Source organism: Pinus tabuliformis, chromosome 5_2 (assembly GCF_031772625.1).
Source record: "Pinus tabuliformis cultivar Carrire ecotype Pingquan chromosome 5_2, CPIR1, whole genome shotgun sequence".
Taxonomy (NCBI): domain Eukaryota; kingdom Viridiplantae; phylum Streptophyta; class Pinopsida; order Pinales; family Pinaceae; genus Pinus; species Pinus tabuliformis.
The window spans coordinates 980,084,825-980,156,913 of NC_142306.1; the positions used below are offsets into that span (position 1 = coordinate 980,084,825).

General features: G+C 35.7%; 3 pseudogenes; all 3 read right to left on the minus strand.

The window, feature by feature from the left end:
* Nucleotides 1-18,336: 18,336 nt before the first annotated feature.
* Nucleotides 18,337-19,721, minus strand: LOC149162575 (cation/calcium exchanger 4 pseudogene; annotated as a pseudogene).
* Nucleotides 19,722-27,112: 7,391 nt separating this feature from the next.
* Nucleotides 27,113-37,570, minus strand: LOC149162576 (cation/calcium exchanger 4-like; annotated as a pseudogene).
* A 14,061-nt stretch (nt 37,571-51,631) lies between these two features.
* Nucleotides 51,632-52,718, minus strand: LOC149162577 (cation/calcium exchanger 4 pseudogene; annotated as a pseudogene).
* Nucleotides 52,719-72,089: the final 19,371 nt, after the last annotated feature.

Genomic DNA, 72,089 nt, shown 5'->3' on the forward strand with positions numbered 1-72,089 from the left:
AGATTATCCTCTAAAGAGAAACAAAAATGGGTCAAAAAGATGTTGGGTTATGACTTTGAAATCATCCACAAAAACGGGAAGCAAAATGTTGTGGCAGATGCACTTTCAAGAAAGGATGAGGATGTGGAAGCATTGTTGTGCGCCATTTCTATTATCCAACCAGATTGGATAAATGAAGTAAGGGAGGAATGGAAGAATGAAGAAGAAGTGTTGGCACTCATTCGAAAGTTACAACAAGATCCCAGTACATCTGATACATTTAGCTGGAAAAATGATTCGTTATGGTACAAAGATCGCTTATACCTATGTAAGAATTCCCAACTCAAACAAAAGATTCTTATGGAATTGCACACTTCTCCCTTAGGAGGGCACTCAGGATTTTTAAAAACTTACCACAAGGTTAAGAAGGAATTTTTTTGGGATGGCCTTAAATCGGATATTCAAAACTTTGTGGCGGAATCCTTGGTTTGCCAACAAAATAAAGTTGAAACAATTAAGACCCCAGGTCTATTACAACCTTTATCCATTCCAAGCCAACGTTGGGAGGCAGTTTCAATGGATTTTATCACAGGTTTACCGAAGTCTGACGGAAAGAGTGTCATCATGGTGGTAGTTGATAGACTTACCAAGTTTACACACTTTTGTGCATTATCACATCCATTTAAATCCAGTACAGTTTCTAATGCATTTATGGAAACAATTCAAAGCTACATGGAAAACCAAAAATTATTTTAAGCGACAGAGATCCCATTTTCACTGGAAATTTTTGGACAGAATTATTTTCTTGTCTCGGTACTCAGTTAGCTCATAGCTCATCTTATCATCCTCAATTTGATGGGAAAATTGAGATAGTAAACAAATGTTTGGAAGGATATCTTCATTGCTTTGTATCTGATAAACAGGCACAATGGGTCAAATGGTTGCCTTAGGCTGAATGGTGGTATAACACTTCCTTCCATACTGCAGCAAAAATGACCCCATTTATGGCACTCTATGGATATCATCCACCATCCATCACATCATATTTAAGATAAAATTCTAAGGTTCAAGAAGTGGAGCATCACATCGAGCATCAACAACAAATTCTCCAACTCTTAAAGGATAACCTCACATTGGCACAGAATAGAATGAAACAACAGGCAGATCAACATTACAGCGAAAGAAGTTTTGATGTAGGTGACTAGGTATTGCTATGGCTACAACCATATAAACAAATGTCCCTCAAGCAAGCTAAGAAGGATAATAAATTATCACCAAAGTATTATGGTCCGTACAAGGTGTTGCAAAAGATTGGTACTATGGCATACAAATTGGAGCTTCTTGCAGCTTCCTGCCCAATTTTCCATGTTTCATGTTTAAAGAAGGTTATAGGTGACAAGCTCCAAGTTCAAACAATATTGCCAGAACTTGACGAGGAAGGAAAAATCATATTGGAATGAGAAGCAGTCACAGAAACAAGAACTTGATAGCTACGAAATAGATCAATTTCAGAGTATCTCATTAAGTGGAAGAACTTATCCGCTGAAGATTCCACATGGGAGGATGAGAATTATATACAAAAGCATCCAGAACTACTCAAGGGTTGAGGAAAATGCTTTTCAGAAGGAGAGGGGCATGTTAGGCCACTATAATACTAGTGATTCCCCCATTACTATTGTCATTGCATCCCTTATTGTTATTATTGTGCCCCTATTGTCCCCATATTGTTATTAGTATGCCCCATAGAAACCCACTATTGTTATTTTTGTGCCCTTATGTTATTACTGTTATGTCGGCTTGATTATATTGTGACCTCTTAGACTCCTATATATAGAAGGGAGGTTTAGTCATTTGTATCATCCAAGAATTGTTCATTTGTGTAATGTAAAGGAGGTTTCCCCCTCGAAGAGGCTGAATTCTAAGGCGTTGATCTATATTTTCTATCTTTTTGTGAGCTGGTTCCTAACATAAAGTGAAGCAAAGGTCAATAGGAAAAAACATACATCCCATATAAAGCTTCAACGATCAATCTATGCACGTGAACCTGCAATGAATAGAGAAACCAATCTAGACACTACAAAGGTAATGAAAGAAGCACCTGCTAAAACACTATTGAGTCCCACCTCACTAGCATCAACCCCCATAAAAGAAACAATACTTGCAAATAGATCAGGTGTTTCATTTCCAAGAGGAAGAAGAGTCACTCTGGCTACTGTTGGTGGTAGCTTCAAAAACTTGGACAATTTATCTAAAGAAAAACAAAGGGAATCTACTGCAATGTTACCCAACATATAGAATAATGCGACGAGCCAAAGAGCTAAGTTGACATAGCCAAATATGTGTCATTTTTCACATGTGCAGTAGAAAAATGATATGTAATCAAAAACTCCCCTTGATGTGCACTGCTTGTGGGCTTCTGTATCCCATCCATTCTTTCACTTTTGAACATAGAGAATGAGAGTGAACATTCTGCACAATTTCCAAACCACTAGGCACCACAAGGGATGTTTCTGATGAGTTTTCTATTACAGGGTGTTGTTGTTTACCTACTAAGCTTTTAGCCAAAATTCTTGAAAAATTAAGGCTTGGTTATGATGGGTTTTGAATAATAATTCTCGACTTATTGCGGTCTATATCCAAAACTGAATTATCTCTATTGAAAATCCACTTGTGTGATGCTTTGGTCCACTGTTGGATTCAAATCTCTCTGAGCTCCATCTAAAAGAGGCTTTTGAAGAATCCCCACCGAGGAAAACAAGGGATTTCATAAGATTTTTTGCGGTTAGAAAGAAACAAACAATAGAACAACAAACCCTGGATTATATAGTATGCAAAAGTGTTTTCGCAGTTTTCCCAAACCTAATTTTGCCATAATTTCACTCAAAAAACTAAATTATATTTCCCCATCTTGACTAATACAATTTGTGTCATCGATTTTCCATATTTTCCATAGGCTTGATGAGGAATTCAACCTTCAAAGGCCAAATATTTGGGAATTTCTATGCTCCCAACCCGTAACAATAATTCTATAAAAGGAAAACAAATATTTTTTCTAGACAAAAAATGCAGAAGGGTGTGAAATTATGATCATGGGCATAGCTGAAACAGAAGAAACAATCAAAAGGGTACCTGAATTTGACTTGCAGTCACCAATTTAGTGGATTCTGGATCAAATATTGTCGCTGATTTAGTAGATTATGGATCAAATATTGTTGCCGGAAAGTTCATGAAGACCTCTTTCCCTGTTTATTGTCAGCTAAAAAATGACCCTAACATGTTTAATACTAAACAAGGAATCTAAAAAAGAATGCAAAAAAAGAACCACGTTGCGGTGATGCCGTGAAATTCGGTTGCTCCTTCCATTTCATCCATGAATGTAAAAGATGGAGACGGTTCTCGTAAGTCAAACACTTCGCGAATCAAACACCCTTGTACCAAATCCTAAAAATGATGCAGACGGAGATCTTTGTTAGATTATCACAATCTTCTGCAGTAGCCATCGCAACCGTTGAAGATGGAGCCTGGACTTCATAGAAGCAATCAGGGAAAATTTTAAGAACCCCCCCTAAATTTATAAATATAATAAATGGGCGAATCTCCATGGTATATAGGAAAAATGGAAGGCGATTTTATCAATAATATAATATGTATATATAATTTTTTGGCGAATCTCTCACCAGGCACGGCGAATATTTTACTCAATTATAAAATATTCTAAGATCTTGGCGAGTCTTTCACTAAATAATAAAACTTTGTAAAGTCCTAGTGAATCTTAGCATAGGCTACATGCTGGTTTAATTCCCCCATTTAAATAGGCTACATTCCAGGTGAATACCATGGGTCAATACCATGTGCCATTTTGGTGAATACCATGGGTCAATACCATGTGCCATTTTTATTTTTATTAGAATATTTTACTCAATTATAAAATCTTGTAAGATCTTGGCGAGTCTTTCACTAAATAATAAAACTTTGTAAAGTCCTAGTGAATCTTAGCATAGGCTACATGTTGGTTTAATTCCCCCATTTAAATAGGCTACATTCAAGGTGAATACCATGTGCCATTTTGGTGAATACCATGGGTCAATACCATGTGCCATTTTTATTTTTATTAATTCTAATATTAGGGTTAATAATGGTTTTTTGCATGGTATTAATAACAATCTAGTCCATGGTATTTGTCCCATAGTATTTTGGCCATAGGTTTCACCTAAATATAACCCATTTTTTGAGTGTTCTTAAATATAAGGTGACTTATGGAGTAAATATAAAAAAATGTTTTATTTGTTTACCATACCTCTCATCTATTTATATTTTTATTAATTTACCATACCTCTTTTACAAATATGGTATTTGGCCCATAGGATTCACTTAAATAAAACCTCGCTTCATAAATAGAACGAGGGTTATGGATTAAATATAAAAAGAGGTTTTATTTATTTACGATACATCTAGTTTATTTATATTTTTATTTATTTACCATACCATTTGAGTAAGTATAAAAAGACGTTTTATTTATTTACCATACCTCCACTTTACTTATATTTTTATTTGTTTACACCCTTACATGTATATAAGGTGACTTATGGAGTAAATATAAAAAATGTTTTATTTATTTACCATACCTCTCATTTATTTATATTTTTATTAATTTACCATACCTCTTTTATAAATATGGTATTTGGCCCATAGGATTCACTTAAATAAAACCTATTCTTGAAAATGGGCGAATGGAAGGTTGTAAGTCCTAATTTTAAGGGCTAAATTTACCTTTTTTACCCTCTCCCTTAAAATAAGGTGGGCTATTTGAGGTGATTTGTAAAAATGTACTATGATACAAAATATTCGCCCACTAAAAATTTAGAACCCCTTAATTTCGCCAAAGGGCGAACATTCGCCCCTAAAATTATCCTTGGAAGCAATGGCTACCTGTAATATCAACATCTGGCACGAATCTTGACTCTTAAACCTTTCTTACTAGTGAAGAGAGTGGGGACGTGATTTCGCTGGTCTACCACTTAGTCAATGGCCAATAGGGATGATAGTTTCCTTTGTTCTTATGTCACATGGCCAATTTTAATTAGACAAAGGATGACGAAAATAAACACTTACCATTGGTTGGGGTGAACAATGTCTTCTCACCCCAACCCTGCAACCCCGAAGAGCAAAATACCTTCGATGTAATTAGGGCCCATAAGAGGTCGTGGGACTAAATAACACAACACGCTAATTCAATAGTGTTTTCAAACTGACAAGGAGTCCATGACGAAACGTCAGGTTGTTGGCAGTTAGAATGATTGATCTAGTAGAGAACGTGGACAACTGGCAAGGCCCCATCACTCTCTTACTTGCTTTAGGGAGGGGCTTAGACGTTGATGGTCGACCTTTCATAGTACCAATCTTTAAGAGTTTAGTGCTGATCTTTAAGAGTACATATGGTGTTATATATTTGAGATAGTTGTACATGTTGTGAAATGAGTACACAATATAATCATAATAGAATAAAACCTTAACCAATTATATTGTAGATAAATAAATTTAAATATAATAATAAATAAAAAATTCAGCCTATAATGTTAAACTATGGAGAAATTGCAAATTTGTTTTAGTCAAAACTAGAGTGTTACCCTACCAAAATAAAAATCGAATGCGTAATACCATGTCTATGATTTTGGTTTAAGGGGGAATTTAAAACTAAAAAATAATTATTAATTCTAATTTTAATAAATTAAAAGATAATATTGGGAATTTTTATGTATTTTAATTAAAAAATATTTTTTATAATATAATAATATTTTCATTTCAATTTTAAAGACATCTTATCCTTTTATTATTTTATTGAACTAGTAATATAAAAGTATATAGTTAAGGGTGATAAAGATTGTTCTTTATTTTAGAGGAAACCAAAAATACACTTTTGAATGGTGACTTACTAGAGCTTTAAGTAACTGAGCAAAGGTATTAGTTTAATTTTTGAGATTGAGGATCATTAATGAAAATCATATCAAAAGACTTATTGTAACATTAATGATCAAATTAATGTTAATGACATTCTCTTCAAGTGATGGAGGCTTATAACAACTATCAAGAGAATAAAAATCAACGTCATCGGGTTTCAAAGTTTTGATTTCTTTCATATTCTAAGGATGATTCAATCAAAAGAAAACCATCCAGCCAACAAGATTGTTATTCTAAACTACATTAGTTTAAGAAAAACATGCAAGAATGCATTCTACCCCATATCTTAAGTATTTATCCATAGTCATGAAGTAGACTTGCATGAGAACAACTGACATGTTCATTTACATTGGAGGGTTTACTATGATTCACAGAAACCAAGAAGTAATAAGTCCATCATACCTTCACACTCGATGAATAATGTGGGAGTGAGCTCGTCAATTACTTTGAATGTTAAGGTTTATTGCAAATGGGATAATGGATTTTTTTACAGGCTTGAAGCTTTGGGTATTTCGTTGATTTATAGGTTTGTGGCTTTCAGTTCTATTCCATCTTGATCCAATTCAATGCTCTGAATTGGGTTCTAGCTCTCTTCGATTACCCTTGTGGAACCCCGACCTTAACCTTGGCTTACATGGCTCAAGTTTTATCAGCTATAATTCGCATGCCTCAAGTGGCTCAACTTTTTTTGTTAGCATAATTTGTGTGGCTCAAGTCTTGTTGGCTTTAGTTGCATGGCTTAGATTTAGTTGGCTTTAATTTTCACTACTCAAGTTCCCTTACCTCTAGTTTGAGTCACTTAGTTGGGTGATCTAGTAGGTTTGGTTTGTGAAACATTTTGTTTTCATTTAGTGTATGCTCCTCCTAAATCCCTCTAGTTCCGTCTAAATTGAATTACAAAAGGTTATTATTCTCTTCATATTTCTATTGTACCAGTTTTCCCAAGGATGTTGTAAAGCAAACACATTACTAAATATGCTAGACTATTAATTGTGGGTAGGGTTAAGGTGTTATTTCAAATTTTAGGTGATGTTAATAGGATGGACCATGGGAATTCTAGGAGACACCCACTATTTAGGATCACTAATATTCATGTAATATTGAGAAGGTAGGAGGATTATATCACTAATCATAAGAACTCAATTTTCTCGATTACTAGTAGGATGCATATCAAGAAAAGGTTAGAAATTATGAATTTGCATTCATATTGGGAACCCTACATAATGAAAAGATAAAAATTAAGGGACTTAAAGCTAAGTATACTGCACTCCAAAAACTACTTGTGAATATATTAAAAAGTATGATTCTAACTGTCAAGTGGATTTAGCTCAAGTAGTTGGGAAAAATGTTTGTGATCCTCTCCACCCAACTTCCATTCCTATGGAGTGACATGTTGGCCCATTGTGATAAATATATAAGGGTAGATGACCCTAGGTGGGATACCTTAGCTCTTGCTAAATCATATGTTTTCTAATAGGTGTTGGGTTGTGTGTTGTTGGCACCAACCTGGGGTTATAGTGACAACTAGCTAGATTTGACCTAAGCCTTGCCTACGTAACCCAAACCAGTTACCAATTCCTTTAGATTTTAAAAGGAAAAACACAACTTCACGAATTCAAATTCTAAGTTGTCACTTGGGTCTACAATGGAAGAACAAAAAGAAGATGAAATAATGTAAAGCAATATGAATATGTGGATTATAACTTTAACCAATACAAAAAAATTGGAATGCATTTTGAACATTTCATGTATATTTGTATTACGATGTTAACAATTATGACTATTAGGTGAATGTATAAATGTGAGTTACACTTTTGGGTCAAATGTGGCGATGAAATTTCAAAATTTTACTCTTTTATCAAATTGAAGCCCTCATAGCCCTTGAAGTTCATATAAGCATTGTGAATTTTGATTCACAGTAAAAGACAATTTGTGGAGAATTATGTTGTTGTCCTAATGAGTTTTTGTGCAAATGTTTTTAGTGTCGTATAATATGTCAATTTTCGATTAAATGGAATTCTTGTCCTTGCAAATTCGATTAAATGGAATTCTTGTCCTTCCAAATTTTCACACATCTTAAGAGGTATGTGTGTGTTCAAGTAGCATAACTTAGTCTACAATCTCTCTCTCTCTCTCTCTCTCGATATATATATATATATATATATTGATTCACATGGAGCGAGCTAAGTTTTTCATATTAATTTTTTTATGCAAAATTATATTTGTTTTTATTTTTCAAAGTTGGTGAACTAATATTTCAATTGCATTTTCCAGACACTGTTCGCGTAAGGCTTTTTCAACTATTTAAATAAATTGAAAAACGAAGAGAACCCTTTTGAAGAGGACTTGTAAACGAAGATAGTGGTATTTTCTGAATTTTTTCGTTGTGTATATTTTATCTTATTGATTTTTTATTCAACCTATTTAAATTTGTTAAAAAAATTCAAGCATTATGTTTAAAAGAAATTAGATGAAAAATATTATATAAATTCGAAAATGTTAATGCATATGCCATTGGATAGAGGATTCCTTCATGAATCCAACATGATCAACTCCACCATCTAAGGACAAATTTATCCCTAAGTCAACTAGGGTACAAAATGGTGTTGCAGGAAATTTTGTAGAAGGGGTGCTAATTGTGGATTTTATGACTTCATAAGCTCGATCAAGCGCTTAGCTCGATCAAGAATTTCGCAATCCTTGATCAAGCCATTTACATGGTTAACAAGGACTCGATCAAGTCTCTATAAAAAAACATGTGAAGCCCATAATTTATATTTTAGAATCAATAAAGATATAAAATTTAATCTATCCACAATTTAACTAAATTGATATGATATTATTTTATTAAAAATGAAAATTCAACTGGATCTAGGTTATGAACAACATTAGAAAATTTTTATGCTATTATGCATAGATGCACATTGTACAACCTAGTATGGAGGCAATGTGAATATACCTTATCATATACCTTGATTTTGAATAGGTCATAAATTTACCTTACACAAAAGCTTTTACCACATTTTAAAATTAAAAATTATATTATAATTTTTGTTGTCATATTAGGTAGAAACTTTATTAATTTAATATAATATTAAAAAATTATTATTATTACTAAATTAAATTATGAAATATGATATTAATATCAAAAATTTAATATTAATTAAGAAGCCCTTGAAGTTCATATAAACATTGCGAATTTTAATTCACAGTAAAAAGTCGTGAAGAAGTCGTTCCCATGAAAACTTGGCCGGAGAAACGGATTAAACTTTCAATCTCATCTATATATTTGAAATCCGAAACAATAAACATGTGCAGTGTATAATGTTTCCTATCCAAAGACGAGAAACCTAAAGACCATTAGATGCCATTTATTTTGGAGTGAGCGCTGTTATTAGCGCATACCACAGGAAAGTAATCAACGAGCCAATTCTACTGCTGGTTGATAAAGTTTCCTTGGTTTCTACAGCATGAAAAATTATCCAATCAATCAGTTGGAAAACTTCCAGCTATCCCAAAAAGCATCAATGGAAAAAACTTGAGCATTTTTGGCATTGTATGCACTCAAAACAATTTCACGCAACCATCACTAGTAGACGGTCCTATTCATGTTCTGTTCTAGGGTTTTGTTTTCGTTAAGACATCAAATTGTGAGCCTTCTTTATGACAGCTCGTGTGGCTACATATAATACATGCAAAATATCTCATACTTTAGCGTTTCTCAGATTGAGTAAACAAAAAGCTGAATTTGAAAATCTATAAGACTCGAGTAGTTCTGTTGCTGCTAGTCTTCGGTTTGAACAATCTAAACTTTTAGAAGATAACAAATCACTTTAAAAGAATATTGAATATCTTCACTCCCTCGGCCAATAGTTAGAATTTGATGTATAAAATTTAAAAGTGTCTGTTGTTTTCAAGATAGGTATAAAAGAATGTAAATATACTGCAACATCAACCGTTAGGATTTGATGTATAACCCCGGATGCGGGTGTCGAGTCGAGAAGTACAGGCACGCCACATGCAGCGCATGGGCTGCCTCGTGTAATGGAGGCCGTCGTATGGCAATTAAGCCACCCAAGTTGATAATGCATTCAATGAAGAAGAGGCGGGGTAGATGGAGGAGCAGGGCGGCATTAATGTGCACCTGCAACGAGAATTTGGGGGAAAATATCACAGGTTTGATGGCTCGTTCAAGGCATATTGGCCTGAGGAAAGTTGGCGGTCGTGGAAGCATAGCAAGCTCCGGCCAAGCACCGTTTCATTCCCCTGCAGCCTGGAGAATTGTCTTGGTGGCCATTCTGGTTGCTGGGTTGGGAGGAGATGGCAATTTGATGCTTTGCAGCATCAAGTCTGGAAAAGAAAATGTTGGCTCTCAAGCGAAGGTAGCCAAGGGGAAAGCTGGACATCTGAGAGTGAATTGGAAGGAAACTGTTGCTGCTACCAATTCCAGGTTCACCATCGAGTATACAGAGGTAGCTTTAGACTTACAATGGCTAAACTTCGCGAACGACAGCCATGCAGAAGAGGCCCATCTAGAGGGTCCTCCTCAAGATCACCTGCAGCAGATGAGCACCACCACTGCTGCTGCTGCTACTGTCACAGGAGAGCTAGAGCAACCCCGCTTCCCATTCGACAATATGTGGAGGTTGGGGGTTCCTGTGAAAGGAAAACGGAGCTCCCGGCTTTCGGTTCCGTGGTTTTCACCTTGCCAAGCACCGAGGATAATGCAGGCGTTAACGCCCACATCTCCATCATGTTTACAAAAATTCCAGATGAAGAACATCTCCAGGACCCGCAGGAAAAACAACTGGAAGACTCGGGCAGAGAGATCAGTCTTGGAAAAGAACACTCGTCTGTGGAAAAGAACGCTGCTGAGGTGCTTCCAGCGTCTGTTGTTGGAAGCAAGGGGGAATCAAGTCTGCAAGACCGCTTCCCTCCGATGGGGCCACCTCCTCCAAGTGTGGAAGAAGATACATGGCGGAAAATGTGGGAAGGGCGCGCGGAAGGTGACGGGTGGGCTTATGTCGTGGAAGATCCGAGCCTGGCTGAGGCGGCAGATGCATACTTCGCGTCCATCCAGCCATCTTCAGTTCGTCCCCAAGATTGAAGCTGTGGCGGGTAACGCCTTGATTTTGTCTTTTGGTCCTCTGGCTTTTGCTTCCTTTGTCTCAGTCTTTTGGCATTCGCTTCTTACTTCTTGGTCCTGGTTAATTCTGAGTCTTTGGTCATGTCTATGGTCTTGCCTCATCATTGGGAAGTCGAATTGGATAACTGACATCAGTAACACAGTCACGCTTACATTTGTCAGATATAAAGGTCAGACTATCTCTGCTGCTAGCCCCTGCGTGGGCAATCATGTGTCTAGTTTATTGTCTTCAGAGTTTGGTTCGTTGCTGCCCCTGTATGGGTTTTTTGTTTTCATGGATAATTCAGTTTGGTTTTGGAGAAGCTGCCCCTGCGAGGGAGCTATAAGGTTTACAGTCAGGAGTCCCAGGGCTACTCTTCAGGCTCTAGAAGGCATGTCATGCAGTTTGTAATCTTTTTGTACATATAATATATTACTTAGATAGTTTTTACAGAGAAAAAAAAAAACCGTTAGGATTTGATGTATAAGATTTAAAAGTGTCCGTTCTTTTCCAGATATGTATAAAAGAAATATAAATATATTGTAACATAAATATACAAAATATTGGAAAAATAGAAATTCTATTTGAAAGGAAAAAAATAAAAATATGTATAAAAAAAATGTAAATATACTGCAACATAAATATACAAAATATTGGAAAAACATAAATTCCATTTGAAGGAAAAAAACACAAAAACAAAAAGTACGAGGGCAAAGGAAGAATCGAGATTAAATATCACTATGGTCATAAAAAGATAAATAAAAACGGGTGGTAAAATGTTATTTCCTCCTTGAAAAATGCTATATTAGGCACTGCGCATCATATATTAACGTAGGGTTGGCACCCACAAATTTATAGAAAAACAATGTTTTTTTCAATTTTTTTTTATTAAATTGTTACTATGGCTCGTGGTATTCGAGCTCAATTAATGATTTTTATTTTTTTTTCAGTGGGGGAGAGCATCTTCGCTGAAGAATCATCATACAACATATATCGCCAAAGCTAGCAGATTTCATCATACAACATTTATCGCCGAAGCGAGCAGAATTACGTCATCATCGAAACACATACTTCATCATCGAAATAAATGCGCTGCAACATTGCGCATCTCCCGCAGTAATCGAATGTGGCTCCGGGTGCGAAAGCCAACCGCCCCAACCAACACATCATGCACTCACGATGCTGGTTAAAGTGTTCCTATGGCTCACCTTCTAGAAAAAATCTTGTAAGAGTTGACTAACATAAAATATATGTTACAATTTGAAATAATTTACAATATTATAGTGGAAATTATTAATAAAAGAATATTGGGTTTTGGTAGCTTAGGATAAAATAGACCTTTTAAACTCAAATTGGAAACAAAATTGGTTGAAAATTGTGGAAGCTACTACCAGACAAGTTAGATGGTTTTAACTACCTTGAAAGAAACAAATCTTAAATGGACTTCTTGTTTTAAATGAACTTCTTGTTTTACATAAGATTGAATGTCCAATATAAATATTATCTATTAGAATGGTGTATACTTGATACCTAGAAAATATGTGTACATTTATTAAAGCTTCTCCAGGTGGATAACCCTTTTCAGATGAAAATAAGAATCAAAATACTAAAAAGAGAAAAAATAAACCTCTCTAATTTCTTGGATGACAAACTTCACAGGTCTAGAATAAAGAGTATAATACAAGCGTATCCTTTGTAGTTGTCAACATTTTGGAGGTAGATGGACCTTGGCAAGCGTTGTACTCTCACCGTAAGAAACAAGTGTCTTACTCTATTACCCAACAACACAGCATCACTAGATTCCAATAGTTACCTAATGTGAGAATAATGCACAAATAGAATTAGTTATGAGCAGTTGAACAGAATTAGTTGTGAGCAGTTTAACAAGAATTAGTTGTGAGTGGTTAGGAATTGGTTGCATGAGTTTCCTATATAAGTGTCATGTAATTGAGCAAATAATTAATGAAGTTTGGTTTTCACTTTGTCTCACGTCTAGTTTTCTGTTTTAATGGTGCATCGGCACACATGACTTGTAATAAAGAATGGTATGATAAATATTATGAGAAATCTGATGGTACACACATTTACCTAGGAGATGATAGGTCACTTAAAGTTCAAGGCTATGGCATAATAAATGTGTACTTACCTAATGGACAAATGCGACAGATTCATAATGTGATGTATGTACCTGCTCTTAAAAAGAATTTGCTATCTGTTTCCACTATCACTGATAATCATTTAAAAGTAGAATTTGGTAAATTGGGGTGTATAGTGAAAGATGTTCAGGACCACTACAAGGTTGTTTCTACAGGTACCAGGGTTGGAGGATTATACAGATTGGATGTGACAGTCAAGCGCCATGTTGCATTGACATCTCAAGAGACATCGACAGCAGAATTATGGCATCACAGGTATGGGCACCTAAATTACAATGATTTATCGTTGTTACAAAGGAAATCAATGGTTGAAGATCTTCCTGTTATGAAGTGTGAACATTTACCATGTGAAGCTTGTGCAATTGGTAAACAGCATAGAGACGAGTTTCCTGTTCATACTGAGAAACGAAAGTATGATATACTTGAATTAATTCACACTGATGTATGTGGACCTATGCAAACTAGGTCTCTTGGTGGTGCTTCATACTTTGTTATTTTTATTGATGATAGATCTAGATATACCTGGGTCTATTTCATTAGAAGGAAAAGTGACATATTTGAGTATTTTAAAGAGTTTCGAAATATGGTTGAAAAACAAACAGGAAAGTGCATCAAAATACTCAGATCTGATCAAGGGGGTGAATATAAATCAAAAGCATTTAACACCTATTGTAAATCTAATGGAATTCAACAACAGTTCACAGTGCCACATACCCCTCAGCAAAATGGTGTTGCCGAGCGATGGAATAGAACCTTGGTGGAATCTGCTCGTAGTATGCTGCAAGGTAAGAACATCTCTAATGGTTTCTGGGCAGAAGCCATTAACACTGCTGTTTATCTGAAGAATCGATGTCCCACTAAGAAATTAGTTTTTCAAACTCCTTTTGAGGTTCTTTATGGTTATAAACCTGATGTGAGTCATTTCAAAGTCTTTGGATGTACTGCTTTTGCTCATATTCCTAAGGCTAACAGAAGCAAACTTGATGCCAAGTCCATCAAGTGTGTTTTCATTGGATATTGTACGGATCAGAAAGCCTATAAATTGTATGATTCAAGTTCCCATAAACTATTTGCAAGTCGTGATGTATTGTTTCATGAGCAGACTGATAAAAGTAACACAAAGAATGATACATGGCCTATTTCTAATGATGCACATCTCAAGCTTGATACTTTGATTAAGCAGGAACAGGAACAGGTCCAGGTACAGGTACAGGATCAGGATGATAGCAGCAGTATGAGCACATCTAGCAGCAGTGAGTCATCACAAGGAGGTGATACACCTCAAAGCCAACGAATCATGGATGGAACACCCACACCAAGAAGGTCGTCCCGACAGACTCGGCTTCCTGAAAGGTATAGAGACTATGCCTTAATGTCTAATATAATGAATGTCGAAGAACCAATTGATTATGAGCAGGCTAAACAACATGAACCATGGATTAATGCTATGAATGATGAGTATGCTTCTATTATGAAAAATCAAACATGGGAATTAGTGGAACTTCCTGAAAATAAAGTTCCAATTGGAAGCAAATGGTTGCACAAAACAAAATTTAAAGCAGATGGTACAATTGATAAATTTAAGGCAAGATTAGTAGCAAAAGGATATGCTCAACAGGAGGGAATTGATTATGAAGACACTTTTGCACCAGTAGCTAAGTTGAATACAATTAGATTACTGATTGCCTTAGACACAAAACATAATTGGAATATACATCAATTGGATGTCAAATCTGCTTTTCTAAATGGTGATTTAAAGGAAGAAGTTTATTTGGTTCAACCTGAAGGGTTTGTCAAACAGGGACAGGAACATCTGGTTTGCAGGTTAAGAAAGGCATTGTATGGTTTGAAACAGGCACCAAGATCATGGTATGTAAAGATTGATACCTTCTTTCTTCAGAATGGATTTGTGAAAAGCAAAAATGATCCTAACTTGTATTTTAAGAAAGATGAAAAAGGAAATGTTGCTTTAATATCTTTGTATGTGGATGATCTCATTATAACAGGCAGTGCTCACAAGTTAATTGAAGAAATTAAAGTTCAGTTGTCACAGGTTTTTGAAATGAAAGATTTGGGTGAAATGCATTACTGCTTAGGAATTGAGGTATGGAGAGAACCTGGTAAAACTTTGATCACTCAAAGCAAATATACAAAGGAGATTCTTAAAAAGTTCAATATGACAGATTGCAAAGCTATGTCAACTCCCTTAGAACAGAATGCAAAGTTGTACAAAGAAGATGGATCGAAAGACGCAGATGGAACATTATATCGTCAGTTAGTGGGAAGTTTGAACTATCTCACCACTACCAGACCAGACATTGCATACTCAGTCAGTATTCTTAGTCAATTCATGGCTAAGCCTTCAGGAAATCACTGGATTGCTGCAAAGAAAGTTCTCCGATACTTAAAGGGAACAGTGAATCTTGGTATTATGTATACTGATGTATCTGATGTTGCACTGACAGGTTTTTCTGATTCAGATTGGGCAGGAAATCCAGATGACAGACGATCTACCTCTGGCTATGCATTTCATATTGGATCAGGGGTCGTATCTTGGAGTAGTAAGAAACAGCCAACTGTTTCTTTATCATCAACAGAATCAGAGTACAAAGCTTTGACCAATGCCACCTGTGAAGCTATTTGGTTGCGGAGAATTCTTGCAGATCTTGAAGAAGCGCAAAGTGGTGCAACATGTATCAATTGTGATAATCAGAGTGCTATCAAATTAGCACATAATCCAGTTTACCATGCTAGAACAAAACACGTTGAGTTACAGTACCACTTTGTACGTGAGAAAATTGAGTCAAATGAAATTGGATTGATATTCTGTAACACCAAGGATAATGTGGCTGATATATTTACTAAGCCCCTTGGTAAAATCAAATTTGAAGTTTTTAGAAGTCAGTTAGGTATTGTAGAAAATCCATTTCTCCATTAAGGGAGGATGTGAGAATAATGCAGAAATAGAATTAGTTATGAGCAGTTGAACAGAATTAGTTGTGAGCAGTTTAACAAGAATTAGTTGTGAGTGGTTAGGAATTGGTTGCATGAGTTTCCTATATAAGTGTCATGTAATTGAGCAAATAATTAATGAAGTTTGGTTTTCACTTTGTCTCACGTCTGGTTTTCTGTTTTAATTCCTAATACAAAATCAAATAGTAATTTAAATCATAGAAGTTCATAGTAAAGTATGTTATGATACTCTCAGCAATGGTGCATGCAACATACCTCTTCATTGACATGGATTTTGTGGTCTCCATACAATTGTAATGCCTCCTCAACATGGGTACCAGTGTATACAAGATATGCACTCAACCATCAACCTTGTTCGGCCTTTACCTGCTTGTTAGAATATCATAAAATGGGATCACACGTCAGACATCAAAATTTTAATGCAGAATGGTGGACATAACTTACCAAGCACAAGACTCAATATTGAATATATTCATATATTTAGAGTACTAAACAAGATTTTCTTCGGGAATCCATAGACGGTCTTCTCCCAATAACTGAAGGTGATTAGACCAGAAGCAGCTTTAGCGAATCTGAAAATGGCATACTTTTTGTACTAGTTGAGCCATGTTACGATGCTTATTTTTTATTGTATTTAAGTATGTTTAGGTGATATGATTTAAAGTTTTGTTTTTCTAATAGACTTGGGACCATAAATAGCTCATATTTTTGGACAGAGAGGCAAATCAACAATAAAAAGTATGCCAAAATAATATCCGAAGTCGCTTCAGCGAATCTGAAAAAGGAAGCTATTTTATATCTGGGCCTACTTGAGCCATGGTATAAGGCGTTTTTTTTGCCTGTGTTTAAGCATGTTTTAGGTGAAATTATTCAAAACTCTATTACTTGAACAATCTCAGTGCTGTAAATGGCTCTTATTTTGGACAGATGTGGTTGTTTGTTTTGGACTAATCAACAATAAAAAGAATGCCACAAGTTATTTAACAACAAAAGAAAATAATCTGAAGTCGCTTCAGCGAATCTGAAAAAGGAAGCTATTTTATATCTGGGCCTAGTTGAGCCATGGTACAAGGCGTTTTTTTTTTCCTGTGTTTAAGCATGTTTTAGGTGAAATTATTCAAAACTCTATTACTTGAACATTCTCAGTGCTGTAAATGGCTCTTATTTTGGACAGATATGGTTGTTTGTTTTGGACTGTCTAAAAAATCTACCTTTTATAAGTATAACAATTTGAAGCTAAGATTTGAAATATGTAGATAATAGAAGGCGAGGACAAGACTTATTCACTTCCTTCGAATATAGAAGGCGGGGACAAGAGTTGCTTCCTTCAATATACCAGCTTCCATCTTACGATCAACGCAAGAGCACGAGGGGTATGTGTTACTCAAATTACCATATTGAGGAAGCCACAATATTGCCATGGAAGTTGCAGAAAACCTGTCAGAGTATCAAGTTTTTTATTCCCTTGAATAACAAGCTACAAATGTCTAGGAGTGATACGGTTGACCTTCAAAGCTTTGCTTGCATTTCCTGCCAATTCCAAAAACTCTACAGTCAAATACTCCAAAATAACGGCAGAATATATAACAGCAGTTGCTCCCACTCTGACATTTCAAGATATGTGAGATTTCAGCAGGCGATGGATACGTCCCACTAGGAACTGCATCCGAAAAAATATACTCAAGTTGAGTGACGTCGAGGGCTCTCTGAGGTTGTTTCTTGATACATGGTAGTAGTGTAATGGTCATCGCCTCGTCTTGAATCCTCAGTTAAAGGCTGTTGCTGAATCCTCTCCAAGAACATAAGAGCAAAATCTCCGGTAAAACCAAATCACCTTGCGTTCAAATCACACCCATGAGAAAATTGCCACGACGAAGCTGATAATGAAGAGTAAAACTCCATATTTGACAAAGAAACGTCATGTTGGGTGAGAGAAAGAAATCTGAGAACTGGAATTTCCAATATGGACATTCTGAGTGGTGAAGAGAAAAATATTGATATCGACCAATCTTCCGGCCATTAGCGTCGGGGTTGAGAGTACTCGTAGTTGTAAGCACACCAAACCACCTGAGAAACAGAGAAAATGATTAGGGCATGCTTTCTTGAAGTGAAATTATCAATATGATGTTTGGACATGTCTAAGGTTAATACAAACGGGAAATCGAGAGAAGCCCAAAAGCACTACTCAATCTCAAAAGAAGGAATGATGAATATAAATTTAAAAGACCAATTCCCAGCAACTTTCCTGGGCACATATCATTCATGGAAAAAACCACCAATGCCCACAGAAGCCCCGTGACAAGAAATTTGAGCGTGTAAAACAAACTAGTATCTTTTGTAACAATATAAATACCAAGTCGCATGGACCAGGATCCCAACAACAAAGGCACTGTCAGTCCAACAAGTGTATTAAACATAGGTCCTGCATAGGTCTTGAAATTGCAGTCTGAACTCCATCTCCTCCTTTTAATGCTAAAGCAACATTTGACATCTAATCACCCATTGAATTCCCCCCGGCCAGCACTGTCAAGCCCAAGATTGACGGATTTATCTCAAAAATTACACCAAAGGAAATCAACAAAGCCACCAACTCATTTGCAATAATGTAAAACCACACTAATTATGAAACCTCCAAAAACCCAAGGAAACAATAATTTCAATGGAGATACTCATTACGAAACCTCCAACAACCCAAGGAAACAAGAATGTTTGTGGAGGGTGTTATCTCGGCTGTAAAATATCAAATAGTTCCAAATATATCACCAAAAATTCCTCCAACAACATATGCTACCTTGCCAATGCCCAAGGGCTTGACTTCTTGAATATTCCAGAACAGAGCCAAAAGAATTGGTGACAATATTAGAGATGCAACTGCAACGCCTTTTGACCATCAGTCATCTTCCACTATGGGGATGGTCGGTTGTGACGTTATTGTCAATGGCCATTCGACAAAACACTGTAGAAATCCAAATAAAGAACACCTTGTTTGATAATTTTCACTATCCTCGCTCCATCCCCACAGGGGCCTAGTCTCTTCTACTATCTTTGACAGTCCCTGTTTTGAGAAAATAGCTACATTTGACGCCCACATTCACTGAGGCAATGAAGTCTTTAAGCGTCCATGACTAGCAGCCAAACCTGTAGTTGACTCTAAATCCACCAGAGAGTCATATTGGCAACTGAGAGGAATAGTACTTCCAGGGAAGGACTGCATGGGTGTCATTGAATCCCACTTTAAGTTATGGGTTTATTTCCTCGTAAACTCATTTTCTGCGAGAGTGAATGCCTATAGGATGTAGAAATAAAATCCAGTTCTCTCCACAAATTAATCTTTCTAATGAAAAAAAATCAGAGAAAGCCAAGCAAGGTTCAATAGGAACAAACATACATCCCATATAAAGCTTCGACGATCAATCTGTGCACGTGAACCTGCAATGAATAGAGAAACCAATCCAGACACTACAGAGGTAATAAAAGCAGCTCCTCCTAAAACACTATTGAGTCCCACCTCGCGAGCATCAACCCCCATAAAAGCAACAATACGTGCAAACAAATTCGGTGCTCCATTTCCAAGAGGAAGAAGAGTCACTCTGGCCACTATTGGTGGTAGCTTCAAAAGCTTGGACAATTTCTCTAAAGAACAACAAAAGTAATCTGTTGCAATGTTACCCAACGCATATTATAATGTGACGAGCCAAAGAGCTAAGATGACATAGCCAAAGATGTGTCATTTTTCACATGTCCAGTAGAAAAATGATATGTACTCAAAAAATCCCCCGAATGTGCACTGCTTGTGGGTCTCCGTATCATGTTTTTCTTTCACTACTGCACATAGAGAATGAGACTGAACATTCTGCACAATTTTCAAACAACTGGGCACATAGAGAATGAGACTGAACATTCTGCAGATATTTTATATATGGGCCTAGTTGAGCCATGTTATAAGGCCTATTTTTTGTTAGGTCCCTATAATACTAGTGATTACCCCATTACTATTGTAGTTATATCCCTTATTAATATTGTTGTGCCCCTATTGTCCCCATATTATTATTACTGTGCCCCATAGAATCCCTCTATTGTTATTTTTGTGCCTTTATATTATTATTGTTAGGTTGACTGGGTTATATTGTGACTCCTTAGACTCTTATATATAAAAAGGAGGTTTTGTCATTTGAATCATCAAAGAATCATTCATTTGTGTAATGTAAAGGAGATTTACCCCTTGAAGAGGCCGAATTCTAAGGCGATGATCTATCTTTTCTATCTTTTTGTGAGCTAGTTTCATAACATTTGGTATCAGAGCTTTGGATTCTAGGGTTTCACTGTTCCAAATAGGTCATCATGGCATTTTCTCTATAACTCTTTTTCTGCGATGTTTCAGAAGAGAAAAAAACACATTTGAGACAAAATCGCAGTGAACCTTGGCTTTGAATTTCAGAGCTTTTCGCGCTATATTTGCGGAGATATGATCTGAGGAATTTGGTCTTTTTGCAGACTCCTGAATTACATTCCAAACAGGTGACCTACAGAAAATCGTCATAGCTTTCTCTCTGAGCATCGGATTGAAGTTTCGTAAGAAGGTACAGAAAGAGGACAGACTGTAGTTTCTTGTATATATTTTTCAAAGCCAAAGGTCGAAACAGAGACATGTGGAATGTCGTACAAGTTCGCTCTACTAAACTAGTCTATAATCAGGTCACTGTGGGAGATTTGGCATAACGCTTCCTTGGAGAATCAAATTTAGATCAGACTGGTGGTATTGGAAAGAGGACATAGAGGGCTACTGCAGATCGCAATTTCAGAACTAGATGATCCGAAATTACAGAGATACATCAGAGGCAATATCGAGCTCCTACAAAGTGAAAAAAGGTGTGTAGATTTTTTTAAATTTTTTCTTAAGCTTGGTTTGAAAAATTATTTTAAAGGAATTCAAAGGGCATAATAGAGCATTATTATCAGTAACTCATGCCCCGAGGAAAGAAAATGAAAACACCTAGTAAGCAACCTGAAAGCTCTAGCATGACTCATGAAGAAGATGAAGAAATGCTACATGATATATCAAAATTACAAGACCAAGTGCAACAGATGTCACTCTCACAAAAGCTAACAGAAGCTAAGATAAATGGTGTGGAATCTAAGATAAAGGGCGTGGAAGCTAAGATGAATGACATGGAAGCTAAGGTGGATGATTTGAAGATAGATTTGAAGACAAATTTGAAGAGAGACATGGCAGATTTGAAGACAGACATGGAAGATTTGAAGACAGATTTGACAAATTTTCTACAAGAAATACTTACAAATGGTGAAAGGGTAGTAAAGGAAACTCATGATGCGAACAAAAGAAATGTTAATCGTGATTTCATAGACTCTAATGTTGGATCGAAGACCCACCATATTCCAAAAATCAATATGAGGAATTTTGATGGCAAGGATCCCGCAACATGGATATTACAGATGGAGCAATTTTTTGATCTCAATAATGTGAAAAACACATAAAAGGTACGTATTGCAACTTTGTATTTGGAACCAAATTAGTTTGTATGGTATCAATGGCTTTTCTCTCGTAAACAAATTATCACTTGGGCAATTCTTACAGAAGAATTGACAGCACATTCTGAGGATACAAAAAGCAACACGTTTTTTAGCCAATTGATAAGTCTAAAAAAAAAGGGTTAAATAATGGAGCACACTGAAGAGTTCCAAAAATTGAACATAAGGGTAAAAAATATTCCAGAAGAGCATAGGATTGGTGTGTTCATAGGGACTTTAAAGGATAATATCTAACGTGATGTTCGCCTTTGGGAACCTGATTCATTAGAGAAGGCATTCAGGTTAGCAAGAAAAATGGAAAGCAAAATTATGGCAACCAGGAAGCATACCACTCACAACTATAAAGATGGAAGTGTTGTTGCCCCTAGTCTTCCACAACCTATAAGGTTGACACCACAACAATTGGAAGAAAAAAGAGCAAAAGGGCTTTGTTACAGTTGTGATAGCAAATACACTAAAGGTCATAAGTGTGCTAAGAAGAAATTATTCTACATAGATTGTGAAGAGGAAGAAGAAAAGGAACAAGAAAGGTCAAAAGAAGAGGATATACTCCAGGAACAAAGCTTAGATAAAGAAGAAATGAATCCGACCATATCTTGTAATGCATTGGCGGGAATTACCACTCCTCAAACCATCAAGATAGAAGGACAAATCAAGAAGAAAAAGGTAATAGTGTTGATTGATTCAGGAAGTACCCACAATTTTATTCATTGTAAGGTAGCAAAAGAATTGAATTGCTTCCTATATCCAACACCAGAGTGTCAAGTGATGGTTGCAAATGGAGGAACAATAAATTGCTTTGGAAAGTGCCATAATATCAAGCTATCCATGGGAGAATATGTATTGACTAGCCCAATGCTTTCCATTCCAATGGGAGGTGTTGATGTTGTACTAGGAGTCCAATGGTTACAATCCTTGGGTATAATATCTTTTAATTTTCAAGAACTTTTCATGAAATTTTGTGCAGAAGGAAAGGAAGTTGAATTAAGGGGTATTACAGGGAAACCGGGAAAGATAATCAGCTCTAACGGTATGACAAAGCTTCTAAAAAAGGAACAAAGATGTGTAATTGCACAATTATGTTCGCTAGATGTTTCCACATTGAAATCATCTATTTCTCCAGATCTCCAAAAAGTCTTGGACAATCATTCCAAGGTATTTGAGACTCCCAAAGGTCTCCCACCTATTCGTGATCATGATCATGCTATTCATTTGATTCCAGGAAGTGTTCCTCCAAACATCAGGCCGTACAAATATCCCTATGCCCAAAAGAGTGAAATTGAACGTATGGTTGCAGAAATGCTAGAGGCTGGTATAATTCAACCTAGTCAAAGTTCTTTCTCTGCTCCAGTAGTATTGGTGCACAAGAAGGATGGATCATGGCGCATGTGTCCAGATTATAGGGAGCTCAACAAGCTCACTATTAAAGATAAGTTTCCCATTCCTGTCATTGATGAATTACTAGATGAATTGCATGGATCAATTTACTTCACCAAGTTGGATCTTCGTTCAGGATATCATCAAATCAGAATGAAGACTGAAGACATTCTGAAAACAACATTTAGAACTCATGAGGGTCATTATGAATTTTTGGTCATGCCTTTTGGCCTTACCAATGCACCTTCTACATTTCAAGGTTTGATGAATTCCATTTTCAAACCCTTCCTTAGAAAATTTGTGTTAGTATTTTTTGATGATATACTAATCTACAACAAGTCTTGGAAGGATCATGTTGAACATGTTGACAGGGTGCTACAACTATTGGAGGAGAAACAATTATATGCAAAAAGATCCAAATGTTTCTTTGGAGTACAAGAGGTGGAATATCTGGGTCATATTGTATCTCATGAAGGAGTTAAGGTAGACCCTAGCAAAATTAAAGCCATTAAGGAATGGAAAATCCCCACATCCATAAAGCATTTGCGAGGATTTCTTGGGTTGACAAGGTATTATCGCAAGTTTGTTAAAATTATGGGAGAATAGCAGCACCTCTAACAACATTATTGAAGAAAGATGCATTTTCATGGACTCTAGAAGCAACAAAGGCCTTTGAACATCTTAAAGAGGCAATGTGCCAAGCACCGGTCTTAGCTACACCAGACTTCACAAAAACCTTTATTGTGGAATGTGATGCTTCAGGAAATGGAATTGGTGTTGTTTTAATGCAAGATGAAAGATCCATTGCTTTTGAAAGTCGTCCAATCAAGGGAAAGTTTTTACACAAAGCCATTTATGAGAAGGAAATGTTGGCAATACTACATGCACTTAAGAAATGGTGACCCTACCTAATGGGAAGACACTTCAAGGTAAAAAAGGATCATGATAGCCTTAAATATTTTTTAAAACAAAGATTATCCTCTCAAGAGCAACAAAAGTGGGTCACAAAGATGTTGGGTTATGACTTTGAAATCATCTACAAAAAAGGGAAGAAAAATGTGGTGGCAGATGCACTCTCAAAAAAGGATGAGGATGTGGAAGCATTTTTGTGTGCCATTTCTATTATCCAACCAGATTGGATAAACGAAGCAAGGGAGGAATGGAAGAATGATGAAGAAGTGTGGGCACTTATTCAAAAGTTACAACAAGATTCCAGTACATCTGATACATTTAGCTGGCAAAATGATTCATTATGATACAAAGATCGCTTATACCTCTGTAAGAATTCCCAACTCAAACAAAATATTCTTATGGAATTGCACACTTCTCCCTTAGGAGGGCACTCAGGATTTTCAAAAACTTACCATAGGGTTAAGAAGGATTTTTTTTGGGATGGCCTTAAATCGGATATTCAAAAGTTTGTGGCAGAATGTTTGGTTTGCCAACAAAATAAAGTTGAAACAATTAAGACCCCAGGTCTATTACAACCTTTATCCATTCCAAGCCAACGTTGGGAGGAGGTTTCAATGGATTTTATCACAGGTTTACCCAAGTCCGAGGGAAAGAGTGTCATCATGGTGGTAGTTGATAGACTTACCAAGGATGCACACTTTTGTGCATTATCACATCCATTTAAAGCCAATACAGTTTCTACTGCATTTATGGAAACAATTCAAAAGCTACATGGAAACCCAAAGATTATTGTAAGTGACAGAGATCCCATTTTCACTGGAAATTTTTGGATAGAATTATTTTCTCGTCTCGATACTCAGTTAGCTCATAGTTCATCTTATCATCCTCAATCTAATGGGAAAACTGAGATAGTAAACAAATGTTTGGAAGGATATCTTCATTGCTTTGTATCTGATAAATAGACACAATGGGTCAAATGGTTGCCTCTGGCTGAATGGTGGTATAACACTTCCTTCCATACAACAACAAAAATGACCCCATTTATGGCACTTTATGGATATCAGCCACCATCCATCACATCATATTTAAGAGAAAATTCTAAGGTTCAAGCAAGAACATCACATCGAGCATCAACAACAAGTCCTCCAACTCTTAAAGGATAACCTCGTTTTGGCACAGAATAGAATGAAACAACAGGCAGATCAACATCACAGCGAAAGAAGTTTTGATGTAGGTGATTGGGTATTCCTACGGCTACAACCATGTAAACAAATGTCCATCAAGCAAGCTAAGAAGGATAATAAATTATCACCAAAGTATTATGGTCCGTACAAGGTGTTGCAAAAGATTGGTACTATGGCATACAAATTGGAGCTTCCTGCAGCTTCTCAAGTGCACCCAGTTTTTCATGTTTCATGTTTAAAGAAGGTTATAGGCGACAAGATCCCAGTTCAAACAATATTGCCAGAACTTGACGAGGAAGGAAAAATTATATTGGAACCGGAAGTAGTCACAGAAACGAGAACTCGATAGCTACGAAATCAATCAATTTCGGAGTATCTCATCAAGTGGAAGAACTTATCTGCCGAAGATTCCACATGGGAGGATGAGAATTTTATACAGAAGCATCCAGAACTACTCAAGCATTGAGGACAACACTTTTTTGAAGGAAAGGGGCATGTTAGGTCCCTATAATACTAGTGATTACCCCATTACTATTGTAGTTATATCCCTTATTAATATTGTTGTGCCCCTATTATCCCCATATTGTTATTACTGTGCCCCATAGAATCCCTCTATTGTTATTTTGTGCCTTTATATTATTATTGTTAGGTCGGCTGGGTTATATTGTGACTCCTTAGACTTCTATATATAGAAAGGAGGTTTTGTCATTTGAATCATCAAATAATCATTCATTTGTGTAATGTAAAGGAGGTTGCCCCCTCGAAGAGGCTGAATTCTAAGGCATTGATCTATCTTTTCTATCTTTTTGTGAGCTGGTTTCATAACATTTTTGCTTGTGTTTAAGTATGTTTTAGTTGAAATGATTTAAAACTCTATTACTTGAACATTCTCAGTGCTATAAATGGCTCTTATTTAGACAGATGATGGTTGTTTGTTTTGGACTGTCTAAAAAATCTACCTTTTATAAGAGTAACAATTTGAAGCTAAGATTTGAAATATGTAGATGATAGAAGGCGAGGACAAGACTTGTTCAATTCCTTCCAATGTAGAAGGCAGGGACAAGAGTTGCTTCAATTCCTTCAATATACCAGCGTCTATCTTACGATCAATGCAAGAGCAAAAGGGGTATGTGTTACTCAAATTACCATATTGAGGAAGCCACAATAATGCCATGGAAGTTGTAGAAAACCGGTCAAAGTATCAATTTTTTTATTCCCTTGAATAACAAGCTACAAATGTCTAGGAGTGATACGGTTTACCTTCAAAGCTTTGCTTGCATTTCATGCCAATTCCAAAAACTCTGCAGTCAATTACTCCAAAATAACTATAGAATATACAATAGTAGTTGCTCCCACTCTAACATTTCAAGATATGTGAGATTTCAGCAGGCGATGGATATGTCCCACTAGTAACTGCATCTGAAAAAATATACTCAAGTTGAGTGACGTCGAGGCCTCTCTGAGGTTGTTTCTTGATACATGGTAGTAGTGTAATGGTCATCGCCTCGTCTTGAATCCTCAGTTAAAGGCTATTGTTGAATCCTCTCCAAGAACATAAGAGAAAAATCTCTGGTAAAACCAAATCACCTTGCGTTCAAATCACACCCATGAGAAAATTGCCATGAAGAAGCTGATAATGAAGAATAAAACTCCATATTTGACAAAGAAACGTCATGTTGGGTGAGAGAAATAAATCTGAGAACTGGAATTTCCAATATGGACATTTTGAGTGGTGAAGAGAAAAATATTGATATCGACCAATCTTCCGGCCATTAGCGTCGAGGTTGAGAGTACTTGTAGTTGTAAGCACACCAAACCACCTGAGAAACAGAGAAAATGATTAGGGCATGCTTTCTTGAAGTGAAATTATCAATATGATGTTTGGACATGTCTAAGGTTAATACAAACGTGAAATCGAGAGAAGCCCAAAAGCACTACTCAATCTCAAAAGAAGGAATGATGAATATAAAGTTAAAAGACCAATTCCCAGCAACTTTCCTGGGCACATATCATTCATGGAAAAAACCAACAATTCCCACAGAAGCCCCGTGACAAGAAATTTGAGCGTGTAAAACAAACTAGTATATTTTGTAACAATATAAATACCAAGTCGCGTGGACCAGGATCCCAACAACAAAGGCACTATCAGTCCAGCAAGTGTATTAAACATAGGTCCTGCATAGGTCTTGAAATTGCAATCTGAACCCCATCTCCTCCTTTTAACGCTAAAGCAACATTTGACATCTAATCACCCATTGAATTCCCCCCAGCCAGCATTGTCAAGCCCAAGATTGACATATTTATCTCAAAAATTACACCAAAGGAAATAAAAAAAGCCACCAACTCATTTGCAATAATGTAAAACCACACTATACGTATTATGAAACCTCCAAAAACCCAAGGAAATAATAATTTCCATGGAGATACTTATTACGAAACCTCCAACAACCCAAGGAAACAAGAATTTTTGTGGAGGGTGTTATATTGGCTGTAAAATATCAATTTGGTATCGATCTTGAGGAGGCACATGTAGCATCGACCATTTAACTCTTATCGTTTTTGAGTTTAAAATAGTGGCAGGGTTTTGGCATGAGGTTTTTAATGCATTTTATGTTTTTCGGCTTGGCCTTCGTACTGGCCTCGGGTTTGCAAACACGGTCTATCACACCTGCCAAGGGTATTCGGAATTCATTCTTTCATTGTTGTGGTCTAGTTCAGCTCTATGGGTGCTCAGTGCTTTCGCCTAGTTCTTGTGATGGTTAGTAAGCGTTGTGCCTGGCTTGTCTCGTATGGTGGCTTGTTAGTGTTGTGCCTTGCTTGTTACCTGTGGTGGTTTGTTGGTGCCGTGCCTTTGCTTACTCCCTGTGGTGGTTTACTTCGCTGGTTCTTGGAGGGTTTCAGGTCGATTTATCTCTGTCACCCGGCTCATACTTTGTCTCTGCTCTGTTTTACGATGATTGTTTTCTTGATGTTGGGTCTGGTGATGATTTGGCTCTACAAACATAGGTTCTCGCCTTGCTACTACACTGGACGACTCAGTGAACTCGTTCTCAGGTAATTTTCTTGTTCTGGTTTCATTTCCTTCTTTCGTTTTTAAGTTTCTAACCTTCTGGCTCCTTGGTGAGTAGGCAAAACTCTCTCATGGCATTTCTGTTGGGATAAACCCTCTGTTGCGAGTCTCGGCTCTCATCTTCTGTCGCAGAATTAGACCTTCTCCAAGTAAATCCTCGCTCCTTTTTGGTTAATCTATTTCACTGTATTGTTGGTCTCGTGGCCCTACTTGACTGCTGCCCCGTTTTGTGGTGGTGTGCAGATCATTCCAGGGGAACACTGCTCCATGGCCTCATCCTTGGGAGTTTTCGCAGGCTTAGGGAAAACCTGGGTAGGGTCTTTCTGTGGTTGTATCTTTCTTTTGCTTGCTTTGTTGCTTGCTATGTCTGTAGTTGGGTATAACCCTTGGGGTTTCGCTTCCTCCACGTATGTATGTGGTTTCAGGGGTTTTCATGCCCTTGCTATTTGACTAGTATTAGTATAGTTTAAGGGGTTTTCATGCCCTCGCTGTTTGACTAGTATTTGCCTGTGAGTTGTAATTTTCGTTTTGCATGGGTTTCAGAACCCTCCACGGTTTTTGGGTTGTATAATTTGTACCATGAACTGTTAAATTTGGAAATGAAATGAATGCATAGTTGTTCTTAAACGCTGAATATAAAAGTACCTGGTTTTTTTTTTGAGGAAGGAAAAAAATGTATTGTCTATGCTGGTTTTGCCTTTGTCTGGTTCCTGGTCTGAGATGCCTTCTGTCACAAGTTTATTGTTGATTCCATTCAGCTTCTTAATGAGCTATTTCACCGTCTTGATTTCAATACAATGTCTGAAATATTTATGCACAAGGAAATAAAAAAAATTGTCCTACTTCCTTAATGACAGGTTCTAGATTCATTTGCTTTTATATAGATTCAAGACAATTGTAAATTACAAATTCTTAGCTCTCTCTTCTCTCTGGATGGCAGCCCCTCCATCAGGCTTTGGTTTTTCTTTTTCATGCATTACTAGCAGTTTCTTTACAGTTGAGGAACTGTTCCTCAGTTACCTTTTAGTTATCTAACAATTTCTTTAAACATGCTCCTAACTAATCTTATCTTGACTTTCTTGCCTTATTTTTAAAGAACAATGGTTGAGTCAGCATTAATTTAATTATAAAAAAATAAAATAGAAACTCAAAATATTTTTCTTTCTTTCCAGCAAAATAATAAAATAAAAACACTTCCCAGCTGTCGCCTTTTTCAGTCGAATGCTCCTGCATAAGGCTCCCGGGGTAAATTAAACTCATGGCTCCTATCCATGAGCTCTTCAATAGAATACCTGATGCTTTGAATCTGGCTAGCATCTAACCAAGAATTATCTTCAATAGGATGACCCTTCCACTTGACTAGGTATCGCAAATATTCTTTCCTTCGAGTCTGTCTGGCCACCTGGGTGTCTAGGATCTGTTCGATCTCTAAAGGCTTTGCTAGGGTCATTTGTTTAATCCATGAGTCGTTCTCATTCTGGGTGTCCCGTGTTTGTCTTTCCGAACTATCTTCTACAATTGCCGCAATGTAGGGGTATAGATCTGCCACATTAAAAATGGGTGAAATTCCTATACCTGGGGGTAACTGTAATTCATAAGCGTTGCAAAAAACTTCCGAATAATCCTGCAAGGCCTAATTTTCTTCCATTTTAACTTTTTGTATTTGCCTTTAGGAAACTGCTCCTTGCGTAGGTGTGCTAATATCAGGTCTCCTACGTTGAATTGTACCTCCTGCCTTTTCAAATTTTCTTTCTGTTTGTATCTTTGGCTACTGTCTTGTAATTTTAATTTCACTTGGTCATGAAGATCACTGATTGGCTTTGCGAAATCTTCACCATTAGCACTCCTATGCTCCAACTGACCCAAATCCCACAACTCATGTACTCCACGTGGGTGCATTCCGTATAGGATCTGGAAAGGACTATTGTTCGTGCTTCTATTGGCTGAATCGTTATAAACAAATTCCGCTTGTGCAAGCACACAATCCCACTGTCAAGAATTTTCTCCAACCAAACTCCTTAATAAATTTCCTAGACTTCGGTTCACCACTTCGGTTTGGCCGTCGGTCTGCGGATGATAAGCTGAGCTGAAGTTAAGTTTGGTGTCTAATTTTTTCCATAAGGTCTGCCAAAAATGTCCTGTAAACTTAATGTCTCGGTCCAAAATAATAGGCTTCGGCAAGCCATGTAATTTTACTATCTCTGTGAAGAACAAATGTGCTACATGTGTGGCATCATTGGTTTTCATGCACGGAATGAAATGTGCCATTTTGGTGAAAAGCTCCACTGCCACCATGATGGAATCAAATCCCCATTTTGTCTTCGGCAGACCTAAGACAAAGTCTAAAATGACTGAGTCACATGGTCTGTTCGGAATAGGTAAGGGCATATACAATCCTCTGTTCTGGCTGTGTCCCTTTGCAAGCTGACACACTCTGCATCTAGTCACAAACCTCTGTACATATCTACGCAAATTCGGCCAATAGTAAAAGTGGCTCAACTAGTCCAAGGTCTTGTCTATGCCAAAATGCCCAGCTAAACCTCCATTATGCTTTTCTTGTATTAAGTTCTCTCTCATAGAACATTCCGGAATACACAACTGCCCTTCTTTGAACAGCAACCCTTCCTGCATATTATAGTCCAGCCATGAACTGTTATCTCTCAACAATGGATTTTGGCAAGCTTCATAGGCTTCCTTAAAATATGCATCTGTTTCATACAAGTCTTTATGATGTTTGAATCCTAATACTTGTATCATACTTTCCTGTAGGATCAAATTCCTCCTGCTTAATGCATTTTCCACTTTGTTGGCTTTACCGCTGATGTGTCTCAACATAAATGTAAAACTCTACAGGTATGCCACCCACTTCGCATGTTTGTGGTCCAACTTATGCTGCTGCATAATATACTGTAACGCAGAATTGTCTGAAAATAAGACAAATTCATTGGCCAATAGATAATGTCTCCAATGCTTTAGCGCTTGAACCACTACATAAAATTCCTTGTCATAAGACGTGTACTTCTGCCTACTTTCATTTAGTTTCTCACTGAAGTAGGCTATTGGCTTGTCTTCTTGGCTGAGTACTGCACCAATGGCTGTTCCACTGGCATCACAACGAACTTGAAAAAGTTTGTTAAAGTCCGGTAATCTCAAAATTGGTTTTTTAGTAATCTTTCTTTTGAGCAGCTAAAAACTCTTCTCTGCCGTTTTTGTCCAATGAAAAGGTTGATTTGCCTTCTTAATGGTGTCCACCATGGGTGGACAAATCCCACTGAAATTTTTAATAAATTGCAGATAAAAAATCTCCAATCCATGAAAACTCCGTACCTCAAACAAACTTTTGGGAGACGGCCAGCTAACTACGGCTGCAACCTTTTCCGGATCCATTTTTAGTTCACTCTCAGAAATCACAAATCCCAAATAAATTAACTCTTTCTTGAAAAAAGAACATTTCTTCAGATTTATCAATAATCTATTTTGCTGCAATTTTTCCGATGCATACCTCACATGTCAAAAATGCTCTTCCTTCGTCTTGTTGAATATAAGTATATCATCCAGATATACAATCACAAATTTACTAATGAATTCCTTCAGCATCTCATTCATCAAACGCATGAACATGCTGGGGGCATTGCTCAATCCAAATGGCATAACCAACCATTCATATAAGCCTTCATTAGTCTTGAAAGTTTTCTTCCACTCGTCACCTTCTCGAATCCTGATTTGGTGGTAGCCGCTGTTAGGTAAACTTGACTCAGGATCGAGTCAAAGTTGACCAGGTTAAACAGTGATGGTTTTGGGGCACATGGTATTGTGCATCCATAGTATTCTTCCCATGGTATTATATGTAATGGAGCTTATAAAAGGCTGGAAGGACTTCATTGTAATGCAAGACCTGGAGATGAGAAATGAAGGCTCACTTGGTCGGATAGGCCAGGGTTTTGGCCAATGCTAATGAGATCTTATTAGGTTGGGGTTTTCCCCAGATTTGGGGTTTTCTCGGATAAACATTTGTGTTTATGTGTTTATGGTTGTTGCTGGTTATTTTTATATTTATTCCTCTCAGTAATTATTTATGTTATGCAGTAAATTTCTTAACAACTGGTATCAGAGCCAGATATTGGCTTCAAAGGGATTCTTTGATGCTAGGGGTTTATAGTGCTTGATGAGATCAATGCAGCCTTTTTTACAGATCTGGGTCTTAAAATAATGGTGGAACAATCGTATGTGGAAGAACCTCGAGGAGAATGTGTGGAAGATAGTTCCGTAACTGCCAGGGATCACAGTGCATTTGCGATATTTATCGGTTTGGAACATGCTGACGAATTGTTTGGGATTCATGTGGCTATTTAAAGAAGGTTGAGAGATACCTTTGGTCAGTAGAAGAAAATTTTTCATGCGGCTTCAAAAATTGTTCGTTTTCTGCTACATGAGGCCACTGGTGCTGGAATTTACGAGGTTCTCGTCTGGCTCGCAGTTGGAGCAGTTTGATAGAAGTTTTTGAGCAAATCAAATTGAGAGAGGATGGATCAGAATTGCAGTAGCAATAAACAATTTTTTTTTTAATGAAGTCAAAATTATTGCACGTAAATGGGCATACTACTGTAAGACCTGGTAAGGCATGTGTACCCCCCGATGATCACCGGTAAAGTCTGGGTTAGACCTAGGTGATAGGGGGATGTCGGGTTAACAATACCCCGGGTTAATACTCTGAGGGGGGTAAGAGCTAGAGTCAGCGGGATTGTCTCACTTAGTAGGTTTGGCTAGAGTTAGTCAAGGAACCCCAAGTCAAGTTTAACGGGGAAATTGTTAGGTAAACTTGACTCAGGATAGAGTCAAAGTTGACCAGGTTAAACAATGATGGTTTTGGGGCACATGGTATTGTGCACCCATAGTATTTTGCCCATGGTATTATATGTAATGGAGCTTATAAAAGGCTGGAAGGACTTCATTGTAATGCAAGACCTGGAGATGAGTGGTGAAGGCTCACTTGGTCAGATTGGCCAAGGTTTTAGCCAATGATAATGAGATCTTATTAGGTTGGGTATTTCCCCAGATTTGGGGTTTTCTCAGATAAACATTTTTGTTTATGTGTTTATGGTTGTTGCTGGTTATTTTTATATTTATTCCTCTCAGTAATTATTTATGTTATGCAGTAGATTTCTTAACAGCCGCTTTTCAAATCTATCTTTGAAAAGTGTGTTGCTCCAGTCAAACAATCCATCATATCATCCATTGAGGTAAAGGAAACATGTACCTGATGGTGATCTTGTTAATTGCCTGGGAATCAGTGCACATTCGCCACTCACCTCCTTTCTTGGGAGCTAAAATAGTTGGAACTGCACAAGGGCCTAAACTTTCTCGAATTAGTGCTTTATCCAACAACTCCTACACCTGCTTCCTGATTTCTTCATTGTCCTTTGGACTCATCCGGTAAGCAGCTTTGTTTGGCAAACTGGCTCCTGGAATAAAATCAATATGGTGACTAATGCTCCGCTTTGGTGGTAATTTGTCCGGTAGATCGTCTACCACAATATCACTAAATTCCTGCAGCATGTCCTGTATCTCTTTAGGTAAGTCAGTGACTTCAGTATGGATCAATACTGGTTTTGGCCTTCGCACAACTACATATTTTACCTCATCATCCTCCATCTATCGCAGAAACTCTTTTCCACCTAACAGTAATGCTTTTGTCCCACTGGTTTCTGCAACATCCTCTTCCTTCATGGGCACTAGCGTATGCTTTATCCCATCTTTAACAAACTTGTAACAATTTGTTTCCCCATCATGGATGACCTTCCTATCATACTGCCATGGTCTGTCTAGCAGAATATGGCACACGTCCATAGGCATGATATCGCAAGTCACCTTGTCCTTGTACTTGCCAATATGAAACTCTACTTTGCACTGCTCATCGACCAACAATCAGTGACCTTTCTGCAACCAAGATACCATATATGGAGTTGGGTGCTTCAACTTCTTCAAATCCAATTTCCCCACCATTTCAGTGGCTACCAGATTATTAGTACTTCCACTGTCTATGATTAATTTGCAGCATTTCCCATGCGACTTGCACACAGTCCGGAACAATGCTTTCCTCTGTGTCTGATCAACTACTTCCTTAGCTGGTTTCAATAATACCTTGTTCAACACCAAAGCTTCCTCGGTTTTAGGCATATTTTCCACCTCCTATGATGGTGCCTCTGCTTCATCGGGCTGAGCGACATATGTTCCCCTTTGCCCAGTTTGTTCATTTTTAGGACATTCAAAGGACCTGTGTCCCCACTTGTGACACTTGTAACACTGATAGGAATTTCCTCTACCTCTACCATTAACTCTTCCTCACTGCTATGACCTTCCTCCTCTGGTGTTACCTTCCCTTTCAGTCTGTCCTGAAGTCTTTGAACTACTGCCCTCTTCATTGCTGTTGGCAGTCCTACCTCTGCCAAAGGTCTGTCACCGACCTCTGCCAGAACCATGTCCTCTTCTGGCATTCTGTCTCCTAGAAATATTTTCCTCCGCCTTCCAAGCACTCTAATAGGCTTCCTCTATGCTCTTAGGGGAAAGAATACTAATTTCGTCTAAGATCTCCATCTGTAGACCATTTACAAACCTTGTTGTTTTTTCAGGGGTATCTTCAACATAACCAACTCTTAGGTTTACTTTATAAAATTCTTTAGTATATTCCTTTACGGTCATCATTCTTTGCCTCAGGTTCTGTACTTGTCTATAAAGGGAAATTTGATAATCTTTAGGCAGAAATTTTCTCTTCATTCTAGCAATCATCCTGTCCCATTTTTTAATCAATGGTTTGTTCAATCTCCTCCTTTCTACCTGTACACTATCCCACCATAGTGCTGCATGTCCCTTCAACTTGGTGACAACAAACCTGATCCTCTTGTCTTCGTTGATTTCTTCATATTCAAAATATTTATCTAGTTCACTTATCCAGTCTAACAATGCCTCTGTGGACAAACTACCATCATAATTAGAGAGCTCCAGTCTTGGCTTGCTGCTAGCCAACAAAACTGACCTCAATAGTTTAATCTCTAGTCCTTCTTCATCTGACCCATCCGTCATGGCTATGTTTTCCTCCTCACTGTCATCCCCACCTTCCGGATCTCTACGTTTTCGTGCTTCGACTGCTGCCAAACGTGCAGTTAAAGTCCTAATTTCTTCTCATAACCCTTCATCTGCTACTCTTCTGATGGCTCTTCCTCGACCCCTTCTTCCTACCTCCATCTTTACTGAGAGAAAGGAACAAACTACTCTGATACCAAAAATTGGTGGCGATCCCGAGGAGGGACACATCACAGCGACCGTTTAACTCTTATCGTTTTCGAATTTAAAACAGTGGCAGGGTTTTGGTGTGAGGTTTTTAATGCGTTTTATGTTTTTTGGCTTACCCTTTGTATTGGCCTTGGGTTTGCAAACACGGTCTATCACACCTGCCGAGGGTATTTGGAATTCATTCTTGCATTGCTATGGTCTAGTTCGGCTCTATGGGTGCTCGGTGCTTTCGCCTGGTTCTTGTGATGGTTGGTAAGCGTTGTGCCTTGCTTGTCCCGTATGGTGGTTTGTTAGTGTTGTGCCTTGCTTGTTCCCTGTGGTGGTTTGTTGGCGTCGTGCCTTTGCTTACTCCCTGTGGTGGTTTACTTCGCTGGTTCTTGGAGGGTTTTAGGTCGATTTCCCACCTGCAAGTCGATTTATCTCTGTCACTCGGCTCATACTTTGTCTCTGCTCTGTTTTGCGATGATTTTTTTCTTGATGTTGGGTCTGGTGATGATTTGGCTCTGCAAACACAGGTTCTCACCTTGCTACTGCACTGGACAGCTCAGCGAACTCGTTCTCAGGTAATTTTCTTGTTCCGGTTTCATTTCCTCCTTTCGTTTTTAAGTTTCTAACCTTCTGGCTCCTTGGTGAGTAGGAAAAACTCTCTCATGGAATTTCTGTTTGGAGAAACCCTCTATTGCGAGTCTTGGCTCTCGTCTTCCGTCGCAGAATCAGACCTTCTCCAGGTAAATCCTCGCTCCTTTTTGGTTAATCTATTTCATTGTATTGTTGGTCTCGTAGCCCTGCTTGACTGCTGCCTTGTTTTGTGGTGGTGTAGAGGTCATTCCAAGGGAACACTGCTCCACGACCTCATCCTTGAGAGTTTTCAAAGGCTTAGGGAAAACCTAGGTAGGGTCTTTCCGTGGCTGTATCTTTCTTTTGCTTACTTTGTTGCTTGCTCTGTCTGTAGTTGGGTATAACCCTTAGGGTTTTGCTTCCTCCGCGTATGTATGTGGTTTTAGGGGTTTTCATGCCCTCGCTAGTTGACTAGTATTAGTATAGTTTTAGGGGTTTTTATGCCCTCGTTGTTTGACTAGTATTTGCCTGTGAGTTGTAATTTTCGTTTGCATGGGTTTTGGAACCCTCCACAGTTTTTGGGTTGTATAATTTGTACCATGAATTGTTAAATTTGGAAATTAAATGAATGCATAGTTATGCTTAAATGCTGAATATAAAAGTACCTGGTTTTTTGTTGAGGAAGGAAAAAAATGTATTGTCTATGCTGGTTTTTCCTTTGTCTGGTTCCTAGTCTGAGATGCCTTCTGTCACAAGTTTCTTGTCGATGCCATTCAGTTTCTTAATGAGTTATTTCACTGTCTTGCTTTCAATACAATGTCTGAAATATTTATGCACAAGGAAATAAAAAAAATTGTCATGCTTCCTTAATGATAGGTTCTAGATTCATTTGCTTTTATATAGATTCAAGATAATTGTAAATTAAAAATTATGAGCTCTATCTTCTCACTGGATGGCAGCCCCTCCATCAGGCTCTAGTTTTCCTTTTTCAATGCATTACTAGCAGTTTCTTTACAGTTGAGGAACTGTTCCTCAGTTACCTTTCAGTTATCTAACAATTTATTTAAACATGCTCCTAACTAATCCTATCTTGACTTGCTTGCCTAATTTTTAAAGAACAATGGTTGAGTCAGCCTTAATTTAAATAAAACAAAATAAAACAGAAACTCGAAATGTTTTTCTTTCTTTCCAGCAAAATAATAAAATAAAAACATTTCCCAACGGTCGCCTTTTTCAGTTGGATGCTCCTACATCACAAATAGTCCCAAATATAGCACCAAAAATTCCTCCAAAAACATATGCTACCTTGCCAATGCCCAAGGGATTGCCTTCTTGAATATTATAGAACAGTGCCAAAAGAATTGGTGACAATGTTACAGATGCAACTGCAACGCATTTTGACCTTCAGTCATCTTCCACTATGGGGATGGTCGGTTGTCATGTTATTGTCAATGGCCATTCAACAAAACACTATAGAAAGCCAAATAAAGAACACCTTGTTTGATAATTTTCACTATCCTCACTCCATCCCCACAGGGGCCTAGTCCCTTCTACTATCTTCGATAGTCCCTATTTTGAGAAAATAGATACATTTGATGCCCACATCCACTGAGGTAATGAAGTCTCTAAGCGTCCATGACTAGCAACCAAACCTGTAGTTGACTCTAAATCCAACAGAGAGGAATAATACTTCTGGGGAAGGACTGTATGGGTGTCATTGAATCCCACTTTAAGTTCTAGGTTTTTTTCCTCATAAACTCATTTGCTATGATAGTGAATGCATACAGGATGTATCTTGAAATAAAATCCAGTGCTCTCTACAAAATAATCTTTCTAATGAAAAAATCAAAGAAAGTGTCAGGCCCCTATAATACTAGTGATTCCCCCATTACTATTGTCATTGTATCCCTTATTGTTATTATTGTGCCCCTATTGTCCCCATATTGTTATTAGTATGCCCCATAGAAACCCACTATTGTTATTTTTGTGCCCTTATGTTATTACTGTTATGTCGGCTTGATTATATTGTGACCCCTTAGACTCCTATATATAGAAGGGAGGTTTAGTCATTTGTATCATCCAAGAATTGTTCATTTGTGTAATTTAAAGGAGGTTGCCCTCTCGAAGAGGTTGAATTATAAGGCGTTGATCTATCTTTTCTATCTTTTTGTGAGTTGGTTCCTAACATTTGGTATCATAGCTTTGTATTCTAGGGTTTCACTGCTCCAAATAGGTCATTGTGGAATTTTTTCTATAACTTTCTTTTCTGCCCCATTTCAGAAGATAAAAAAAAACCCATTTGAGAAAATATTGTTCTAACATTCTAGTTCCAATTTTAGGGCTTTTATCGCTACATGTGTGGAGATATGATTTAAGGAAGTTAGGGTTTTTGCAGACTCCCAAATTACATTCAAAACAGGTGACCTGGGGAAATCATCATAACTTTGTCTTGGAGAATCAGATTGAAATTTCATAAGACATTTCAAAAAGAGGACAGACCGTAGCTTGCTGTGTATCAGTTTCAGGTACTAAGGTCGAAACAATCGAACGTGGCACATCGTACAAGTTCACTCTACTGAACTAGTCTATAATCAGGTCACCGTGGGAGATTTGGCATAACTATTTCTTGGAGAATCTAATCTTGATCAGAATTGTGGGGTTAGAAAGAGGACTCAAAGGGCTACCGCATGAAAATATTTCAAATACTCGAGATCCGTAGTTATAGAGATACAACAGATTCAATATCGAGCTCTTACAAAGTGAAAAAACGGTGTGTAGTTTTTTTTTTTTAAATTTTGCATTAGATTGGTTTGGAAAATTATTTTGAAGGAATTCAAAGGGAATAGTGAAGAATTTTTAGCATTAATTAATGCCCCAAAGAAAGAAAATGGAAACACCTAGTAAGCAACATGAAAGCTCTAGCATGACACGTGAAGAAGAGGAAGAAATGCAACATGATATATCAAAATTACAAGACCAAGTACAACAAATTTCACTCTCACTAAAGGTAAATGAAGCCAACATGAATGGCGTGGAGGCTAAGATGAATGGCATGGAAGCCAAGATGAATGGCGTGGAAGATAATATGAATGGCATGCAAGCTAAGATGGTTGGCATGGAAGCTAAGAGGAATGGCATGAACACTAAGATGAATGGAATGGACGATAAGATGGAAGAATTGAAGATAAATTTGAATAAGTTGCTACAAGAAATGATCACTAATGGTGAAAGGGTAGTAAAGGAAACTCATGATGAGAACAAAAGAAATGTTAATCATGATTTCATAGACTCTAATGTTGGATTGAAGACCCACCATGTTCCAAAAATTGATATGAGGAAGTTTGATGGCAAGGATCTCGGAACATGGATACTACAGATGGAGCAATTTTTCGATCTCCATAATGTGCAAAACACACAAAAGGTACGTATTGCAACTTTATATTTGGAACCAAATCAGTTTGTATGGTATTGATGGCTTTGCTCTCGTAAACAAATTGTCACTTGGGAAATTTTTACGGAAGAAATGATAGCACATTATGAGGATACAAAAAGCAACACCTTTTTTAGCCAATTGATAAATGTCAAACAAAAGGGTTCAATGATGGAGCACATTAAGGACTTGCAAAAATTGAACATAAGGGGAAAAGATATTCCAGAGGAGCATAGGATTGATGTGTTCATAGGGACTTTAAAGGATAATATCCGACATGAGGTTCGCCTTTGGGAACCTTATTCATTGGAGAAGACATTCAGGTTAGCAAGAAAAATGGAAAGCAAAATTATGGCAACCAGGAAGCCTACCACTCACAACTATAAAGATGGAAGTGTTGTTTCCCCTAGCCTTCCACAACCTACAAGGTTGAAACCACAACAATTGGAAGAAAAAAGAGCAAAAGGGCTTTGTTACAGTTGTGATAGCAAATACACTAAAGGTCATAAGTGTGCTGAGAAGAAATTATTCTACATAGATTGTGAAGAGGAGGAAGAAAAGGAAAAAGAAATGTCAAAAGAAGAGGATATACTCTAGGAACAAACCCTAGATAAAGAAGAAATGAATCCGACCATATCTTGTAATGCATTGGCTGGAATTACCACTCCTCAAACTATCAAGATAGAAGGACATATCAAGAAGAAAAAGGTAATAGTGTTGATTGATTTGGGAAGTACCCATAATTTTATTCATTGTAAGATAGCAAAGGAATTGAATTTCTTCCTATATCCAACACCAGAGTGTCAAGTGATGGTTGCAAGTGGAGGAACCATAAATTTCTCTGGAAAGTGCCCTAATATCAAGCTATACATGGGAGAATATGTATTGAATAGGCCAATGCTTTCCATTCCAATGGGTGCTGCTGATGTTGTACTAGGAGTCTAATGGCTTAAATACTTTTTAGAACAAAGATTATCCTCTAAAGAACAACAAAAATGGGTCACAAAGATGTTGGGTTATGACTTTGAAATCACCCACAAAAATGGGAAGCAAAATGTTGTGGCAGATGCACTCTCAAGAAAGGATGAGGATGTGGAACCATTGTTGTGCGCCATTTCTATTATCCAACCAGATTGGATAAATGAAGTAAGGGAGGAATGGAAGGATGAAGAAGAAGTGTGGGCACTCATTCGAAAGTTACAACAAGATCCAAGTACATTTGATACATTTAGCTGGAAAAATGATTCGTTATGGTACAAAGATCGCTTATACCTATGTAAGAATTCCCAACTCAAACAAAAGATTCTTAGAATTGCACACTTCTCCCTTAGGAGGGCACTCATGATTTTTAAAAACTTACCACAGGGTTAAGAAGGAATTGTTTTGGGATGGCCTTAAATCGGATATTCAAAACTTTGTGGCGGAATCCTTGGTTTGCCAACAAAATAAAGTTGAAACAATTAAGACCCCAGGTCTATTACAACCTTTATCCATTCCAAGCCAATGTTGGGAGGAGGTTTCAATGGATTTTATCACAGGTTTACCGAAGTTTTACGGAAAGAGTGTCATCATGGTGGTAGTTGACAGACTTACCAAGTTTTCACACTTTTGTGCATTACCACATCCATTTAAATCCAGTATAATTTCTAATGCATTTATGGAAAGAATTCAAAGCTACATGGAAAACCAAAAATTATTGTAAGTGACAGAGATCCCATTTTCACCGGAAATTTTTGGACAGAATTATTTTCTTGTCTCGGTACTCGGTTAGCTCATAGCTCATCTTATCATCCTCAATTTGATGGGCAAATTGAGATAGTAAACAAATTTTTGGAAGGATATCTTCATTGCTTTGTATCTGATAAATAGACACAATGGGTCAAATGGTTGCCTTAGGCTGAATGGTGGTATAACACTTCCTTCCATACTGCAGCAAAAATGACCCCATTTATGGCACTCTATGGATATCATCCACCATCCATCACATCATATTTAAGATAAAATTCTAAGGTTCAAGCAATGGAGCATCACATCGAGCATCAAAAACAAATTCTCCAACTCTTAAAGGATAACCTCACGTTAGCACAAAATAGAATGAAACAACAGGTAGATCAACATCGGAGTGAAAGAAGTTTTGATGTAGGTGACTGGGTATTCCTATGGCTACAACCATATAAACAAATGTCCCTCAAGCAAGCTAACAAGGATAATAAATTATCACCAAAGTATTATTGTCCGTACAAGGTGTTGCAAAAGATTGGTACTATGGCATACAAATTGGAGCTTCTTGCAGCTTCCCGAGTGTACCCAGTTTTCCATGTTTCATGTTTAAAGAAGGTTATAGGTGACAAGCTCCCAGTTCAAACAATATTGCCAAAACTTGACGAGGAAGGAAAAATCATATTGGAATGAGAAGCAGTCACAAAAACAAGAACTCGATAGCTACGAAATAGATCAATTTCGGAGTATCTCATCAAGTGGAAGAACTTATCCGCTGAAGATTCCACATGGGAGGACGAGAATTATATACAGAAGCATCCAGAACTACTCAAGGGTTGAGGACAATGCTTTTCGGAAGGAGAGGGGCATGTTAGGCCCCTATAATACTAGTGATTCCCCCATTACTATTGTCATTGTATCCCTTATTGTTATTATTGTGCCCCTATTGTCCCCATACTGTTATTAGTATGCCCCATAGAAACCCACTATTGTTATTTTTGTGCCTTTATGTTATTACTGTTATGTCGGCTTGATTATATTGTGACCTCTTAGACTCCTATATATAGAAGGGAGGTTTAGTCATTTGTATCATCCAAGAATTGTTCATTTGTGTAATGTAAAGGAGGTTTCCCCCTCGAAGAGGCTGAATTCTAAGGCGTTGATCTATATTTTCTATCTTTTTGTGAGCTGGTTCCTAACAGAAAGTGAAGCAAAGGTCAATAGGAAGAAACATACATCCCATATAAAGCTTCAACAATCAATATGTGCACGTGAACATGTAATGAATAGAGAAACCAATCCAGACACTACAAAGGTAATGAAAGAATCTCCTGCTAAAACACTATTGAGTCCCACCTCACTAGCATCAACCCCCATAAAAGCAACAATACTTGCAAACAGATCAGGTGTTTCATTTCCAAGAGGAAGAAGAGTCACTCTGGCTACTGTTGGTGGTAGCTTCAAAAACTTGGACAATTTCTCTAAAGAAAAACAAAAGGAATCTGCTGCAATGTTACCCAACATATAGAATAATGCGATGAGCCAAAGAGCTAAGATGACATAGCCAAATATGTGTCATTTTTCACATGTGTAGTAGAAAAATGATATGTAATAAAAAACTCCCCTGGATGTGCACTGCTTGTGGGTTTCTGTATCCCGTCCATTCTTTCACTTTTGCACATAGAGAATGAGAGTGAACATTCTGCAAAATTTCCAAACCACTAGGCACCACAAGGGATGTTTCTGATGAGTTTTCTATTACAGGGTGTTGTTGTTTATCTACTAATATTTTAGCCAAAATTCCTGAAAAATTAAGGCTTGGTTATGATGGGTTTTGAATAATAATTCTCGACTTATTGCGGTCTATATCCAAAACTGAATTATCTCTATTGAAAATCCACTTGTGTGATGCTTTTGGTCCACTGTTGGATTCAAATCTCTCCGAGCTCCATCTAAAAGAGGCTTTTGAAGAATCCCCACCGAGGAAAACAGGGGATTTCATAAGATTTTTTGCAGTTAGAAAGAAAAACAAACAGCAGAACAACAAACCCTGGATTATACAGTATGCAAAAGTGTTTTCGCAGTTTTCCCAAACCTAATTTTGCCATAATTTCACTCAAAAAACTAAATTATATTTCCCCATCTTGACTAATACAATTTGCATCATCGATTTTCCGTATTTTCCATAGGCGTGATGAGGAATTCAACCTTCAAAGGCCAAATATTTGGGAATTTCTATGCTCCCAACCCGTAACAATAATTCTATAAAAGGAAAACAAATATTTTTTCTAGACAGAAAATGCAGAAGGGTGTGAAATTCTGATCATGGGCATAGCTGAAACAGAAGAAACAATCAAAAGGGTACCTGAATTTGACTTGCAGTCACTAATTTAGTGGATTCTGGATCAAATATTGTCGCTGATTTAGTAGATTATGGATTAAATATTGTTGCTAGAAAGCTCATGAAGACCTCTTTCCCTGTTTATTGTCGGCTAAAAAATGGCTCTAACATGTTTAATACTAAACAGGGAATCTAAAAAAGAATGCAAAAAAAGAACCACGTTGCAGTGATGCCATGAAATTTGGTTGCCCCTTCCGTTTCATCCACGAATGTCAAAGATGGAGATGGTTCTCGTAAGTCAAACACTTCCCAAATCAAACACCCTTGTACCAAATCCTAAAAATGATGCATACGGAGATCTTTGTCAGATTATCACAATCTTCTGCTGTAGCCATCGCAACCGTTGAAGATGGAGCCTGGACTTCATAGAAGCAATGGCTACTTATAATATCAACATCTGGCACGAATCTTGACTCTTAAACCTTTCTTACTAGTGAAGAGAGTGGGGACGTGATTTCGCTGGTCTACCACTTAGTCAATGGCCAATAGGGATGATAGTTTCCATTGTTCTTATGTCACATGGCCAATTTTAATTAGACAAAGGATGACGAAAATAAAAACTTACCATTGGTTGGGGTGAACAATGTCTTCTCACCCCAACCCCGCAACCCCGAAGAGCAAAATACCTTCGATGTAATTAGGGCCCATAAGAGGTCGTGGGACTAAATAACACAACACGCTAATTCAATAGTGTTTTCAAATTGACAAGGAGTCCATGACGAAACGCCAGGTTGTTGGCAGTTAGAATGATCGATCTAGTAGAGAACGTGGACAACTGGCAAGGCCCCATCGCTCTCTTACTTGCTTTAGGGAGGGGCTTAGACGTTGATGGTCGACCTTTCCCATGAATAGTACCAATCTTTAAGAGTTTAGTGCCGATCTTTAAGAGTACATATGGTGTTATATATTTGAGATAGTTGTACATGTTGTGAAATGAGTACACAATATAATCATAATAGAATAAAACCTTAACCAATTATATTGTAGATAAATAAATTTAAATATAATAATAACTAAAAAATTCAGCCTATAATGTTAAACTATGGAGAGACTGCAAATTTGTTTTAGTCAAAACTAGAGTGTTACCCTACCAAAAGAAAAATCGAATGCGTAATACCATGTCTATGACATGTATAATGAGAAAAAAGTGCACATGTCTTCCATAAATTTTGGTTTAAGGGGGGATTTAAAACTAAAAAATAATTATTAATTCTAATTTTAATAAATTAAAAGATAAGATTGGGAATTTTTATGGATTTTAATTAAAAAATATTTTTTATAATATAATAATATTTTCATTTCAATTTTAAAAACATCTTATCCTTTTATTATTTTATTGAACTAGTAATATAAAAGTATATAGTTAAGGGTGATAAAGATTGTTCTTTATTTTAGAGGAAACCAAAAATACACTTTTGAATGGTGACTTACTAGAGCTTTAAGTAACTCAGAAAAGGTATTAGTTTAATTTTTGAGATTGAGGATCATTAATGAAAATCATATTAAAAGACTTATTGTAACATTAATGATCAAATTAATGTTAATGGCATTCTCTTCAAGTGATGGAGGCTTATAACAACTATCAAGAGAATAAAAACCAACGTCATCGGGTTTCAAAGTTTTGATTTCTTTCATATTCTAAGGATGATTCAATCAAAAGAAAACCATCTAGCCAACAGGATTATTATTCTAAACTACATTAGTTTAAGAACAACATGCAAGAATGCATTCTACCCCACATCTTAAGTATTTATCCATAGTCATGAAGTAGACTTGCATGAGAACAACTGACATGTTCATTTACATTGGAGGGTTTACTATGATTCACAGAAACCAAGAAGTAATAAGTCCATCATACCTTCACACTCGATGAATAATGTGGGAGTGATCTCATCAATTACTCTGAATGTTAAGTTTTATTGCAAATGGGATAATGGATTTTTTTATAGGCTTGAAGCTTGGGGCATTTCATTGACTTATAGGTTTGTGGCTTTCAGTTCTATTCCATCTTGATCCAATTCAATGCTCTGAATTGGGTTCTAGCTCTCTTCGATTACCCTTGTGGAACCCCGACCTTAACCTTGGCTTACATGGCTCACGTTTTATCGGCTCTAATTCGCATGCCTCAAGTGGCTCAACTTTTTTTGTTAGCATAATTTTTGTGGCTCAAGTCTTGTTGGCTTTAGTTGCATGGCTTAGATTTAGTTGGCTTTAATTTTCACTACTCAAGTTCCCTTACCTCTAGTTTGAGTCATTTAGTTGGGTGATCTAGTAGGTTTGGTTTGTGAAACATTTTGTTTTCATTTAGTGTATGCTCCTCCTAAATCCCTCTATTTCCCTCTACATTGAATTACAAAAAGTTATTATTCTCTTCATATTTCTATTTTACCAGTTTTCCCAAGGATGTTGTAAAGCAAACACATTACTAAATATGCTAGACTATTAATTGTGGGTAGGGTTAAGGTGTTATTTCAAATTTTAGGTAATGTTAATAGTATGGACCATGGGAATTCTAGGAGACACCCACTATTTAGGATCACTAATATTCATGTAATCTTGAGAAGGTAGGAGAATTATATCACTAATCATAAGAACTCAATTTTCTCGATTACTAGTAGGATGCATATGAAGAAAAGGTTAGAAACTATGAATTTTCATTCATATTGGGAACCCTACATAATGAAAAGATAAAAATTAAGGGAATTAAAGCTAAGTATATTGCACTCCAAAAACTACTTGTGAATATATTAAAAAGTATGATTCTAACTGTCAAGTGGATTTAGCTCAAGTAGTTGGGAAAAATGTTTGTGATCCTCTCCACCCAACTTCCATTCCTATGGAGTGACATGTTGGCCCATTGTGATAAATATATAAGGGTAGATGACCCTAGGTGGGATACCTTAGCTCTTTCTAAATCATATGTTTTCTAATAGGTGTTGGGTTGTGTGTTGTTGGCACCAACCTGGGGTTATAGTGACAACTAGCTAGATTTGACCTAAGCCTTGCCTACGTAACCCAAACCAGTTACCAATTCCTTTAGATTTTAAAAGGAAAAATACAACTTCAACGAATTCAAATTCTAAGTTGTCAATTGGGTCTACAATGGAAGAACAAAAAGAAGATGAAATAATGTAAAGCAATATGAATATGTGGATTAGAACTTTAACCAATACAAAAAAAATTGGAATGCATTTTGAACATTTCATGTATATTTGTATTACGATGTTAACAATTATGAATATTAGGTGAATGCATAAATGTGAGTTACACTTTTGGGTCAAATGTGGCGATGAAATTTCAAAATTTTACTCTTTTATCAAATTGAAGCCCTCAGAGCCGTTGAAGTTCATATAAGCATTGTGAATTTTGATTCACAGTAAAAAGAAAATTTGTGGAGAATTATGTTGTTGTCCTAATGAGTTTTTGTGCAAATATTTTTAGTGTCGTATAATATGTCAATTTTCCATTAAATGGAATTCTTGTCCTTGCAAATTTTCACACATCTTAAGAGGTATGTGTGTGTTCAAGTAGCATAACTTAGTCTACAATCTCTCTCTCTCTCTCTCTCTCTCTCTCTCTCTCTCTCTATATATATATATATATATATATATATATATATATATATATATATTGATTCACATGGAGAGAGCTAAGTTTTTCATATTAATTTTTTTTATGCAAAATTATATTTGTTTTTATTTTTCAAAGTTGGTGAACTAATATTTCAATTGCATTTTGGAGACACTGTTCACGTAAGGCTTTTTCAACTATTTAAATAAATTGAAAAGTGAAGAGAACCCTTTTGAAGAGGACTTGTAAATGAAGATAGTGGTATTTTCTGAATTTTTTCATTGTGTATATTTTATCTTATTGATTTTTTATTCAACCTATTTAAAATTGTTAAAAAAATTCAAGCATTATGTTTAAAAGAAATTAGATGAAAAATATTATATGAATTCGAAAATGTTAATTCATATGCCATTGGATAGAGGATTCCTTCATGAATCCAACACGATCAACTCCACCATCTAAGGACAAATTTATCCCTAAGTCAACTAGGGTACAAAATGGTGTTGCAGGAAATTTTGTAGAAGGGGTGCTAATTGTGGATTTTATGACTTCATAAGCTCGATCAAGTGCTTAGCTGGATCGAGAATTTCGCAATCCTCGATCAAGCCATTTACATGGTTAACAAGGGCTCAATCAAGTCTCTATAAAAAAAATGTGAAGCCCATAATTTATATTTTAGAATCAATAAAGATATAAAATTTAATCCATCCACAATTTAACTAAGTTGATATGATATTATTTTATTAAAAATGAAAATTCAATTGGATCTAGGTTATGAACAACATTAGAAAAATTTTATGCTATTGTGCATAGATGCACATTGTACAACCTAGTATGGGAGCAATGTGTAAGTATGTATGTGTGCGCTCAAAATATACCTTATCATATACCTTGAGTTTGAATAGATCATAAATTTACCTTACACAAAAGTTTTTACCACATTTTAAAATTAAAAATTATATTATAATTTTTGTTGTCATGTCATGTAAAAACCTTAATAATTTAATATAATATTAAAAAAATATTATTATTATTAATAAATTAAATTATGAAATATGATATTAATATCAAAAATTTAATATTAATTAAGAAGCCCTTGAAAAAATTCATATAAGCATTGCTAATTTTAATTCACAGTGAAAAGTCGTGAAGAAGTCGTTCCCATGAAAAAACTTGCCCCGAGAAACGGATTAAACTTTCAATCTCATCTATATATTTGAAATCCGAAACAACAAACATGTTTATTGTATAATGTTTCCTATCCAAAGACGAGAAACCTAAAGACCACTAGATGCCATTTATTTTGGAGTGAGCGCTGTTATTAGCGCATACCACAGGAAAGTAATCAACGAGCCAATTCTACTGCTGGTTGATAAAGTTTCCTTGGTTTCTACAGCATGAAAAATTATCCAGTCAATCAGTTGGAAAACTTACAGCTAGGCCAGACTCCCAAAAAGCATCAATGGAAAAAACTTGAGCATTTTTGGCATTGTATTCACTCAAAACAATTTCACGCAACCATCACTAGTAGACGGTCCTATTCATGTTCTGTTCTAGGGTTTTGTTTTCGTTAGGACATCAAATTGTGAGCCTTCTTTATGACAGCTCGTGTGGCTACATATAATACATGCAAAATATCTATGTTTCAAAATAGTAAGCCATATTAATGGATATTCACAACATCTCTGGCTCTTGTCTGTTAATTAGGTAGTAGGATATGTTACACATACTTTAGCGTTTCTCAAATTGAGTAAACAAAAAGCTGAATTTGAAAATCTATAAGACTCGAGTAGTTCTGTTGCTGCTAGTCTTCGGTTTGAACAATCTAAACTTTTAGAAGATAACAAATCACTTTAAAAGAATATTGAATATCTTCACTCCCTCGGCCAATAGTTAGAATTTGATGTATAAAATTTAAAAGTGTCTGTTGTTTTCAAGATATGTATAAAAGAATGTAAATATACTGCAACATCAACCGTTAGAATTTGATGTATAAGATTTAAAAGTGTCCGTTCTTTTCCAGATATGTATAAAAAAATATAAATATACTGTAACATAAATATACAAAATATTGGAAAAACAGAAATTCTATTTGAAAGAAAAAAAAATAAAAATAGATATAAAAAAATGTAAATATACTGCAACATAAATATACAAAATATTGGAAAAACATAAATTCCATTTGAAGGAAAAAAACACAAAAACAAAAAGTACGAGGGCAAAGGAAGAATCGAGATTAAATATCACTATACAAAATATTGGAAAAACATAAATTCCATTTGAAGGGAAAAAACACAAAAACAAAAAGTACGAGGGCAAAGGAAGAATCGAGGTTAAATATCACTATGGTCATAAAAAGATAAATAAAAACTGGTGGTAAAATGTTATTTCCTCCTTGAAAAATGCTATATTAGGGACTGAGCATCATGTATTAACGTAGGGTTGGTACCCACAAATTTATAGAAAAACAATGTGTCTTTCAATTTTTTTTTGGGTTAAATTGTTACTATGGCTCGTGGTATTCGAGCTCAACCAATGATTCTTCAAAAAAAATTGGTTAAAGTGTTCCTATGGCTCACGTGATATCTAGAGAAAATCTTGTAAGAGTTGACTAACATAAAATATACGTTACAATTTGAAATAGTCTACAATATTGCAGTGGAAATTATTAATAAAAGAATATTGGGCTTCGGTAGCTTATTGATAAAATAGACCTTTTAAACTGAAATTGGAAACAAAATTGTTTGAAAATTGTGGAATCTACTACCAGACAAGTTAGATGGTTTTAAGTACCTTGGAAAAAACAAATCTTAAATAAACTTCTTGTTTTACATAAGATTGAATGTGAGATATAAATATTATCTATTAGAATGGTGTATACTTGATATCTAGAAAATATCTGTACATTTATTAAAGAGAAAAAAGAAACCTCTCTAATTTCTTGGATGACAAACTTCACAGGTCTAGAATAAAGAGTATAATACACGCGTATCCTTTGTAGTTGTCAACATTTTGGAGGTAGATGGACCTTGGCAAGCGTTGTACTCTCACCGTAAGAAACAAGTGTCTTACTCTATTACCCAACACAGCGTCACTAGATTCCAATAGTTACCTAATACAAAATCAAATAGTAATTTAAATAATAGAAGTTCATAGTAAAGTATGTTATGATACTCTCAGCAATGGTGCATGCAACATACCTCTTCATTGACATGGATTTCGTGGTCTCCATACAATTGTAATGCCTCCTCAACATGGGTACCAGTGTATACAAGATATGCACATTACCATCAACCTTGTTCGGCCTTTACCTGCTTGTTAGAATATCATAAAATGGGATCACACGTCAGACATCAAAATTTTAATGCAGAATGGTGGACATAACTTACCAAGCACAAGACTCAATATTGAATATATTCATATATTTAGAGTACTAAACAAGATTTTCTTCGGGAATCCATAGACGGTCTTGTCCCAATAACTGAAGGTAATTAGACCAGAAGCAGCTTTAGCGAATCTGAAGATGGCATACTTTTTGTATGTGAACTAGTTGAGCCATGTTACTGTGCTTATTTTTTATTGTATTTAAGTATGTTTAGGTAATATGATTTAAAGCTTTGTTTTCTAATAGACTTGGGACCATAAATAGCTCATATTTTTGGACAGAGACGCAAATCAACAATAAAAAGAATCCCACAAGTTATTTAACAACAAAAGAAAATAATATCTGAAGTCGCTTCAGCGAATCTGAAAAAGGAAGCTATTTTATATCTGGGCCTAGTTGAGCCATGTTATAAGGCCTTTTTTTTCCGTGTTTAAGTATGTTTTAGGTGAAATTATTCAAAACTCTATTACTTGAACATTCTCAGTGCTGTATCAACGGAAGAGCACGAGGGGTATGTGTTACTCAAATTACCATATTTCAAATTACCATATTGAGGAAGCCACAATAATGCCATGGAAGTTGCAGAAAACGTGTCAGAGTATCAAGTTTTTTATTCCCTTGAATAACAAGCTACAAATGTCTAGGAGCGATACGGTTGACCTTCAAAGCTTTGCTTGCATTTCCTGCCAATTCCAAAAACTCTGCAGTCAAATACTCCAAAATAACGGCAGAATATACAACTCTGCTCCCACTCTGACATTTGATCAAGATATGTGAGATTTCAGCAGGCGATGGATACGTCCCACTAGGAACTGCATCCGAAAAAATATACTCAAGTTGAGTGACGTCGAGGCCTCTCTGAGGTTGTTTCTTGATACATGGTAGTAGTGTAATGGTCATCGCCTCGTCTTGAATCCTCAGTTAAAGGCTGTTGCTGAATCCTCTCCAAGAACATAAGAGCAAAATCTCTGGTAAAACCAAATCACCTTGCGTTCAAATCACACCCATGAGAAAATTGCCACGACGAAGCTGATAATGAAGAGTAAAACTCCATATTTGACAAAGAAACGTCATGTTGGGTGAGAGAAAGAAATCTGAGAACTGGAATTTCCAATATGGACATTCTGAGTGGTGAAGAGAAAAATATTGATATCGACCAATCTTCCGGCCATTAGCGTCGAGGTTGAGAGTACTCGTAGTTGTAAGCACACCAAACCACCTGAGAAACAGAGAAAATGATTAGGGCATGCTTTCTTGAAGTGAAATTATCAATATGATGTTTGGACATGTCTAAGGTTAATACAAACGTGAAATCGAGAGAAGCCCAAAAGCACTACTCAATCTCAAAAGAAGGAATGATGAATATAAAGTTAAAAGACCAATTCCCAGCAACTTTCCTGGGCACATATCATTCATGGAAAAAACCACCAATGCCCACAGAAGCCCCGTGACAAGAAATTTGAGCGTGTAAAACAAACTAGTATCTTTTGTAACAATATAAATACCAAGTGGCGTGGACCAGGATCCCAACAACAAAGGCACTGTCAGTCCAACAAGTGTATTAAACATAGGTCCTGCATAGGTCTTGAAATTGCAATCTGAACCCCACCTCCTCCTTTTAATGCTAAAGTAACATTTGACATCTAATCACCCATTGAATTCCCCCTGGCCAGCACTGTCAAGCCCAAGATTGACGGATTTATCTCAAAAATTACACCAAAGGAAATCAACAAAGCCACCAACTCATTTGCAATAATGTAACACCACACTATACTTATTATGAAACCTCCAAAAACCCAAGGAAACAATAATTTCCATGGAGATACTCATTACGAAACCTCCAACAACCCAAGGAAACAAGAATGTTTGTGGAGGGTGTTATCTTGGCTGTAAAATATCAAATAGTTCCAAATATATCACCAAAAATTCCTCCAACAACATATGCTATCTTGCCAATGCCCAAGGGCTTGACTTCTGGAATATTCTAGAACAGAGCCAAAAGAATTGGTGACAATGTTACAGATGCAACTGCAACGCCTTTTGACCATCAGTCATCTTCCACTATGGGGATGGTCGGTTGTCACGTTATTGTCAATGGCCATTCGACAAAACATTGTAGAAATCCAAATAAAGAACACCTTGTTTGATCATTTTCACTATCCTCGCTCCATCCCCACAGGTGTAGAATATGAAATGAATTATTTCAAGCCAATTGAGAAGCCACAGTACTATGAAGAAAAATACATATAAAAAAAGGATAAAAAAATTAAAAAACACAGTTTGTGTGAGCTAAGAAATGTTGCAAATCTCATATATTAATTCAGCTATTAACTACATTCTTATATAGTAAAACTATTACTAAAATCTACTCTGAAACAAATCTACTGACATCACAGCTAATTTTCAACACTTTCCAGCAGTGACCACCCTAACAATCTGCTGCTTTAATTTTGCAGAGAACACAAAATCTGCTGGTTACATTGTCAACCATTTACACAACTAATTAAGCATTATTCCCAACACTCCCCCTTAATGATTAATGAGGATTTACTATCTTATCTCATAGTGCTAAAAACTGATCTTTTGCAATTGCTTTGGTGAAGATATCTGCTAGTTGATGCTGAGTATTTATATGCTTCAATTCAATATCCTTCTTCTACACCAAATCTCTAATGAAGTGATATTTCAGGTCAAAATGCTTTGTCGTGCTGTGATGAACTGGATTCTTTGCTAACTTGATGACACTTACATTATCACAATAAATCACTGTAGGCTAAACTTGTTTTTCTCCAATTTCTTCCAAAAATTTTCTAAGCCAAAGAGCTTGCGTACCTGCTGAGGTAACTGCAACACACTCCGCTTCTGTGGATGAGAGGGCAACAATGCTTTGTTTTTTTGAGCTCCATGTGATCAAACCAGAACCAAAAGAGAAACAATTTCCAGATGTGGACTTACGGTCATCAAGACTACCTCCCCAATCTGAATCACTAAATCCAACAAGATTGAACTTTTCAGAAGAGTAGTAATGAATACCAAAATTTAGAGTGCCTTTCACATACCTTAAAATCCTCTTGGCTGCCTTCATATGTATTTCAGATGGATTTGTCATATATCTTGAAACAAGTGAAACTGAATATGTAATATCAGGCCTTGTGTGGGTTAGAAATATCAAGCTCCCCACAATACTTCTGTAAGTTTTCTCATCAATTAAATCAGCACCATCATCTCTACATAACACCTCTCCATGAGCACTTGGAGTAGGGGATGGATGACAATCAAGCATATCAAATTTATTTAGCATATCCTGTGCATACTTTGTCTGACAAATGAAAATCTCATCCTTACTTTGATAAACCTCCATTCCTAGAAAATATTTCATGATGCCTAGATCTTTCATCTCAAATTCATTCATCATAGCAACTTTGAATTTATCATTCATCTTAGAACTACTACCCATATACAATAGATCATCAACATACAAACTTATGATTAAAATATCAATACCTTCTTGTTTGTAGTAAAAGGTAGGATCATTCTTACTTCTCTGGAAGCCATTTTCCTGAAAGTATCCATCAATCCTTGCATACCACGCTCTTGGTGCGTGCTTAAGGCCATACAAAACCTTCATGAACTTGTAGACATTATTCTCCTTTCTTTCCACTTCAAAACCTTGTGGTTGCTCCACATATACTTCCTCTTCTAAGTACCCATTCAAGAAGGCACTTTTCACATCCATATGATGTATGCTCCACTTTTTATGAGCTGCTAATGAAATCAACATTCTAATGGTCTCCTGTCTTGCTACTGGTGCAAATGTCTCTTCATAATCAATTCCATACTTCTGTGTGAATCCTTTAGCAACTAATCTTGCTTTGTGTCTTTCAACACTCCCATCACTGTTAAATTTAGTCTTATAGACCCATTTGGTGCCAATCTTTTTCTTGTCATGTGGAAGCTCTGTCAACTTCCAAGTGTCATTCCTTTGAATGGAATCCATCTCTTCTTGCATGGCTTGCATCCAAACCTCATTAGTACATGCATCTTCAAAACATGATGGTTCAAATTCAGCCTTGGCTAATAAAGCAAAATTGACTATCTCACCTATTGGGCTTTCTTCATGTGCTTGATTTGCACTCCTCTCATAAATATCACTCAATCTTCTTACCTTCCTTGTAGAACTTGGAGAAGAAGTTGGACTTGAACTTGATGTTGAAGAAATTGATGAAGGTCTGCTTGGTGGAGTTAAGCCACTAGTTACAGAAACATTAGTTGGCTGCTCATGATCATTATCAACAATTATATCATCATTCAAAATAGATTTTGTCTTCTCAACATGGCCTTTTTGATGACCATAAACTCCCCCTTCATAAAAAAATTACATCTCTTGAAACAATAAGCTTGCTAGTTAGAGGATTATACAATTTATAAGCCTTGCTTGTCTCACTATACCCAATAAAAATACATAACTCACTCTTTGCATCTAATATTTTTCTATTCTGATCAGGTACATGCACATAAGCCAAACAACCAAAAACTTTGAAATGATTAACATTAGGCCTTTTTCCATACCAAGCTTCATAAGGAGTCATATTTTCCAGTGCACTGGTGGCGCTACGGTTGAGGATGTATACTGCTGTAGCAACTGCATCTCCCCAATAAGTGTTGCTCAATCCCTTAGTTTGTAGCATGCATCTTTCCATTTCAACCACAATACAATTTTTTCTTTCAGCTATGCCATTCTACTGGGGTGTGTATGCTATAGTATGCCGCCTCCTGATGCCATTCCTATCATAATAACTCTGGAAAGCTTTTGAGCAGAATTCTCCCCCATGGTCAGTCCGCAAACATTTGATCTTGCACCCTCTCTCATTTTCTACAAGGGCTTTGAACTTCTTGAATGTATCCAGGGCTTCACTTTTGGCCTTCAAAAAATATACCCAACAATTTCGTGAGTAATCATCAATAAAAGTGATGAAATATGATGACTTACCCAAACTCTTAGTGTGCATAGGACCACATATGTCTGAATGAACAAGCTGAAGTGGGTAATGAGCCCTCCATGAACTTCCCTTTGGAAACCTTTCCCTTGCATACTTTCCTTTAGCACATCCTTCACAAACCTCCTTATGCTCTTCTACCTTGGGCAAACCATAAACTAATGCATGTGAGGTTAGAAACTTCAAAATTTGAAAATTTAAATGCCCATACCTGAGATGCCATAACCAACTTGAATCCTCATAATCCATATTAGCAAGATTGTTGTTATGTTCATCAAACCTCAAGGGAAACATCCTATTTCTTGTCATAGGCACAACAATGATCACCCTATTTCCCTTATTCTTATCATAGATAGTACATGTCTTATTTTCAAAGACTACTTTATAATTTTTCTCACAGAGCTGCCCAACGCTTAGCAAATTCTGCTTCAATTGTGGAGTATAATAAATGTCATGAATACTCTTTATACCTTCTTTTGTTTGGACCTCCATAGCTCCTTTGGCAGCAACCTCTAGTGACTTATCATCACCAAGCTGGATCTTGGATTTGAAACTTCCATCCTTTGCTGAAAACAACTTCTCGTTCCCTGTCATATGGTTAGAGCATCCAGAATCTAAGTACCAAACATCTTTACTAGTATTTTCACCTTTGGCATAAGATAAAAATAAGTGATCTGGAGGATACTCACCACTTTCTTGAGCATAATTAGCATTTTTACCTTCTTTCAATCTGCATTCTCTTTCAAAGTGACCATACCTGTTACAATGGTAACATTGAACATTTCTCTTATCAAATCTACCTCTACCTCTTCCTCTGAAACTACCTCTTCCACTTGAGCCACCTCTTCCTCTACCTCTTGAATAATTTTGGCTTTGCCATTTACTTTGACCTTGATGGCTTTTGGTACTGCTGCTACTTGCATCTTCATTCTTTGTAATTTGTAATTTAGAGGAAAAAGCTTTGTCTACAGCTTCAAAAACTTTCCTTCAATCTTTCTTCATGAGACATCAAAGATCCAACCAATTCATCAAACTGTAGTTTTGTCAAATCCTTACTTTCTTCCATGATTATTGCAACATGATTCCATCTATGTGTTAAAGATCTCAATACTTTTTTAATTAAAACTTCATTACTTACAGCTTCTCCAAGTGTAGCCATTTTATTGACCACAAGTTTGACTCTCACATAATAGTCACTGATACTTTCAGCTTCTTGCATCTTCGAATTCTCGAACTCTCGCTTCAATGTCTGAAGCTTAACCACCTTAACTTGATCACTACCTTGGTAAGCTTCTTGTAGAGTCTCCCAGGCAGCTTTGGCAGTTTTTGCTCCTGATATTCTTGGAAATAAGCTCTTATCAAGAGCTATCTAAATGTGAAACAAAGCTTGAGCATTCTTCTTCCTTGCTTCCTCTCTTGCTGTTCTTTCATTAGCTGTAAGAGCATTCCAATCAGCTGGCTCCTCATATCATGATTCAAAAATCTCCCACGAATCTTTTCCAATAAAAAAGGCTAGCATCTTAATGCACCAATAATCATAATCGTTGCCATCAAATTCTGGAACTAGCATCTGGTTAGAATTCGACATGATTAACTTTGGCGAAATTCCAACAATACAACTTTAACCCAAAATAATTTTACCTGCTCTGATACCACTTGTAGAATATGAAATGAATTATTTCAAGCCAATTGAGAAGCCACAGTACTATGAAGAAAAATACATATAAAAAAAAGGATAAAACAATTAAAAAACACAGTTTGTGTGAGCTAAGAAATGTTGCAAATCTCATATATTAATTCAACTATTAACTACATTCTTATATAGTAAAACTATTACTAAAATCTACTCTGAAACAAATCTACTGACATCACAGCTAATTTTCAACACTTTCCAGCAGTGACCACCCTAACAATCTGCTGCTTTAATTTTGCAGAGAACACAAAATCAGCTGGTTACATTGTCAACAATTTACATAACTAATTAAGCATTATTCCCAACAACAGGGGCCTAGTATCTTCTACTATCTTTGACAGTCCCTGTTTTGAGAAAATAGCTACATTTGAAACCCACATTCACTGAGGCAATGAAGTCTTTAAGCGTCCATGACTACTAGCCAAACCTGTAGTTGACTCTAAATCCACCAGAGAGTCATATTCACAACTGAGAGGAATAGTACTTCCAGGGAAGGACTGCATGGGAGTCATTGAATCCCACTTTAAGTTCTGGGTTTATTTCCTCATAAACTCATTTTCTGCGAGAGTGAATGCCTATAGGATGTAGAAATAAAATCCAGTTCTCTCTACAAATTAATCTTTCTAATGAAAAAAATCAGAGAAAGCGAAGCAAGGGTCAATAGGAACAAACATACATCCCATATAAAGCTTCGACGATCAATCTGTGCACGTGAACCTGCAATGAATAGAGAAACCAATCCAGACACTACAGAGGTAATAAAAGCAGCTCCTCCTAAAACACTATTGAGTCCCACCTCACTAGCATCAACCCCCATAAAAGCAACAATACTTGCAAACATATCAGGTGCTCCATTTCCAAGAGGAAGAAGAGTCACTCTGGCCACTGTTGGTGGTAGCTTCAAAAGCTTGGACAATTTCTCTAAAGAACAACAAAAGTAATCTGTTGCAATGTTACCCAACACATAGAATAATGTGACGAGCCAAAGAGCTAAGATGACATAGCCAAAGATGTGTCATTTTTCACATGTCCAGTAGAAGAATGATATGTACTCAAAAAATCCCCCCGAATGTGCACTGCTTGTGGGTTTCTGTATCATGTTTGTTCTTTCACTACTGCACATAGAGAATGAGACTGAACATTCTGCACAATGTCCAAACAACTGGGCACCACAAGGGATGTTTCTGATGATTTTTCTATTACAGGGTGTTGTTGTTTATCTCCTAAGATTTTAGCCAAAATTCCTGAAAATTAAGGCTTGGTTATGATGTGTTTTGAATAAGAATTCTCGACTTGTTGCGCTCTATATCCGAAACTGAATTATCTCTATTGAATATCCACTTGTGTGATGCTTTTAGTCCACTGTTGGATTCAAATCTCTCTGAGCTCCATCTAAAAGAGGCTTTTGGAGAATCCCCACATAGGAAAACAGGGGATTTCACAAGGTTTTTTGCGGCCAGAAAGAAAAATAAACAGCAGAACAACAAACCCTAGATTATACAGTATGCAAGTGTTTTCGCAGTTTTCCCAAACCTGATTTTGCCATAATTTCACTCAAAAAACTAAATTATATTTCCGCAGCTCGACTAATACAATTTAGGTCATCGATTTTCCATATTTTCCACAGGTGTGATGAGGAATTCAACCTTCAAAGGCCAAATATTTGGGAATTTCTATGCTAGCAACCTGTAACAACAATTCTGTAAAAGGATAACAAATATTTTGTCTAGATGGAAAATGTAGAAGGGTGCGAACTTCTGATCATGGGCATCGCTGAAACGGAAGAAACAATCAAAAGGGTACCTGAATTTGACTTGCAGTCACTGATTTAGTGGATTCTAGATCAAATATTATCTTCGGTTTAGTAGATTATGGATCAAATATTGTTGCCGGAAAGTTCATGAAGACCTCTTTCCCTGTTTATTGTCGGCTAAAAAATGGCTCTAACATGTTTAATACTAAACAGGGAATCTGAAAAAGAATGCAAAAAAAACCACATTGCGGTGATGCCGTGAAATTCAGTTGCCCCTTCGGCTTCATCCACGAATGTCAAAGATGGAGACGGTTCCCGTAAGTCAAACACTTCGCGAATCAAACACCCTTGTACCAAATCCAAAAAATGATGCAGACGAAGATCTTTGTCAGATTATCACAATCTTCTGATTCTTCAATTCTTCAATTTTTCCTCTAATTTGCGGATTTTTTAACTGGTCTTCTACTCTGAGTGTACTCTTCAGATCTTTAATATCTGTCAATCTGGCTTTTGTTTTGTCTAGATTTTGGACAGTCTGCACCATTGTAGAAACTCGAGGATTCTAGATGTATGGCATCTCGACTCTTTTTGTTGTTCCTGCAGAGGTAGGAACATATATGAAATAACCAGCTTTATTACTTCTCAATCTAGTTGACCCATGAGGTTCAACAGCTACTGGGAATATATTTCCTAGGACGCAGTCTACTGGAATATCTGCAACGGCAAATTTAAGATTAATGAAATGATGCTCAAAACAAATAGAAGCTTTGGGAACTTCATAATTGAGCGTCTTCTTGCCCAATCCTACTACCTTTCTTTCTGAAAAACCCAATATTTTGCTGGTATGACTTTTTTGTTCAAGATATTCACATCAGCACCTGAATCAAGGAGTGATGTGAGCTCAAACATCTCTCCCTTAATACAAATGTTTATTTTGACATGATGGTTTATTTTGACATGATGTTGTTGATAGGAGATAGCTAATCGCCTCATTTCCTGGAATCCATATACTAGATCTCTTTTCCCTTCAATGATCTCCACATTTGAATTTCTGGAATGTTCTGCAGTATCCCAATGGGATTCTTCTTCTTCTGTAACTCTTTTTCCCTTTTTAATTTCAGAAAGTTGAGTTTTTAGAGCAGAGATTTCTAATTTAATATTGTGAATTTCTCTACTCACTTCTCCTAAGGTGAGGGAACGCACTTTATCAGGGTTCTCTTGATGTCTCTGAAATGATCTAGTATTTCGTTCAAAATAAGCATCAATAAACAATGGCTTTTTACCTGAGTTTCTGGAAGAGCTGGATCTAAACTAATCCATAAATGCTTTAGTGAATCGGCTCTTCATGTCACCATCTTCGATCGCTCTGATTTGAGATAAAATCTTTATCTCATCTTTTTTTGTTGCAGCCATTATTTTTCTTTTCTTTCCGTGGTTTGAAGAATGTTTCCTCAGAACTTGAATCACTATATGATTCTGTATCAGAATCATAATGCATTTGACAGGCGCATTCTTCAGATTCATCGCAAGAACAGGAAGTTTCTTCTGAGTCTGAATTTCCTTGTATATGTGCCTGCAACTCATCCTGAGATTGTAAGTCAAAAGAATCAAAAGATGATTCTTCAAATTGGTGTTGTTGAAGTTATTCTCTGATGACCACATGGCATCGCTCTGTTGTATGAGAGCGTGATCCACATGATAGTTGTACTTGTGAAATGAGTACACAATATAATCATAATAGAATAAAATCTTAACCAATTATGTAGATAAATAAATTTAAATATAATAATAAATTCAACCCATAATGTTAAATTGTGGAGAAGCTGCAAATTTGTTTTAGTCAAAACTAGAGTGTTATTCTACCAAAATAAAAATCAAATGTGTAATACCATGCCTATGACATGTATAATGAGAAAAAAGCACACATGTCTTCCATAAATTTTGGTTTAAGGGGGAATTTAAAACTAAAAAATAATTATTAATTCTAATTTTAATAAATTAAAAGATAAGATTAGGAATTTTTATGGATTTTAATTAAAAAAAATAATTATAATATAATAATATTTTTCATTTCAATTTTAAAAACGTCTTATTCTTTTATTGAACTACTAATATAAAAGTATATAGTTAGGGGTGATAAAGATTGTTCTTAATTTTAGAGGAAACCAAAATTACACTTTTGAATGGTGACTTGCTAGAGCTTTAAGTAATTGAGCAAAAGTATTAGTTTAATTTTTTAGATTGAGGATCATTAATGAAAATCATATCAAAAGACTTATTGTAATGGGGGATTTAACATTAATTATCAAATTAATGTTAATGGCATTCTCTTCAAGTGATGGAGGCTTATAAGAACTATCAAGAGAATAAAAAACAACGTCATTAGGTTTCAAAGTTTTGATTTCTTTCATATTCTAACGATGATTTAATCAAAAGAAAACCATCTAGCCAACAAGATTGTTATTCTAAACTACATTAGTTTAAGAACAACATGCAAGAATGCATTCTACCCCATATCGTAAGTATTTATCCATAGTCATGAAGTAGACTTGCATGAGAACCACTGACATGTTCATTTACATTCGAGGGTTTACTATGAGTCACAGAAACCAAGAAGTAATAAGTCCATCATACCTTCATACTCGATGAATAATGTGGGAGTGAGCTCATCAATTACTCTGAATGTTAAGTTTTATTGCAAATGGGATAATGGGTTTTTTTACACGCTTGAAGCTTGGGGTATTTCATTGATTTATAGGTCTGTGGCTTTTAGTTCTATTCCATCTTGATCCAATTCAGGGCTCTGAATTGGGTTCTAGCTCTCTTCGATTACCCTTGTGGAACCCTGGCCTTAACCTTGGTTTACATGGCTAAGTTTTATCGGCTCAAATTCGGGTGCCTCAAGTGGCTCAACTTTTTCTGTTAGCATAATTTGTGTGGCTCAAGTCTTGTTGGCTTTAGTTGCATGACTTAGATTCAGTTGGCTTTAATTTTCACTACTCAAGTTCCCTTACCTCTAGTTTGAGTCACTTAGCTGGGTGATCTAGTATGTTTGGTTTGTGTAACATTGTGTTTTCATTTAGTGGTTTCAAATTCGTATGCTCCTCCTAAATCCCTCTAGTTCCCTCTGCATTGAATTACAAAAGGTTATTCCTCTCTTCATCTTTCTATTGTACCACTAGTTTTCCCAAGGATGTTGTAAAGCAAACAAATTACTAAATATGCTAGGCTATTAATTGTGGGTAGGGTTAAGGTGTTATTTCAAATTTTAGGTAATGTTAATAGTATGGACAATGGGAATTCTAGGAGACACTCACTATTTGGGACCACTAATATTCATGTAATCTTGAGAAGGTAGGAGGATTATATCACTAATCATAAGAACTCAATTTTCTTGATTACTAGTAGGATGCATATCAAGAAAAGGTTAGAAATTATGAATTTGCATTCATATTGGGAACCCTACATAATGAAAAGATAAAAACTAAAGGACTTAAAGCTAAGTATAGTGCACTCCAAAAAATACTTGTGAATATATTAAAAAGTATGATTCCAATTGTTAAGTTGATTTAGCTCGAGTAGTTGGGAAAAATTTTTGTGATCCTCTCCACCCAAATTCCATTCCTATGGAGTGACATGTTGGCCCATTGTGATAAATATATAAGGGTAGATGACCCTAGGTGGGATACCTTAGCTCTTGTTAAATCATATGTTTTCTAATAGGTGTTGGGTTGTGGGTTGTTGGCACTAGCCTGGGGTTATAGTGACAACTAGCTAAGTTGACCTAAGCCTTGCCTACGTAACCCAAACCAGTTACCAATTCCTTTAGATTTTAAAAGGAAAAACACAACTTCAACGAATTCAAATTCTAAGTTGTCAATTGGGTCTACAATGGAAGAACAAAAAGAAGATGAAATAATGTAAAGCAATATGAATATGTGGATTAGAACTTTAACCAATACAAAAAAATTGGAATGCATTTTGAACATTTCATGTATATTTGTATTACGATGTTAACAATTATGACTATTAGGTGAATGCATAAATATGAGTTACACTTTTGGGTCAAATGTGGCAATGAAATTTCAAAATTTTACTCTTTTATCAAATTGAAGCCCTCAGAGCCCTTGAAGTTCATATAAGCATTGCGAATTTTGATTCACAGTAAAAAGACAATTTGTGGAGAATTATGTTGTTTTCCTAATGAGTTTTTGTGCAAATATTTTTAGTGTCGTATAATATGTCAATTTTCGATTAAATGGAATTCTTGTCCTTGCAAATTTTCACACATCTTAAGAGGTATGTGTGTGTTCAAGTAGCATAACTTAGTCTACAATCTCTCTCTCTCTCTCTCTCTCTCTCTCTCTCTCTCTCTCTCTATATATATATATATATATATATATATATATATATATATATATATATATATATATATATATATATATTGATTCACATGGAGAGAGCTAAGTTTTTCATATTAATTTTTTTTTTCTTATGAAAAATTATATTGGTTTTTATTTTTCAAAGTTGGTGAACTAATATTTCAATTGCATTTTGCAGACACATGTTCGTGTAAGGTTTTTTAAACTATTTAAATAAGTTTAAAAATGAAGAGCACCCTTTTGAAGAGGACTTGTAAACAAAGACAGTAGTATTTTTTGAATTTTTTTCGTTGTGTATATTTTACGTTATTGATTTTTTATTCAACCTATTTAAAATTGTTCAAAAAAAATTCAAGCATTATGTTTAAAAGAAATTAGATGAAAAATATTATATGAATTCGAAAATGTTAATTCATATGCCATTGGGTAGAGGATTCCATCATGAATCCAACATGATCAACTCCGCCATCTAACGACAAATTTTTCCCTATGTCAACTAGGGTACAAAATGGTGTTGCAGGAAATTTTGTAGAAGAGGTGTTGATTGTGGATTTTATGACTTTAGAAGCTCGAACAAGCACTTAAATTTCAAATTCAAATAGCTCGATCGAGAATTTCTTAAACCCTCGATCAAGCCATTTACATGGTTAACAAGGGCTTAATCAAGTCTCTATAAAAAAATTGTGAATCTCATAATTTAGATTTTAGAGTCAATAAAGATCTAAAATTTAATCCATCCACAATTTAACTAAGTTGATATGATATTATTTTATTAAAAATGAAAATTCAGCTGGATCAAGGTTATGAACAACAATAGATAATTTTTATGCTATTGTGCATAGATGCACATTGTACAACCTAGTATGGGGCCAATGTGTAAGTACGTATGTGTGTGCTCAAAATATACCTTATCATATACCTTGAGTTTGAATAGATCATAAATTTACCTTACACAAAAGCTTTTACCACATTTTAAAATTAAAAATTATATTATAATTTTCTTATCATGTCATGTAGAAACCTTATTAATTTAATATTAATATTAAAAAATTATTATTATTATTACTAAATTAAATTATGAAATATGATATTAATATCAAAAATTTAATATTAATATATTTTAATGTTAATATTATTAAATATATTAATTTTGGATTAACATAATATTTACTTTAATATAATATAAATTTTGCTATATTATAATATATACTAGCACAACCACATTAATAAATGTGGTTGATATATGTCATATACATCAACACAAGAGTCATTAACACAGAAAGAGTGTTACAAGCTGACTCAATATGTTGATTTTATTTAACCTTTTTTTTTAAATCTAAAATAATAAAATATAATATTTTTAAAATTATGAAGTAATAATAACCTAAAACTACTTAAAGAAATATACCAGTACTCCTTAAATTAGCTATACAACATTGCTTATCTTATAGAGATTAGTATCATTACCATATAAGCTGAATATCAATGGAACTAACCTAATAGGGTAAGTAACTACAACTAGCTTGATGTTAAACTCGTAAAGACCAAAATAATTAGAGTAATCAACATAATGACTTGGATTCACTAGCATAACTATTACTGGTCTACTTAGTATTAGCTAACAATGACTGTAATCATACATATGGTACGTATTAATACAAGGCTTTACTTATCACTATCACTTACCTCGTATATGAAAAATATTAGCTTTGTTATCATTACAGTATCTCTGTAATCAAGTATCTGCATCATACTAGTAACTCCGACTGTCCGGAATCAATCAGTACTTGCTCTTAATGGACTCTTTGATGAAAGTAACTAGAACATTAATATTTTGGAAAATTTTACATAAGATTTCCATGGAAAATTATCATTTTCTGTCTAGGTGAATGTACAACACACATTTGAAATCTTGCATTTTAAATATGTATTGTATAAAAAATTAAATTATTGCACGATATCAATATATATATATATATATATATATATATATATATATATATATACATATACATATACATATACATATATTAATTGTTAAAGTATGTTAAAAAATTTTAAATATAGAGGAGAGAGAGAGGGAGAGAATGGTAAGAGAGAGAGAGGGGGTGACAAAAAGATGAAGAGATGCAGGGGAGGAGAGAGTGGAGGAGAAAGAGAGGGATCTCGAGAGATGGAGTTGGAGGAAAAGATAGGGAGGGAAGAAGTTCAATACATATAGAGAGAGAAAGGTGGAGAGAGAGAGAGAGGGAGTGAAAAGGGAGAGATGGAGAGAGAGTGTGTATGTTTGGGGGTGAGATAGAAATACAAGGAATGATAGATCGAGAGAAGGGCAAGAGAGAATGAGAGAAGGATGTAGATATTTAGTAGAGTTGGAGAGAGAGAGAGAGAGAGAGAGAGAGAGAGAGAGAGAGAGAGATGAGGGGGAGAGACAGCGGGAGGTGGGACATAGAAGACTTGAGAGGGAGGGAGAGAGAGAAATAGAGTTGGAGGGGGGTGAGAGAGGGAGGTAAGAAGAAAGACATATAGAGAGAGAGGTGGAGAGAGAGAGAGAAGAGTGACAAGGGATAGGGGGAGAGAGTAGAGGGAGAGGAGAGAGAGAGAGAGAGAGAGAGAGAGAGAGAGAGAGAGAGAGAGAGAGAGAGAGAGAGAGAGGGAGAGAGGGAGAGAGAGAGGGAGAGGAGGGAGATATGTAAAAACAATGTGTATGTTTGTGGGGTGATATAGAGAGATTAATAAGGAGGGACAGAGGGAGATAGAGATATAGATGGAGGGGGGAGAGAGGGAAGAAGAGAGAGATAGAGGAAGGGAAGGAGAGATATATAGATATGAAGAGAGAGAGTGTGTGTGTTTAGGGGGGTAAGATAGAGAGACAAAGAAGGAAAGATGGAGGGATATATAGATATATATGGAGGGGGGAGAGAAAGGGAAGAAAATTGCTTACACTAGATGCATTGATTTCAGTGTACAAATGCTAATTTCTAATCCAATTTGATTTCTTGCATTAAATGCATTGATTTCTTTGTAGAGTTTATTTATAATTCTATTTCATTGCTTGAATTATATGCATTGATTTTATTAAAGATGTTAATTTCTAATCTTGCTTGATTGAGCTTGCATCAGGTGCATTGATTTCAATGATTTGATTTCATAGTAGATGTTGATTACTAATCCTATTCGTCTTGTACTAGATGCATTAATTTCAGTGTAGATGTTGATTTCTAATCCTATTTGATTGCTTGCAACATTAGATGCATTGATTTCAGTGTAGATGTTTATTTTAATCCTATTTGATTCTTTGCATTAGATGTATTGATTTCAATGTATATGTTGATTTCTCATCCTATTTGATTGCTTGCATTAGATGCACTGATTTCAGCGAAGATGTTGATTTTTGATTTGATGTAACTAGATGTATGGTGTACATTAATTTAAAGGTAATTAGTTTAACATTGTGCATTAATTTAAGTGTAAGCACAAATTTTTTTTTGATGATGTGCATTATGACTAAGATTTTGTAAATAACCTCAAACAAAATAAAATCGAATAAAAATTATGTTTGTAACTTTTACATCTCCACATATTTTAAAATTGAATAGAACTCATTTCAATCATATTTGAGTTTTTTAAAATTGAATAAAACTTATTTCAATCATAAGGAATTGATTAAAATACTTAGAAAATTTGACCATGCAATGGTATATGGGTGAAACACAATTTTATAATTCATTTTTTTTTAAATGAATTGTTATAACATACATGTTGGTTGTACTAAAATACACATTCTACAAGCTAATGTGAATCATGATTGTAATTATTTCCATGTTCTATATTAAATTGATACATGATATATTTGATTTCATTTTAAGTATCAAATTGATGCATCATAACTTAAGATTGTACATATTTTCGTAGTCTATGAAACTAGAAATCAAAATGTTATATTTTGTAATAAAAGTTATAGTATATAGAAACTTTTTTAAATTAGCAAAATAATTTTAACACACCCATAAACTTCATAAATTAATGAACATCCATAAATAAGATGGATACTAATCCATAAATTGAGATAGTGAATGTATCAATAAACTATGCATATGAAAATATATACAAATTATAAATATCACATGAACATCCATAAATTGAAATAATAGGCATCCATAAACTGAAATAATGTTCATGTACATCCATAAACTGTCCATGTATGAAACTATACAAATTCCGCAACACATTTGAATATTTTCTATGAAATGGTCCTAAAAATATACAAACTATCCACTCTAAGTACCACCAGAACTTCTATGTGAGTTCCACTGCGCAAAGTAAGTGTCCATAATATGGTACTACAATATAACACTTTCAAATTCAAACTAATTAGATCATTATTTGTACAAAATAAACAATATGGAAATAAATGAATTTGAACCAAAATTTTAATTACATATACATGAATCTACTAACTTAAGTTGAGTCCAAATGCAAGTCAGATAGCTTGGGGGTATGATGAGTCTGTGTTCAGTGCTCCCCTCCCTATGGCTCAATGATTGCAACCTGCATCGATGGAATCACATCATAAGTGCCTCTATACCCAACATCCCACTCATGTGTCCACATAACAATGACATCAACAACACTTTGCATATGGGCCTATGTACACAATACCAAGGAAAAAGTATAATTAGTCTACAAATTAATTAGCATATATGTGTAACTTAAAAAAATAAAATAATGAAATCTTAGCAATAAAAAGGTTTACCTCAATTTTTGGTCCATGTGGTTGTACATCGTGACTCTCCTCCACATGATTGTTATGAGGTGGAGGTGGAAAAGAATCCATGGGAACATGCTCTGCTAGAGGATGGCTTGGTTGATCAACTGCCCCCTCTGATGAATTCATAAGCTCAATCATGTAGCTAGGTTGTGTCTACATGTTATCATGAACTTATTAATATAAATGTAGTCTATTACGAACTAGAAATTAATATAAATAATCATGCATTATTTGACAATAAGAGTCAAAAGTTACGTATATATATGTACCTGGTCTGTGTCACACAGGTTGTTCACCCTCCAAGTGTCATGAATGACATCATAAAACTTACATGCATATGTCAAAAGCTCATGAACGAGTAAAATCGCGAGAAATGAATAATCATATAAAGGTATTGGCGCGTCAGAAGGAAATGGTGGTCATATCTAAATCTCTCCATGCAATGGAACACATGCATTAACCAACGACATCTGCATGTTATATGCAATGGTCTCCCTTATCTCATCGCTAAGCTATGTCGACTCCTCTAGCTCTGTCAACAATACCATGCTTTGAGATGGTAGTGGAAAGAATCTCAGAGGTGGTGGTACATGCCCAGGGTCCGTACGAGCCCCCTCACGATCATATGTATGTCCCAAGCCGAGTCCATAATAATGGGATCTGGTATCAATGTAATCCGACCTCATATGTAACACAAAATTGCATATATGTTCTTGGAAAAATAAATTACGACCTAGTCATGGTGGGGGAGTTGGCCCCAAGCTCCAATGAATCAATCATATACAAAAGGGATTGCATCAACATTCTTAAAATATTTTAGTGGAATCCGACCTTTATTTCTAGAGCGATCCGAAGGGATGTTGAACAACTCCCCATGAACATCAATGTTCTTGGTGTTCTCTTTCACCAACTCCCAAGTATGTGGGCCTCTAACCTCATGCCTCCTAATCCTCTGTATGGATTGTAGGAGGTAGCTTTGTGTGCCTGACCTATGGTATGCCTCGATTAAACTATTAGTGCTTTCCATCAACAAAGACAAACTACGACTAGTAGATGAACTAACATGGATTTTATGCAACTCTCATGTGATCCATGTATGTTGGGTCGTAACATCATCCAATGTGATATGAGTTGTAGCATCATCCCACAAAGGGGATCGATGTTGCATTGTGATCCTCAGTTTTACCCTATTGAGGGTCTACAAATCATAAACATAATTTAACATATATAATTAACAAACTAGAAGCATAATAACATATACATTAAATTCAAATACATCAATTGAAGACAATTTAAAAATTAAAGACAATTTGAAGGAATATACAAATAAAGTTTAAAGATGATTTAAAAATGCAGGAGGTGTACCTGAAATAGGTGAAGAAGGTCCACTTGAGGTAGCATGATCATCAATAGAGATAGAAATACCACCTCTGACACTTCGACTGATGTCAGAGGCAGGATCTATGAGTGGAACGTGTACTCTGGGTGGGTTGCGTGATCTATCATGAGCTTGACCATGTATAACAAATCCCCTCCCACTGTGACGGTCTACAGTTGGGGCGCATATGTGGGATTCCTCTGTATAATACATATAAACTAATCCAAGAAAACATGTTGACTAAACTATTAAATATAATACAAAACTGTTACATATAATACATATAAACTAATCCAAGAAAAAAATGTTGACATAGAAATAATGTTGACAAAAAAAACATTTCTGGCCTCAAGTAGAATAATCTAGCATGAAGTCCTAAACTTTATAGTCCATTTTTTGATAATTTATCAACCAAAGTATTGAGTTCCATGTAAACACAATCAAAAGAAGTGATCAAATCCACCTTCACACTTTTTCTGATTTTTAAATAATACATTTTATTCATAGGGCATAAACATGTAAATATATATGTGAAAAATTGAAATAACCCTATTTATAAAACTAATCAAATTTCATGCCATCCAAATATTCCAATAGGCTTTAAGTTCTTATAATGTTTGACTTTGACACATGACATGTACTTGGTGAAAACACATGAAGACAATGTTTTTTGTACAACACACTACATAATGAAACAAAATGGTACAAATTAGAAAAGAGTCAAAATGTTCTTATTCACTTGACCAAATACACTTTTCATGATGGATTTAATGTATCTATCAATGATGCATTGTTGAATAAAATCATAATAATATTATGTTTTAAATAGTTATGCTATGTTAATGTTATAGTTATATTAGGTTGTTATTATGCGCAATACATGTTACGCTATATATATATATATAATATATATATATATATATATTTATATATATATATATATATATATATATAATTTTGTTTTATATATTTAACTTTAAAGATTAATATTTTATTTTAAAACTAATCGTACCATATTTATTATTCAAAAAATATTTAAATATAAATTAGTTTAAATTTGAAATAATAAAAAAAAATTATTTGATAAACAGAAGTTCACGATGAGCAACCATATTCATTATGTAAATATCAACCACCTAATTTATTTATTTATTGGTTATAGTTTCATTGTTTTCTGTTTTGAAGTTTTTTGGGGTATATTTTCAGTCAAAATTTGTTAGAAATTTAAAATGCATTTTAAATAATAAAAAATTGAAATTTATTTCACAAAATTCCTAATGAAAAACTTTAAAACTTAAAATAATTAAAAAATAACATTTTTACCATTCAAAATCAGAAAATATGCATCTAATAAACAAAACAGGCTACCATTGCAAGTAAGAAAAAAATTAAAAACCAAATTATAGATTTTTTGGTGGTTTCGAAGTGTTTTCTAGGTTGTTTTTTTGTGGTTTTCTAAGTTATTTTTTATGATTTTCTAGGTTGTTTTTTGTGGTCTTATGAGATGTTTTGAAAGGTTTTCTTGATGGTTTTCTAACTTGTTTTGAACGGTTTTTTTGATGGTTTTTTTTGGATTTTTTTTTTCAAAATAATTTGTTTAATTTTGCAAAAGTAAATAAATAAAAAAGACAAAAAGGATAGAGTACCTACATTTGTTTGAGCCTCTCGGACGTTGATGGATTTTTTGGCAAGGTTGGTTGTATCACTCAATGCTCCAATTGCTCGATCAAGCTCCAATACTCTTGGTCGAGCTACTCAAATATTTTTGGTCGAGTTGTTAATTGTCCTGTTGTTTGTGAAAAATTATGCGTGCAAATAACAGACGTGCAGTTTAATAAAATATAATGGATCGATCGAGCCCTAAATCTCGATCGAAAGTTTGTTTTTAACCGTCTATCGAGATGTTTTTTTAGCGATTGAGGAGCTGGATCGAGAACTGGAAAATGACTCAATCGAGTGCTTAAATTGCTCGATAGATCCCTCTTTTTTCTACTTAAATGCAGCCTCTCTAGCCAAAACGTGTAACCCAGTTCCATGCTATCACCCTATAATGAATTTGTAACACAAAATATATTCATTTTTATTTAAAAACAAAAAAAACAAAAAAAATATTATCTATATAAATCTTAAATTTAAGAGGTGGAAGGAGGGGGACATGTACTCTATGGCCCCAAGCAGGACAAAGTGTTTAGGTACTCATGGAGTATTGGTCATATGACAAATAATCAAGAAAATATATATAGTATCTACCAGGGACTTTTTTTAGTCAAAGAACATCAAATGGACACACTTACAGTTGTGGGAGATTCTCTCTTAATCTTGCATCATCTAGACAAAGTATCTCTCCCAAAGCAAAAATCTATGGAAAGAATCATGAAAAGAATTAGGAAAATCGTAGAAGATATCCCATCCAAAACATATTTCCATGTCCTAAGAGTCTTCAACAGAGAAGTAGGAGAAGATATGTGAATTAAAGA